This window comes from Alnus glutinosa, chromosome 3 (assembly GCF_958979055.1).
Source record: "Alnus glutinosa chromosome 3, dhAlnGlut1.1, whole genome shotgun sequence".
NCBI lineage: Eukaryota > Viridiplantae > Streptophyta > Magnoliopsida > Fagales > Betulaceae > Alnus > Alnus glutinosa.
The window spans coordinates 12,454,500-12,526,588 of record NC_084888.1 but is presented as its reverse complement, the minus strand read 5'-3'; the positions used below and the strand labels follow the sequence as shown (position 1 = coordinate 12,526,588).

The 72,089-nt window shown below is 35.6% G+C and overlaps 3 protein-coding genes and 1 long non-coding RNA gene across 6 annotated transcripts in view; 2 read left to right on the top strand and 2 right to left on the bottom strand.

The window, feature by feature from the left end:
- The window catches only part of LOC133863183 (uncharacterized mitochondrial protein AtMg00810-like), a 2,606-nt gene extending 682 nt beyond the window's left edge, over positions 1–1,924 (bottom strand). The window contains exon 1 of the mRNA XM_062299158.1: positions 1,799–1,924. Within this exon, the coding sequence (XP_062155142.1) occupies positions 1,799–1,924 (126 nt within the window). The remainder of the gene's footprint in view (positions 1–1,798) is intronic.
- An 18,608-nt stretch (positions 1,925–20,532) lies between these two features.
- LOC133863181 (protein FAR1-RELATED SEQUENCE 8-like) lies at positions 20,533–21,294 on the top strand. Its single transcript, XM_062299157.1, has 2 exons — positions 20,533–20,783; positions 20,865–21,294. Exons 1-2 carry the CDS (start codon positions 20,533–20,535, stop codon positions 21,292–21,294), a joined length of 681 nt encoding a protein of 226 aa, XP_062155141.1.
- Positions 21,295–30,710: 9,416 nt separating this feature from the next.
- LOC133862224 (protein HOTHEAD) lies at positions 30,711–36,007 on the bottom strand. Of its 3 annotated transcripts, none has more exons than XM_062297994.1 (7): positions 35,648–35,950; positions 34,729–35,107; positions 32,457–32,767; positions 31,983–32,368; positions 31,266–31,834; positions 31,090–31,191; positions 30,711–30,930 (listed from the first exon to the last, which is right to left on the bottom strand). In XM_062297994.1, exons 1-6 carry the CDS (start codon positions 35,865–35,867, stop codon positions 31,137–31,139), a joined length of 1,920 nt encoding a protein of 639 aa, XP_062153978.1. In that variant the 5' UTR covers positions 35,868–35,950; the 3' UTR covers positions 30,711–30,930; positions 31,090–31,136. The 3 variants fall into 3 exon arrangements, with proteins under 3 accessions (XP_062153978.1, XP_062153979.1, XP_062153977.1); XM_062297995.1 differs by lacking the exon at positions 30,711–30,930 and adding an exon at positions 35,988–36,007 and having other exon boundaries at positions 30,992–31,191; positions 35,648–35,841; XM_062297993.1 differs by lacking the exon at positions 30,711–30,930 and having other exon boundaries at positions 30,992–31,191; positions 35,648–35,949.
- Positions 36,008–68,278: 32,271 nt separating this feature from the next.
- LOC133862534 (uncharacterized) lies at positions 68,279–69,981 on the top strand. The gene is made up of 2 exons (XR_009899239.1): positions 68,279–68,386; positions 69,475–69,981. It is a non-coding gene; the product is annotated as an uncharacterized LOC133862534 (long non-coding RNA).
- Positions 69,982–72,089: the final 2,108 nt, after the last annotated feature.

The following is a 72,089-nucleotide window of genomic DNA, read 5'->3' as shown; positions in this document are numbered from 1 at the left end:
TTGAGGTTGCTCCATATAAACCTCCTCATCTTAGAACCCATGGAGAAAAGCATTGGAGATGTCGTGTTGACGAACACTCCAATTAAAATTAATAACAAGAGCCAAAACCACTCGGATGGTTGCTAGGTTAATCATTGTACTAAACTTTTCATGATAGTCCACTCCGCTTAGTTGGACAAAACCTTTGGCAACTAAACGTGTCTTATAACGATCGATGCTCTAATCAGGTTTCTGCCTAATTTTAAACACCCATTTGTTTCTAAGCACATTATGATTAGAAGTCCTAAGACAAAGAGACCAAGTCCCATTCGCTATTAGAGCGTCAAATTCTAACCCCTTTGGCTCACGCCATTTTGGCTTGGATGAAGCCTGTTTGTAAGTAGATGGTTTAGGTGGAAAAACGACAGTGTTTAGAGCTTGGAGAGGATAACGTGGAGTATATTAGAGCTTAAATCCCAAGAATTCTTTTTGGCTTCAGGCTACATGTTTGAGACCGTGTAATAATTCTGGGTGAGTTGGCAGGAAAGGGAACATGAGACGTTGATAAGGGAGTAGAATGAATGTCAAGTAATGTGGGAGAAGGAGAAGTAGAGAAGGTGAGGTACATTAGAGAGAGAGGTAGAGAAGGAGACGTAATTAAAGGGGACATGTGACTAGGAATTGAAAAAGAGCGCAAGTAGGAGATTGGGTTGTAGTGGGACTCAAATTTGAAGTAGACAAGAGACTCGAGGAATAGGAATTCTGGGAGTTGGAATTGGAGTGGGACGCAGACTTGGGCAATGGAGATCGGGAATGAATGGGTGATGAAATCGGTGATTGGTGTGGTAAAATGGGGATCTGATGAGCTAAAACTGAAAAAGAAAGAATAGACACGTTAACTGAGGGGATTGTAGGCGTGACAATATGAGGAGGTAGAATCATCATGGAACTCCTAGCAGAGGTAGAGACTTTGCAAGAACTGTGCGGAATGGTTAAGTTGTGTCCTTGGCAGGGAATTTATGCTCATAAAAAATAACACTTTGTGAGATGTAAACTAGCTTTCTATGTTTAAAGGCTCAAAACACCTGTAACCTTTTTGATTAGCTGAATAACCTAAGAAAATGCAGGCTTTACTCAGGAAAATGATAATTTATGTGTAGCATAGGGTCGAAGTAAGGGGTAACAAGGATATCGATCTAAAGACACGCATACTAAGATGGTCGGGTGATTTATAGAAGAGTTTAGAATATGGTGACTCAAATTGAAGGATATGTGTGGGAAGTCGATAAGAAATGAGTCAACCCAAAATTTGGAAGGCAAACCTGATTGAGCCAACAATGATAAGCCCATCTCAATAATATTCCTATGTTTTCTCTCAGCAACTCTATTTTGCTGAGAGGTATGAGGGCATTTGAGCCTACGAAAAATACCATGTTGGCTTAAAAAGGTTTTACCACCATTGTCAGTTTGAATTTGTTTAATAATAGCAGAAAATAATTTTTTCATAAGCAGCTTGAATTTCACAAAACAATGAAACACATATAATTTATTGTCTATGGAATACCACCATGAAAAGCGAATAAAATTATCTATAAAAATTACATAAAAACAGCAGCCACTAAGAGAAGGTAAAGGAGATGTCTAGACATCTGAATGTATCAATTTTGGTGGTAATGTAGATATCTTGGGTAATGAAGAAAAGGGCAACTGCTTGGATTTTCCTAGTTGACATGGTTCATACAAATTGGATGAATTTGTATGGAATAAAGAAGAATCAGTTTGTTTGATTGACAAACATGAACCACTACCCTACACCCACTGTATCATTCCCATCAAATGGTTGTGGAGTAGTGATGTTTTCGACCTCTGAGGTGATATGGGCATTGGTGCCACTTTCTGCGTACCATTCTTGGCTTTCAAATTCAGGATTGGTGTGGGCTACCATTGCAGCCAATTGAGTAGGAGGATGACGTCATTGATAGGCATAGTCCATATGGTGATAACAATCAAGAGCCTTATGATTGTTTTTCCCACAAATTTGGCAAGGTGATTGAAGACCTTGATTTCCATTGGGTGGTCGTTGAGTAGATCGGAGTGGTGTATTGAAAGGATTAGGTTTTGGGTTATGAAAGGTATTGGCAGCATGAGTAGGACATGGAAAATGGAAAGTGGGTCGTGAATTATTTTTTAAGGGTAATTACCTTTTGCCCCCATGAACTACCAAAAAATGCGCGATGCCCCCATGAACTACCAACTCGACCAAAATAGAGCATTCAACTACCAAAGACAACAATTTTCCCCCCTTCCGTCAGTCAACGGGTCACGTGACCGTCACGTGCCATTTTACATGGGGGCATGTTGGAAAATGGTGGTAGTTCATGGGGGCATGTTGGAAAATGGTGGTAGTTCATGGGAGGAAAATGAAAATAAAACAGCATTTTTTATTTTATTTTTTTATTATTATTATTTTTTTAATCAATTGAGTGCATTTTTGTCTTTTAATCAAAATTAACGTCCAAAATTAGCATATTCCGTCCATGTTAATGGGTTTGACTGACGGAAGGGGGCAAAATGTGTAAAGTTGGTAGTTGGATGCTCTATTTTGGTCGAGTTGGTAGTTCATGGGGGCATCCTGCATTTTTTGGTAGTTCATGGAGGAAAAAGGTAATTACCCCTATTTTTTAAGTTGGGTAGATAACGTGGCTTAGTCTCTGTTCTGGAAGGACCATTTCAATTGATGGGAAAATTTGGTTTGTTGTGTATAATGCAAAAGAGCCATCTTCTAGTAAAATGATTTGATAGTTTTGATTTTCCAAGAGAATTTCATGGCTAAAAAGTTAAGCTTGGAAATCAGAAAAAGACATATCATGATCTTTGACAACAAAAGAAAATGTAGTAACAAATGAATTAAATGAGGGATTCATACAACTTATCACAAATGAAATTAGGTCGTCATCTTCAACGGATTTTCCAACCACTACAAGTTGATCAGCCCATAACTTGGCTTGTTGCAGATAATCAGTACACAACTTACTCCCTTGTTGCAAACATTGTAATTGACGATTGAGATGTAAAATTCTCGAGTGAGATTGAGAAGCATATCCGTTGGAAAGAGTTGCCGAGGCTTGACTAGATCTATTCGGCCCATGCATAGATGAAACCAATGAGTAGATGATCAAACTAAAAAGATGCTAGTCCTTTTTTTTTGCCAAACTACACAGGTAGTATTCAGAGACTGAGTAGAAGAATTATCCTCAGTGGTAAATTTAGGAGGATGGTTTAGAACCATCCGCAATCCTCAATAAATCATGACTAAGATAAGAGCAAATCATGAACCCAAAAGAATAGATGTGATTCAAGATAAGCCGGAGAGCTTGGCTGTTACGATCTTGAGTGACTGAACGCGTAACGGGTTTGTGAACTGGAAAATTACTAGGATCGTTCTTCCTTAACTTCCGTATTTTAGAGGAAAGAAAGACAAAACAGTTATAGTTTGTAGGATTTTCGAAGAATCCTGGGCCTCATTTGTTAGAGCAATTAGAGAAACTCTGGACTCGTACAAACACAAGGTTTGAATAATTTTTTAGTTCATTTCATTCCATAGCCATATAGCTTATTTAAAGAAATACAATAGAGTTCTACTTCAAAACGGACACTAAGACTCCTGGTAGCATACCAGTGACTTACATAAAGATAACTACTAACAAGAAGATTAAAAAAGAGATAAAGATAACTAGTAACAAGCTAGAGATAACCTGATAGACTACTAACAACAAACCAAATAGAATTGAACTACTAATACTCTATATAGATAAAGATAAACTAGAGAAACTACTACTGCACTGCAATCCACCACTCAGCATTCCAGCCCCTTAGCCACGTACACGTAACACTCCCTGCCCCTTGAAATTGTCCTTGTCCTCAAGGACAAAAAATGGGAACCGATGCTACATGTCGTCTAAGTGCTCCCAAGTGGCATCAGCAGGAGGCATTCCATCCCAGTGAATTAAAACCTCAGTAACTCCCTTTGAGGTGCGAAAATCTCGTGCCGCCTTAAGTTTTGGTAGTAACCTTCCATCGGCATTGTCTACATAAGGCAATGTATCTTGTACCATAACAGCCGCACCCACTTGCTTATTTAATAAGCATACATGAAAAATTGGATGAATTTTGGATCCAAAGGGAAGATCGAGTTTGTAAGAAACTGCATCAATTCTGTCCAAAATTTGGTATGGGCCATAAAATCTGGGAGACAACTTCAAATTCTTTCTCACTGTTACTGACATTTGTCTAAATGGCTGGAGGCGCAAATAGACCCAATCACCAACATTAAACTCCCTCTCTTGGTGGTGTTGATCATATTTTTTTTTTTTCATTCTTGCTTGAGCTTCTTTCAAATGTTCTCGAGCTTTTTTAACAATGGCATCTCGGTTTATCAATAGCTGTTCCACTGTTGCCACCTTCGATGTACCAGGCACATATGATAGCAAAGTAGGTGGCTCTCTTCCATAGACAACCTGAAAAGGAGTGCACCTCAATGAAGAATGTAAACTTGTATTATAACAAAATTCCACCCAAGGCAGCCATTGAACCCAATCTCGAGGCTTAGAACTAGTAAAACACCGTAAATACACTTCAATGGTACGATTCACTACTTCCGTTTGGCCGTCGATTTGGGGATGATAAGCAGAACTGAAATTGAATTATACTCCATTCAAGCGAAAGAGTTCTTTCCAAAACAAGCTTGTAAAGGCCGGGTCACGATCATATACAATGGTCATTGGAATACCATGTAATTTGAAAATATGTTCAAAGAAAACTTGTGCCACAGCAGGGGCTGTATAAGGATGGCTAATGGGAGTAAAATGACCATACTTTGCTAATCTATCAACTACCACAAATATGGTTGTTTTTCCCTTCGAGGTTGGCAAGCCAAATATGAAATCCATAGAAATATCAGTCCATATCGCCTCCAGAATTGGTAAGGGCTGTAACAGACCATTTGGTTGAGTAGTATCCACTTTATGCCTTTGACACACATCACACCTTTGATTAATACTCCGGATGGTACCTCGCATACCCACCCAATAGAAAACCGATTGTATCCTGTGGAGTGTTTTGTGGAAGCCTTCATGTGTGCTAGAATGATATTCCTTGATAACAATAGGAATAAAAGGTGAATCAGCTGCAAGATAGATTCTGTTTTTGAATAGAATCAGCCCACCTTTGTATTCCCAAGCTCCTACAGCCTCGTTTACCTCAATTTTCTTTACTAATTCCTGCAACTGTGGGTTGGAAGTAACTTCTTGAATTGGTTCCAACCAATGAGGTATGGGATGAGACATGGCAGCCAAGTCTCTATATTCAACCCTTCTTGAAAGTGCTTTTGCTGCTGTATTTTCTTCAGCCAACTCTTCATATTTAGCCTTTCTTGAAAGTGCATCTGCTGCTGCATTTTCCACGCCCTTCTTATACTCAATGGAAAAATCATAACCAAGCAATTTAACCAACCATTTCTGCTGTGCTGTAGTTGTGATAGCTTGCTGCCATAAATAGTGCAAACTTTGGTGATCTATACGAAAAATGAAGTGGCTGCCCAGCAAGTATGTGATAAGTCTTGAATTATTCGATTCAAGACCCCTTAAATTGCATTTGTTAAACCTAGTTCGTGTTGTATATATAACGTTTTGTTATGTTTTAGTGTTTTCTCTTATTTTCAGGTCTTAGTCGAAATCTAATTCAAAACACTTGAATTAGACCTGAAAATACATCAAGGGTATTTTAGTCATTTCCTGAGTTCGAAACTGATCCTGAGAAAATGGAAAATTGTCCAAGGCATTTCGATCGATCGATTATTTGTACAGCAATAAATTCGATCGATCGACTTCTCGATCGATCGACATAATTTCGATCGAGCGAATTCGTGTCTTCCAGAAAGTTCAGATATTTTCAGATCTTTTCATTCTTTGTGCGATCCAAATTAAAAGTTGGATTTTGTGGACAGAAATGGACGCCGACCAACTCTGTTTGTGCGGCTAGGATTCACTCTTGATGATCTCTTGTAAATCCAATTCTCTATATATATATGAGATTAGGGTTGTAGGTTAAAACATGCATCTTTTGAGATTTCGGATTTGCTCAGATGTATCACTTCAATTCCTTGCGTTTTTAGTTTCCTTTAGTGCACGATTTCTGGGCTTAGTTCCAGAGAGCTTGTCCCCTTTCTTTAATTTCAAGTTCTAGTTTAGCTTGTTTTTTCATTTTCTTCCTTTCTTGTAATCCGATTTTCTTTAAGTTTAATATAGTTGTTTTTAATTCGTTTCTTTCTTGTTTCTTTACTGCTTTCCTTTAAATTTATGCTTAACTTAGATTCAATTCATGTCTAGCTAATTTAGTCCTTAGGGTTTGATCCAAATCCTATCCAAAATCATGTAGTGTTCTTGATGTTCTTAGGATTTTCTTTAGATGTTTGATGATTGTTGAGGGCTAGAGAATATCAAAACCCATGCTAAAAGGTTTTGGTATCAAAATTCCAATCAAATTTATTCATGAAAAAGAGTTTAACTTGTCTATGAGTTTTCCTTGAAGTCTTGAGTAAAACCAACGTTCTTGGAAACAAGAACGATGTCTTTTTCAATGGTGCTATTTGACATGATGTATGATTTCTCATTAGAGTTACCTTATAGGGTATGCTAGGGAACACCAATCATTTCATCCCTTTGGTAGTCTAATTGTCTTTCAATTGTAGTTTAATTTTATGTGGAATGATTTGGTGTGAAACTAGATATCTTATCATTGTGGCCTAATTAGGGTTTTCGTGTATTGTGTATACTTATTAGGATGTGTTATAGAGTAGTAATCTAGGGCACGTTAATCACTCCACACCTTTGGTAGAGTAAAATGTTTTCAATTATAGTTTAATCTTTACGTGGAGTTGATTAACGTAAATCTAGGTGCTTTATGATTACGTCTTAACGAAAGTATTTTCATGTCGAGGTCGTCGTAATGGTTGACGCCCATTACGCGCTCATATCAAGCATGTTAGGAAGATCCATATAGACTTTAAGCATTGCATAGGTTGAGGATTGGATATGATCAACACCCTAAGTTTTCTTTTAAGTTAATTTCATTTCCTGCTTTCATTTCATTCATTTATCGTTGTAGCTTCAATTCTACAACTTTTGTTTTTACTTTTGTTGGTAAATTAAGTTAGATACGCTCTTCTCATATCCTATTACGCAAAACAACCAATAATCTCTGTGGTTCGATCACCCTTACTATAGTACAATCGATTCGTACTATTGCGAGTGGTAAACTTATAAATTTAAAATCCACGTATCGTGTCGTTGAGACAACACGCTACCAATTTTTGGCGCCGTTGCCGGGGATTAACGGTTGTTTATGGGATATTTAGGATTGTATTTAGTTTGATTTAGTACATATTGTAAATTCTGTCCATAAGCTGTTTTTGGTTCTGTATAAAAACTGTTTTTAGTGTTTTTGGTGTTTTAATTCGGTTCTGGTTGTTTTCTGCAGAATTCTGTTTCTGCATTAAAATCGCTCGATCGACTTTCTGGACCTGTAATTTCGATCGATCGACTTTTCGATCGATCGACATAAAATTGGATCGATCGACTTCTGTTTTGAGCAGCACTGTTTTTCTGCTGACTCTGGACCGAATTTCTACTTAATTTATTATTGTTCTGTGCATATTTATACTTTAATTTTATTTTAGATTTTATTTTCTGTATTTTTCTTATATTTTTCTCTTCTGCAGAGAATCGATCGATCGACATAAAAAGTGATCGATCGAACTTTCGATCGATCGACAGAATATTAGATCGATCGACATTTTCTGGCAGTAGCACTTCAGCTGCCACTGCACTGCGGAATCGGTTAGTTTTTCTTTTCTTTTCTTTTTATTTCTTTTCTGTACATTGTATATATAAATAATATAGTTATTACATTGGTGTATGTTTGGTCGTCGATCATTGTCATTGCCTATTTTTCCATACGACCCAAACTTAGAGCGGATTTCTAGACGAAGTAGATCCAAACGGAACTCACGTCTAAGAGCCCACTCTAACTCACCAATGGCTGAACAACCAAGGCCTGTGTTGTTAAGGGACCACTATGTTCCCTCAACATACACACCAACTTCAAGCCTTCAGTTGCCGGACATTACGGCAGCTCATTTTGAAATTAAGTCCGGATTTATTCAAATGCTTCCTTCATTTTACGGACTTAGTACTGAGGATCCTTATAAGCATTTAGATGAATTCATAGAAATCTGCTCCACCATAAAGTTGCAGAATTTTACAGAGGATGCTTTAAGGATGCGTTTATTTCCGTTCTCCTTAAAAGAAAAAGCTAAGTATTGGTTGACTTCCTTAGAAACCAACTCCATCACTTCTTGGGCTCAGATGCAACACGAGTTCCTTAAGAAGTACTTTACCATAGGGAAGACCAATCAAATACGAAAAGCCATAATTGGTTTTTCGCAAATAGAGGGAGAACCATTTCATGAAACTTGGGAGAGGATGAAGGACCTTTTACGAAAGTGTCCACATCATGCTGTTCCCAAGTGGCAGATTGTACAGTGCTTCTATGATGGCTTGACTGAGCCACATAGACAGATGGTAGATGCCTCATGTGGGGGTACGTTTATGTTAAAGAGTGAGGATGCTGCATGGACACTTTTTGAAAATTTATCTGAAAATTCTTTACACCATTCATCATCCGGTCGTAGGACAACTATTAAGAGCCAAACTTTTTATGAGGTCTCCCAACCTTTGGACTTGAATACCAAAGTGGATGCCTTATCTAGAAAATTAGATCAATTACTTGCATCTGGTTTTGTTCCTGCAACTGTATCTCATATACACACACCACATGATGCATGTTCATTTTGTTTTGATCCATCACATCAGGCCGGAAATTGTCCTATTGTTGGACAGTCTTCTGAGCCTCCTTTTGAGCAGATGAACGCAGTTTACTCTAGACCGGTTAGTGATCATTTTAATTCTTATAACCCGGTCTTGAGAAACAATAGTAGTGTGTGGCGGCCTAACATTCCACAATATAATGGACTGCAAAACCAAGCTTATCAGCAGTCCGACAATCAATTTTACCAGCCACCTAATAGTCGTCCTCCCAACCCACAATAGCAATCAGCCCTTCCACCTCCTAGAAATTTTGCATTTGAGGAAAAGGTGTTGACTAGTCTCAGTAAATTTGAGTCTCAGACTCAAATTCTGAATTCCCATTCTCAGTCTATAGCAAAGCTAGAAATCCAACTCGGACAACTAGCTAAGTCCTTTAGTGAGAAAGAGAAAGGGAAGTGTTCTAGTCCACCAGTTTTTAAACCTAGGAGTGGAGGGGTAGTCATTGATCCAAAGGTGGGAGAGACGAAGACTGAACAAATAGGGCAATTAGAAAAGATCAAACTTGCCAAGGGTAAAGGAGTGTTTACCGAAACACCACACTCCAACACAAAATTCCTTGAGGCATACTTTAAACCTGAAGTGCCTTACCCTTTAAGTTTCAAGGATTCTAGTGGGCACGAAACGATAAATTTTGCCCAACCACTGCCAGACACAAATCCATTCATTAGCAGTGAGTTTTGACGGGTCTGGCTGAAGACGTTAAACTTAGCGCTCTTGGGAGGCACCCCAAGTAACTCTGTTCCATTGTTTATATTTCATTCTATTGTTATTTTTAATCTTTCTTTTTAGTTTTGTTTTTCAGGTTAAGTGTTCCTACCTCTAAGTTTGGGGGTATGCTTTGAGCCATACTTCCCCATTCAGGTTTTCCTTATCCCTTAACCATGCTTTCATTTTATACACATTGGGGACAATGTGTTATTTTAAGTTTGGGGGTATAGACATACATGTGTACACTTAGTCTAAATTTTGTATAAATTTTTCAAAAATTTTCAAATTTCTTTGTGAATATCTATGTTGTTTTGTAAAATTTAGTTGATTTATAACTGTGATTTGCTTTTCATTGACAATTTTGAAATTTTGAACACATGATCACACAATTAGAGATTCTAAGTCTGCTTAATTACTTTTGGCTATGAGATTCATATTTAGAAATTTGAAAATCATGACATACATTGGCATATTGTTTGTGAGGTATGTACTTAAGATAATACCTTGCATACGGTCTTTAGTGTTTTGGAAAACCAAGATTACTTGTTAGATGGATGACGTGGGCATTTTTAATTAAAAAAAAAAAAAAAACTTCATTGAGTAACCGGACCTCTTGCCTCATTAAGCATTGAGTGTTCGCGTCAAAAGATGTAAGTTAATAAAAAAAATGGTTAGTTTGACTTCGTAGTTCTTCTTGACTTGAGTTATTAAGCCCTTAGGGATGTTTTACATCTAGTGCCCTAAAACCATCTGGTTTGGGAGTCACTGGCCTAACACTTGGTACATAGGTCATTTAGAAGCTTAAAGGAGTTGAGCATTGCACAACCATAATAAATAATGTAAATAATAGTAAAGTATGCCTATGCCTTAGTTATCCCATCCAGCGAGAGATATAAGGAATTTTGAGACACTGGAGCATGTATGTAGGTAATGTTCTTTGAAAGCCTCATAATTGTATGTTAATATCAAACTGCATCAATTCTAACATGTGAAATCTTAGCCGGCCATTTGAAAGAAAGTAGACTATGATTTTCTGAACTGCGTGAAGATGGAGTTTATTAGTTTAAAGTTGTTCATGAATTATGAACCATTGTTGTGATGATACTTCTTTTTATTAGGTAACATTTATATTTTGTAAAGTTAATGTTTGTAGGTAGCATTTTCTGTTAAACCTTCACGAGACTTCACTCGTCCACTAGGGTAGCCTAGGGGTTTAAAAGGCTTGTTGCATGTGCTAAATGTAATCGCGTTTCCCACGAAAGAGGATGTAGATTAGTTGTTTATATTTTAATTTCTAGTTGTAATGCTAGGGACTAGCATTATGTAAGTTTGGGGGTGTGATAAGTCTTGAATTATTCGATTCAAGACCCCTTAAATTGCATTTGTTAAACCTAGTTCGTGTTGTATATATAACGTTTTGTTATGTTTTAGTGTTTTCTCTTATTTTCAGGTCTTAGTCGAAATCTAATTCAAAACACTTGAATTAGACCTGAAAATACATCAAGGGTATTTTAGTCATTTCCTGAGTTCGAAACTGATCCTGAGAAAATGGAAAATTGTCCAAGGCATTTCGATCGATCGATTATTTGTACAGCAATAAATTCGATCGATCGACTTCTCGATCGATCGACATAATTTCGATCGAGCGAATTCGTGTCTTCCAGAAAGTTCAGATATTTTCAGATCTTTTCATTCTTTGTGCGATCCAAATTAAAAGTTGGATTTTGTGGACAGAAATGGACGCCGACCAACTCTGTTTGTGCGGCTAGGATTCACTCTTGATGATCTCTTGTAAATCCAATTCTCTATATATATATGAGATTAGGGTTGTAGGTTAAAACATGCATCTTTTGAGATTTCGGATTTGCTCAGATGTATCACTTCAATTCCTTGCGTTTTTAGTTTCCTTTAGTGCACGATTTCTGGGCTTAGTTCCAGAGAGCTTGTCCCCTTTCTTTAATTTCAAGTTCTAGTTTAGCTTGTTTTTTCATTTTCTTCCTTTCTTGTAATCCGATTTTCTTTAAGTTTAATATAGTTGTTTTTAATTCGTTTCTTTCTTGTTTCTTTACTGCTTTCCTTTAAATTTATGCTTAACTTAGATTCAATTCATGTCTAGCTAATTTAGTCCTTAGGGTTTGATCCAAATCCTATCCAAAATCATGTAGTGTTCTTGATGTTCTTAGGATTTTCTTTAGATGTTTGATGATTGTTGAGGGCTAGAGAATATCAAAACCCATGCTAAAAGGTTTTGGTATCAAAATTCCAATCAAATTTATTCATGAAAAAGAGTTTAACTTGTCTATGAGTTTTCCTTGAAGTCTTGAGTAAAACCAACGTTCTTGGAAACAAGAACGATGTCTTTTTCAATGGTGCTATTTGACATGATGTATGATTTCTCATTAGAGTTACCTTATAGGGTATGCTAGGGAACACCAATCATTTCATCCCTTTGGTAGTCTAATTGTCTTTCAATTGTAGTTTAATTTTATGTGGAATGATTTGGTGTGAAACTAGATATCTTATCATTGTGGCCTAATTAGGGTTTTCGTGTATTGTGTATACTTATTAGGATGTGTTATAGAGTAGTAATCTAGGGCACGTTAATCACTCCACACCTTTGGTAGAGTAAAATGTTTTCAATTATAGTTTAATCTTTACGTGGAGTTGATTAACGTAAATCTAGGTGCTTTATGATTACGTCTTAACGAAAGTATTTTCATGTCGAGGTCGTCGTAATGGTTGACGCCCATTACGCGCTCATATCAAGCATGTTAGGAAGATCCATATAGACTTTAAGCATTGCATAGGTTGAGGATTGGATATGATCAACACCCTAAGTTTTCTTTTAAGTTAATTTCATTTCCTGCTTTCATTTCATTCACTTATCGTTGTAGCTTCAATTCTACAACTTTTGTTTTTACTTTTGTTGGTAAATTAAGTTAGATACGCTCTTCTCATATCCTATTACGCAAAACAACCAATAATCTCTGTGGTTCGATCACCCTTACTATAGTACAATCGATTCGTACTATTGCGAGTGGTAAACTTATAAATTTAAAATCCACGTATCGTGTCGTTGAGACAACACGCTACCAGTATGGTCTCCACTTTTGTACTGCAGTGACTAACGCCAACATTTCCTTCTCGTAGGTGGATAATTGGAGGTTCCGTCCTTGTAAAGCTTGGCTGAAATACGCAATGGGGCGCCTCTCCTGCATTAAAACAACCCCTATACCACTCCCACATGCATCACATTCAATTACAAACCCCTTAGAAAAATCTGGTAATGCCAAAACAGGGGCTCTAGTCATGGCCTTCTTCAACTCCTCAAAGGCATGCTCTGCTAATGGTGACCACCCAAAGGCATCCTTTTTAAGTAATTGGGTAAGGGGTCTCGTTAATTCTCCGTATTTTCTAATGAATTTTCTATAATACCTCGTTAATCCTAGAAACCCTCGTACAACCTTTATATTTTTAGGGCTAGGCCAACTCATCATTGCTTTTATTTTTTCTGGATCCAATGGTACCCCTTTTCGAGTAACAACATGGCCTAGATATTTTACTTCCTCCAAGCTAAATTGGCATTTTTCCCTCTTCACAAACAATTTGTTTTCTTTCAGAATTTCTAATACAACTCTTACATGACTCATGTGGTCCTTCCAGTTTGCACTATAGATTAATATGTCGTAAAAAAAAACAAGAACAAACTTACGTAAGAATTTGGAGAAGATGTTATTCATGAGTGCTTGAAATGTTGATGGGGCGTTGGTGAGGCCGAAAGGTATCACGAGAAATTCGTAGTGCCCTTGATGAGTCCGGAATGCTGTCTTGTCTACGTCCCCGGCATGCATTCTGATTTGATGGTAACCGGACCTCAAGTCCAATTTAGAGAAAAATTGTTGTCTATGCAGTTCATCCAACAGCTCGTCAATCACCGGTATGGGAAATTTGTCCTTAACTGTGATATGGTTTAGTGCTCGATAATCAACACACATTCGCCAAGAACCATCATGTTTCTTTACCAATAATACTGGTGATGAGTAAGGGTTGGTGCTAGGCCGAATCATCCCTGTTTTTAGTAATCCGGAAACTATCTTCTCAATCTCAATTTTTTGATAGTGAGGATATCGATACGGACGTACACTAACTGGACCCGTCCCTTGTTTAAGTGGAATGCGGTGATCATGATTCCTCCTAGGCAGCTATTGTTCCTTTCTTTCCTCTTCGATTCACTGAGCCTTTTAATGGGTGGGCTGTTGTTCCTTGATGAAGATGAAGCTTGATAGGAATTGTGTGGTTGAAATGGCTTCTGTTTGGAGTCAAAAGAAAATTGAGATTTCTTTTGTGCCATCACACGTGCCTCAAAGAGACGAGCCAGCCCCACAGCTGCAGTCAAAGTCGTTGGCTTTGCAGCTTGCACTTCAGTCCGAATAGCTTCCTTCAACCCACTAACAAAACATCCCACTTGATGCCCCTGAGAAAGTTTTCCCACTCTACTGAGCAATTTCTCAAATAAACATTGATAATCCTTAACACTTCCAACTTGCCGCAATTTTGACAAATCTCCAAAAAAATCTTCAAATTGTGTAGGCCCAAATCTTACATGCAATGTTCCCTTTAAAATTTCCCACGAAATATCTTCCATGTCTTCTTTGAATATCTGATACCACAATTGTGCCTCTTCCTCCAAATGATAGGTTGTCAATAATAACTTATTTTCTTCCCCCGTCTGTTGAAAATCAAAGTACAGTTCAACCTACAAATCCAACTGGCTGGATCCTCGGTTCCATCATAGTGCGGAAACTCCAGCTTGGCCAATTTTGTATTGGATGACCCCTATGACGAACCTAAACCTCCTTTATTTTTGCCATGTTTAGAGGACGATGTATCCTCATGGCTTTTCTTCTCTGACAGTGCCTCTTTCAAAGTGCTCATCCCTTTAATTAATTCTTGCATATCTTTTCTAAGAGACCCCACTTCAGACTCTAGTCATTCCAGACGTGGGTCTGGCAAACCTGGCTCTGATACCACTTTGTTACGATCTTGAGTGACTGAACATGTAACGAGTTTGTGAACTGAAAAATTACCAGGATCGTTCTTCCTTAATTTCCCTATTTTAGAGGAAAGAAAGATAAAACAATTCTAGTTTGTAGGATTTTCGAGGAATCTTGAGCCTCATTTGTTAAAGCAATTAGAGAAGCTCTGGACTCGTACAAACACAAGGTTTGAATAATTTCTTAGTTCCTTTCATTCCATAGCAATGCAGCTTATTTAAAGAAATACAATAGAGTTCTACTTAAAAACGGACACTAAGACTCCTTGTAGCATACTAGTGACTTACATAAAGATAACTACTAACAAGAAGATTAAAAAAGAGATAAAGATAACTGCTAACAAGCTAGAGATAACCTGATAGACTACTAACAACGAACCAAATAGAATTGAACTACTAATACCCCACATAGATAAAGATAAACTAGAGAAACTACTACTGCACTGCAATCCACCACTTAGCATTCCAGCCCGTTAGCTACGCACACGTAAGATTGGCCTAATCTTAATCAATAAGGCGATGGATTGCGAGATTGACGATCTTCTAAGGATGGGTAGGAATTGTTCTACCCAAGCAAGATAATTAGAGTCATCAAGTTTAATTAATTGAGCAAAATATGGCACAAGAGTACTGATAGAAATTGTGTCAGTGGAAGAGGCAGAAGAATGGGATGTTGAAGATGTGGGTGAATTCAGTTCAACCATATTGGATCAAAGGAAAAAAGTGTGAGCTTCTTAGAGGGACTCTGATACCATGAAAAATAACTTGAGAAATTGTTTTGGTTTTCTTAACCCAAAACAGAGTATTTGCATTCTTATTTATAATCATACTTGTTGAGAAATTTAAAATACTCACAAGCGCACGAATCGTTTGCAATATAGTGTATGTGCAAATGCGATGTCGAATTCACAGGGAATTGTGTCGCAAAAATTAATTTCTATTTAAACTAATTATATTTTAACCTAGTTTCGATTTTTGGGGTTTTAAAATAATAAACTAAATGAAACTGAATTAAAAAAATAAAAAATAAAAGCACATATTCTCATGTTTGTTCATAGATGCGAATTGCAATAATTATGCATGTTTTAATTTCCATAAAATTTCCTATTGAATGATTCAATGAATCCATCCTTTCTACAAATCACAATGAATATCCAATTTAATTCAAAAAGCATCCAATGTTTCCGTTTGATTAACAATTCACAATGGATATCCAAATTAAATAAAAAAAATTCAATGTATCCGTTGGATGAAACACATTGAATATCCAACATTTGTACATATATTAATCGAAACAATCAATTAAAAGAGTACATTTTAATCCTTTAATTGAATTGAAATAAACATACATTCGGATTATATGAACAAAACATGAAAATACAAAATCTAATCAATAGTGAGGCTTCATCTTCAACCTTAGTTGAAGTTTTAGCCTCTCATGACTAAAAATAACATGCTAAAACTTTATTAAAAACTAAGGGTCTTACAAAGAATAAAAGAAAACATAAAAAGAAGAAGACTCTTGGTTGGAGGTTGCAGGCTTGCGTCTCTCCACACGCACTCTCCCCATTTTACAAAGAAAAGCTCTCTTTTTATATGGTGTTGTTAGGGTTAGAAACAAAAGACCAAAAATGATGCGTTTACCCTCACTTCCCTTTTTTTTTTTTACCCACTTTTCTTTTCTTCTTTTCTTTTATTTGATCCCACGCACGTTGGCTTTTTTCAATTTTTTTTTCTTCTTCTTTTATTTCTTTTTGGTCTTCTACAAAATAGCTTATTCTTTTTTATTTTTCTTTTCTTTTGGAGCACTGGTTTTAGTCCTTTCTATATTGTCTATGAGACTAATCCTCAAGCCCTATTGGATTTAGCACATGTTCTTGATTTGAAGCAGATGGATGCTAAAGTTGAAGATCTTACTATTCATATTCTGGAAGTTCACAAGGTTATAGTTAAGAAGTTGCAAGATGTTGTGGCCAAGTACAAGACAAGTGTTGACAAAAAACGGCATTTTGTAGAATTTGAAGGAGACTACGGATTGGTTTATTGTGGAAGGGTATAATAAGCTTGCTATAAGAAAGATTGAACCATTGGAGATTGTGGAAAAGATAAATCCTAATGCAAGGCAATTGAAGCTTCCGAGCCATATCAAGACGTCCGATGTCTTCAACGTCAAACATATTAATTGTTCCATACACGAGAGATTCATTAGATTGTAATGCGAATTTGATGGTGAATTCTCTCCAACCTAGGGAGGATGATGTAGATAAGACCACATTCGACTTCATGAAGAAAACAAGAGAAGATGTGCGCGTTTGAATGAGAGCTCAAGCCCATTCGAATGAGGCCACGGGATGAGTTTGGGATGAACTTGCATAGAGTCTCGGTCGATGGTTGATTGATACCCATTCGACCAAGGTGACTTCCCGAGAGGCTCGGTCGATGGATGATCGATGCACGTTTGATCAAGTGATTCATCTTAAAGTTCATGTTTGATCAAGTGCGTACGTTTGCTTGCCGGTTGAAGCTCGTTTCATCGAGGACTTCATTGCAAAATTTTGTTAGAACAAGACTTTTATCTATTCTAAAGTGATTCAGAGTTTTGTTTTATTTCGTTTTCCTAGTAGGGTTTAGACTTGTTTTTCTAAATAAACTCACTTAGAACAACCTTATTGTAGTTTATGTTTATTTTTCATCATCTTTTAATAAGAAACACTCAAAGGTTGAGTTTTCTCCTATGTTGCCTCAAATCCTTAATTTTGTTCTTTGTTTTGGGAAGAGATGTGAGTTTTGTGTTTGTTAATTCTGCAACCCACCATACCACGATGCATCATATTGGATATGGAGGAGCTGATGGATGCTTGGTTAAATTAGGGGTTTGCGAGGAAGAATTGGGAAATGGGTAAATGAGAATTCATAAAGTGTCAGACATTTAGAAAGTGGAAATAGTATGAGGTGAATCAAATATTGTGGGGGTGTGAGTAGTGGGTTGATCCTAGGTAAAGGGAAGTATGTGGCATGAGATAAGGATAGTTGGAAGACCTGTGTTAAGATGTGGGGAGAAAGTGTTGTCTTTTACAGTAGAATTTGTAAAAAAATATTCAATTACAAGGAGTTTGTTGTACTTCAAACTGCACCTTGTGGGGGAGGTTTCTTTGAAGGGGAAATGCTATGCTTACACCTTGTTTTTACTCCCACTTAGTTACACCCTAAATTGGCATCAACATAGCATTACACATTTGATTTTCGCAAAAAAAAAAAAAAAAAAAAAAATTGCAAAAGAAATGGACGCTTTCTCGGCGCCAAGTTATGGAAGTGACATGATGAAGAGAAAAGACGAGGCTTGTCTTTTCTGAGTTGAAAAAAAAAAAAAAAAAATTACCTCTCACTTTCTCTCAGCCATCTTCTTTGTTCCAAATCTACCATGACTTTTTTTTTTTTTTTTTTTTTTTTTTTTTTTTTTTTGGGGGTTTTTGAAAAGCCCTGTTTTTAATGTTCAATCAAAGCACCAAAAAAAAAAAAAAAAAAAAAAAAGCAAAAGAAAAAAGATATGTAGAGAATTGCCTCAAGCTATGATGGAAGCCAAGCCACAAGCTGCTACTAATCGTGAGGATGTTGATATTCTAACGGAGTGGGCAACAGAGCAAAAACATGACACTCTAATCGTCGAGCTACTAGGTTTGTTTCTCTTTCCCTTTGATAATCATTATATTTATTATTAGTTGAATCATACTTTTAAAAGCTTAAAAAAAAAAGGAAAAAAAAAACATTTTTATCAACATCTGCTATGAATTTGAGTGTTCAGATTTAATATTTTATCTACATATGCATATATATATGTTTTTGGTCCATTATATTTGATTAGGTTCTAAATTTTTATCAATAAAGTTTGTAATAATGGGTATCTACTATTATGATTTTTTTACTCTATTTTGGTTGATGAGAATATGTATGAAAGTGAGAAAATAATATTCCATTTTTGGTTTTTGTTGTTTTGGTTTCCAAGAATTAGAAAATCCAAATGTTTTTTATGCTAGTGACTTTGTAGTTATTGATACCAAAGCATGAAACTAAGTTATTAGAAACCAAAAAATGAAAGACACCTGAAGCTCCAGAGCTCTCGGCAGCAGTTCCTTTCTTTGAACAAAAATTAGACCCCTTTAATTCAAAGGATTTTATTCAAGGTAAAATCTATAGTTTCTCAATCTATTATTTTAGAGAAGTTTTCTTTGACATTTAAAATTTGTTCTCAGTGACATTTAGAGATGTTTTGTAGTTACATTTAGTCATAAAGAAGCTCGAGGGTTATTGTTGCCTATCGCTTCATTTTCACAACTATTGTTCTTCTTCTTACTCTCGTTTTGTAGAGGTATATTGACTCTAAGGAAGCAATCGACTCTCCAAATGGTTAGAATTGTTACTCTTTAATTTTGTACATACTAAACTTGTTAGTGTCATATAATTTTTTTTTTTCTTTCTTTCTTTTTGATATAGTTGGAAAGCAAACTGAGTGTGACTTAGATGTGGAAGAGATTAAGGATAATAATGGAGTAGATAATACTATTCTCAAAAAGAAATTGTTGAAGAACCAAAGAAAAATATGATGTTTGATATGGAACAAGATGTATTGTTATATTATACAAAGTATGCCAAGCAAGTGGTCTTTGGTGTGACAAGAAGAACATCTAGAGCCGGCGATGATGGGAACTTGAGATATTTCACCCTTGCATGTCTTCGTGAGGGCACATCAAAGAGTGCATCATCTAATATTGTTATGCCAAAACCAATGGAGAAAATGGGTGCACGACGAGGATCAATGCCAAATTAACTCATGAAGGAAGGTTTACCTTGTCAAATGTTGTGCTTGAACACACTCATGCTTTAAGCCCAGGAAAGGCCAGGTACTTTAAATGCCATAAGCATTCGAGTGCTCATGTGAAAAGAATGCTTTAATTAAATGATAAAGCTAGAATCCGTCCTAGTAAGAACTATAAATCTCTTATGGTTGGAGCGGATGGGTATGCGAATCTTCAATTTGGGGAGAAAGATGTAAGAAATTACATTAACAAAGTAAGAAATGAGTTGCTTGGGGAAGGGAGTGTCGAAGCACTTCGTAACTATTTCATGAGGATGCAAGAACAAAATTTTCGCTTTTATTATGTGATAGATTTGGATGATGAATGTCAATTAAGAAATGTATTTTGGGCAAACGCTCGAAGTAGGTCGGCATATGAATCTTTTGGGGATATCATCACATTTGACACAACCTACTTGACCAATAAATATAAATGTCATTTGTGCTTTTCGTTGGTGTGAATCATCATGGTTAATCCGTACTTTTTAGCTGTGCATTAATATCAAATGAATACCGAAACTTTTGTATGGTTGTTTAAAGCATGCCCGTATTGCATGTTTGGCCTAACTCCTAATGCAATTATAACTGATTAAGATAGAGCTATGCAAGCTGCAATTTCAAGGGTTTTTTCGAGAGCCAAACATAGATTTTGTTTATGGCATATATTGAACAAACTTCCGCACAAATTTGGATCACACTCTGAATATGACAACGTTAAGGGCGCTCTATTGAGTTGTGTATATAATTCATTGACTTCTGATGAGTTTGATAAAAGATGGCAAGAAATACTCGATCGTTATAATCTTCAGAAGAATTCATGGTTATGTCAATTATATGGGGAGCAACATCACTAGGTACCAGCATACATGAAAGATACATTTTGGGATGGAATGTCCAGTACACATCGAAGTGAGAGCATGGATGCATTTTTTGATGGTTTTGTGCATCCGAGTACCATGTTGAGGGAATTTGTTGCGTAATATGATAATGCTTTGATGCGAACGGTTGAGAATGAGCGTATTGATGATTTTAATTTGTTCAGTAAAAAGATTCCATGTATAAGTGTTCATTCTATTGAGCAACAATTTCAAGATCTTTACACCAATGAAAAATTCAAAGAAGTTCAAGAGGAGTTTAAGAGACTTATGAATTGTTTGTCATGTCTACTTAAAAGTGAAGGAGCAATTTCTACGTATGAAGTTGTTGATCGTGTCAAAGTTAATGATGGCTTCAGAAAAGAAGTAAGGTATTGTGTTGACTACAATGATGAAGAATGTGAGGTGAAATGCACATGTTAATCATTTGAACTTAAATGAATATTGTGCAGGCATGCCTTTATTGTACTCACCATGATAAAGAAGGTTGACCAGTTGCCTTCCAAATATATTCTTGACCGATGGAGGAAGGATTTGAAACGAAAATATGTCATTGTTAAGAATTGTTATCATGATAAGAGTGACAACCCAGAAACACAAATATATGATGAGTTGTGTTGTGATTTTTATGAAGTAGTAGAAATTGCATCAAAAGATGAGGAAGCTCGCATGCTGGTGAAGAATAGTTTGAATCAGTTAAAGGTTCAATTGCTTCACAAGGGAACAAGGGGAAAAAGCTCTAAACACATTCCAGGTACATATGTCATATCTAACGAAGCGATTGTTGGAAAGTCTCAAGAATGTAGTAAGTTGCGAAGTCCTTTAGTTGCAAAAAGTAAAGGGAGGCTACAGTCAACACAAATACAGTCTACAGGAGAATAGTTGGTTAACCGTTTAAAAAAGAGGAAGATACAAGTTAAAAAAGGTAGTTCTTTGTATATTTGGTGTTCAATTATGTTGTTATAACTACATATTTTGAATATTGATTTTGTTGTAATACTTTGTACATATTTTAATGAAAGACTTACCAAGCACCTAAAGAAGTTGAGATGAGATTACTTGAAGTTGTCATGCCTTTTGTAACTGCTTCACGACAGGACTATGAAATTGGAATCAATACAAGTATAATTCCATAATCCCGCATCACAAACTTATCCATGATGTCTTGTTATTATTGCCTTTGCTTTCTTTTATTTTAGGAAGATACAAGATCTGCCTCTTGGCTTATGTCGAGATACTTAGTTTTGCTTGTTTGTTGTGGCTTTTCTTGTTCTTTTACTCTGTTTTAACAATTTTTGTTTCTGACAAAAAATTAGTTATATTGTTTGCTTATTCTTGATTTTCTTTTCCAGAAGATCTGAAGATACAGCTTGCCCAAAGACAGGTTTGGATGGCATCTTTCATGCATAGGGGTGAAGATAGCAACAACACCTATGGAACTCCCTTGAGTTGCTGTAATTTTTGTGATAGATTGATCTTTTTGGAATTTCCATTGCAAGCTTAATTTGTTGGTGAACTTTGTTAGAATTTCACTTTTATCCAATATTAGGTAACGTTAGAATCAATTTCTAACTTATATGCTAATTAGCTAAGCTAATAGAACTTTCCATCTCAAATGTTGGCACCTTGATAGTTTCTTCCTTCTCTCAAAGCATCCAAAGTCTTGTTACATGGAAACACAGTAGGTATCATATTGTGACCTTTTCCAAACCACATACCAAGCATGCATGGTATCGGATAAATATAACTTGGTGGCTCCAACTTGATAATTACTTCAGGTAATGAACTAATCAAGCAATTAAGCAAAAGCTTATACATAAATCGGGCAACCTTTCAACATTTCAAATAAAGTACCTTAAGCTAGAATTTCACATTAGGCTAATTACTGTTGAACCAATTTGAAAAAAAAAAAAAAAATGTACAGAGATGTAAAAATAGCACTTTTCTATTTCTATTCACACACTTAGCCGGCTCTTAGATTTAGTTTTTTTTTTAGAAAAAAAAAAGAAAAAAAGAAAAATATTGGCTCTTACTCTTAAGTTTAGTTTAAAATGTGCTGTTTCAAATAAAATAAAATAAAATATAGAGAACAAAACAAAAAGAAAAAAGTAAACAATCATAATATGTAGCCCTTAAGATTTTTTTCCCTTAGAAGTCTTTAGTGGGTGTAATTGTCCGTGCCCAGATCTCTTTATTAAGAAAAGATAGAACATCTAAAGTCAAGGATAAAAACAACGCGTTTTTTACAAAAATAAAAAAGTCATCTCCCTCTTCCTTCTTCATCCTTTTCTTTTGACCTAATCTTTAACTTTAAGAGTCTGAAACAAAAACAGGCCGACCAAAAAAAACAAAAATTTGGAAACATAAATTTTTGAGGAGGGGGGGGGGGGGGGGGGGGGGGGGTGGAGCATTTGACCATTCTCGACCCTCCCTACTTTCGCCCCTACCTTGAGAGATTTTGCGAATTTTTTTTTGATATGGGGGCTTCGAAAAACATGTGCAAAGGTTGGATTGGTTTTATCTTGAGAGATGGAGAAATATTGTCTCCGTTCTAAGAGCAGTAGTGTGAAATACAAAAGGATGAAAATTGGGTTACGAAAGGATGAAAATACCAGGCTTTTTTGGCAAATGCTTGTACAGAACAGAGTATTGGGTTGTTAATTTTGAAATTAGTAAAAAGTAATGATGTGATATAAAGTAAAAATAATTTGTATAGAAAAATGAAAAAGTTTTATATTGTAGTGAATTTTTTTATTTGAATAGTAATAAAAAATTATTAATGTGATATAAAAAGTGAAAAAAGTAAAAATGTTTAGATGTTGATTGTTATTGGAAAATGTGAAAAAGTGAGAAAACATGATTGCAGCCTATTATCATGGCAAGTTTGTTGCCAAACAAGCCCACTGTCTTCTTCAGAGCTATGAATTTTTCATTTGGAGAGATTTGAAAAGATATGCTGCAGAGATGGCTCACGTGATTTTGCAGAGGCATCACATCTGGCCAAAAAAGGACAATAGACATCCCATTTTTCGCTGAAAGAAAGCGTCTATTTCTTTTTCATTTAATTTTTTTTTTTTTTTTTTACAAAAAGGATGTGGTAATGCCACGTTGGTGCAAAGTCAGGGTGTAACTAAGTGGGAGTAAAAATAGGGTGTAAGCCTAGCATTTCCCTTTTTGAAAGGGTAGAGTATGTAATGGGTCTAGTGGTGGTGGGATATGGAGCCTAGCTAGAATAATGATCCATGTAATCAACTTAGTAGGATTAGTGGGTTTGGGTAGTTGGGTTGAATGGTTGTAAGCCATTTTGTTTGTAATTGTAAGCCTATGCGCATGTGCATGCATTGTAATGTTAGTTGATTAGTTAGGCTCATTTCACTGGTTTGTTATCACTACAAAAAAAATACAATTTGGCATCGTTTTTATGAGCGTCAGTTATGAGAAACGTCGCTAAGTTTAGTAATTTGCGTCACTTAAGACATAAACGACGTTATTTTAGGGCGCTTCTATAAAGTGCCGTAAAATAACGTCGTCTAGTTTTTAAACGAAGCTAATATAACTTTTTAGCGTCGGTTATTTTTTGAAACGACGAAAAATTGGTACTGAAAATTAATTCACGAGTAACCCCGGCCCACGCGAAAACTCGCGTGCGTATTGCAAAAATTGGTATTGAAAAATTGCTTGTTCTCCCCTTTCTTTTCACACACCCACTCCACCCAGCTTCTTCTCTCCTTTCTTTTTCCATTTTTCCCATTTTCCCTCTTCCGGCCACTCTTTGGTTTCGATCAGTTTGGCTAAACCAAGCAATTTTTTCAAGGAATCAGAGATCCTTTTTGCAAAGGTATGAACTTCAGTTTTTTTATTTTTTATTTTTTTTTTCCAGAAGAATATGATCCAACCCTTATTTTATAGAGTATGCTTCACATTGGGTATTTCTTCATATATATATATATATATATATATATATATATATATGTTGTTTGCATTTGAATCTCGATTTTTTTTTATAGATGTTTTGGGTTTTGATGTTTTGACTAATTTTTTTTTTCTTGGAAGTTTGGTATCTGTTTGTTTGGTGGGAAAATGGGGGGAATATATATATATATATATATATATATATATATATATATATATATATATATATATATTTTTTTTTTTTCCTATTATTAGCTTGGTTTTGATTATTGTCTGTGGTGAAAGTTTTTCAACATTCTTGAAGAAAATAAACTTGGTCTTGAAACTTCAACACTCAATTAGGTCTAAGCTGGACATCGTCTTAATCGAATCACCGATCAAGAAAAACAAAGTCAAAGGCCAAAACTCAATTGCTGAACTTGGTTTGAAGCCTCAGCCATCGCCAATATCCCATGAAGCCAGTTTCCGAGAATTAAGTATGATTCTATACTTGGATACTTTTTTGGCTTTCCCTCTAAGAATGTTGGACAATGGGCCAGAATTAAATGCCATTGTTACTTACGTTTGCTTCCTTTATCTGGTATGAGTTTATTTCATTTGGGTCATTTTATTTTCTTACAAGTTTCGATTATCTGAAATATTGTTCTCGGTTTCCTGCCGACTTTTGCCTAATCATATTCTGCATAATTATCAGCTTCTCTTTTCTGATGTAATAAATTCTCTTTTTCGTAACACTGATATTTTTGTTTTAATTGAGATCATATACAATTTATCACTTGAAGTTTGTGGATTCGTACTTTTGTTTAATTGTTACTGAAAAAGATTATGATTTGAACTCCTCTGTTTTGGTTGAATATTTACAATCAATGATTTGACCTCCTTGATTATAATGGTCTTTCATTATGTGAATCCCTCAATAATAACTCAAATAAAGTTTATTGTGATCAACTAAATAAGCTATATACCACCCCAAGGTTGATGGATAGCTTAGCAAAATTGTCATAACATCCCCTTTAGTTCATTCTCTTTTTAGAGAGACGGATGGTAATGGGTAAATTGTCCCAATAAATATTGTCTATTGAATGGTTACAATGATAGGTTCTGGTTGACTTTTGAATAGGGACTCTTAGGCGGTGCCCATTTGGAATATTGAACCTCTCTCTCTCTCTCTCTCTCTCTCTCTCTCTCTCTCTCTCTCTCTCTCTCTCTCTCTCTCTCTCTCTCTCTCTCTCTCTCTCAGAGTTAGTTGGTAATTAGAGATGATCATGTTATTGAGAAATGGGTGAAAGGATGACAAGAGGGTTTTTTGTTTTGTTTTTGTTTTTAAAGCTAGATCTCATCTATCTAAACCTCAAAGCAAACACTCAAAGTAAAGAAGTTTTAAACAGGCCAGCAATACACCTTATTTGATATTAGTATGTTAATAATATATGTTGATTAGTAGGCTTAGTTGTTAAACAACTAATTTTAACTTAATTTTATTTTACAATTGTGTATATATATATATTTGCATTGTAGTGAAGACATGGACAAGAGTTGGATGAGAAAATGGAGAAGATCAAAAGAGTATATGGATGGGGTTAAGGAATTTATGATATTTTCAGCAGCCAACTCCAAAACTAAAGGGTTCATTGTGTGCCTATGTAAGAAGTGTTGTTTGGGCATGACATTGTGGGAAGATGTTGTGTATGACCATTTGACATCGGGAGCAGGGATTTCGGAGGGTTACACTGAGTGGGTAATGCATGGGGAACAAATTAACCCTTCCGTCAATAGGGATCCAAGATTCGAAGAGCCCACTGGAAGTCCCAACGATAAGATGCCAACACATGACAAGCCCAGTGGAATGCAAGCCATGCTTAGAGATGTTTTTTCCATGCACAATGATCACATGACAAGTCAAGTGGGTGTCGAATCTGAAGCTGTACTAGAGGAAGATATTGCGGACTATGATGAAAACACAAGTTCTACGCTTTGCTTGAAGAGGACGATAAGCCACTCCATACGAATACAAAACATAGCAAATTGGGGGCTATTGTACGTTTGTACAATTTGAAGTGTATGGGTGGATGGAGTAACATGCATTTCTCATTGTTGCTTGAATTTATCAATGAGCTGCTTCCAATGGATGCACATTTGCCTAATGACACATTCCAGGCGAAAAAGTACCTGAAAGACTTGGGGTTTGGATATGAGAAGATCTCAGCCTGTTGCAATGATTGTATGCTATATTGGAAGGAGAACGAGAAGTTAGACAAATTTACAGTGTGCAATGTGTCGAGGTGTAAGGATAACATAACTGATGAAGATGGTTCATCCCCAATATCGAAAAGAAAGCCGTTTAAGGTGTTGTGGTGGTTTCCTTTGATACCAAGGTTGTTTATGTCATAGCATACTGTGACACACATGAAATGGCACGCTGTTAAGCACATAAAATATGGTGTACTATGGCATCCAGCTAATGGTGAAGCATGGAAATCTTTCGATGCACGTTACCCAGATCTCGCCAAAGATCCACGCAATGTTAGGCTAGGCTTATCGTCAGATGGATTTAATCCTTTTGGAAACATGAGCACTGCTCACAGTACATGGCCAGTATTGTTGGTACTGTACAACTTGCCTCCATGGATGTGCATGAAACAACCATACTTTATGTTATCCTTGATTATCCCAGGCCCAAGTTCACCTAGAATGAATATAGATGTTTACTTACAGTCCCTTGTAGTAGAACTTAACCAACTATGGGATGTTGGGGTACAGACTTTTGATGTATCCTTAAAAAAAAAGTTTATGTTGCGTGCGACATTGATGTGGACAATAAATGATTTACTGGCGTACTGAGATTTGTCGGGATGGAGTACGAAAGGAAAAAAGGCTTGTCCTTGTTGTATGGATTCAACACGCTTTATGTGGTTAACTTACGGTAGAAAACAATGCTATATGGGTCACCGATGATGGTTACTTGAAGATCATATATGGAGAAAGAACAAGAGAGCATTCAATGGTGCGGAAGAAATGGGACATCCACCTGCCGTGCCAAGTGGTGATGAGATAATGGGACAACTACAAGGTTTTGCAGAGAGACTAAGGCTAGAGGGCAAGGGTTGGAAGAAGAGAAGTATATTCTTCACATTGCCATATTGGAAAGATAATGAATTGTGTCTTAGCCTTGATGCGATGCACATTGAGAAGAATGTCGTCAATAATATAATTGGCATGCTGTTGGACATTAAAGGGAAAACGAAAGACAATCATGAAGCACGCCAGGATCTACGAAAAATGGGTTTGAGACCGAGATTTCATCATTTTACTGCGGATAACAACAAAACATATTTGCCCTTGGCGAACTTCACAATGACAAAAACAGAGAAGTATGGCTTCCTAAAGGTGATAAGTGATGTAAGAGTGCCTAATGTATATGCTTCAAATGTGTCACGTTGTGTCAAACTTAAAGAATGAAGTATTGGGGGGTATGAAAAGCCATGACAGCCACATACTCATGCAACAACTCATGCCAATTGCACTTCGCAAGTCCTTACCAAAGAAGGTTGTTGGTCCTTTAATAGAGTTGTGTGGCTTCTTCAAAGAGATTTATTCTAAAACACTACGCATTGAATATCTAAACCGCCTTGAATCTCGGATTCCTATAATATTGTGCAACTTGGAACAAATTTTCCCTCTTGGATTTTTTACGATTAGTGTGCATCTCGTCATGCATTTAGTTCGTGAATGCAAGCTAGGTGGACCGGTACACTACCGCTGGATGTATCCGATTGAGAGGTATTACTATAGTAAAATAATGAAGTTTTTCTTCTACACAAAGTTTATTTTTTTCAAATAGATTATGGTATTACAATTGGTTTTTTTTTTTGTATGGTAGGAGTCTTGGTCGATTTGAATTTACTGTTCACAACAAGGTTGCCCTAGAAGGGTCTATTGCTGAGGGTTACATTGCAAATGAATTATTGACGTTTTGTTCGTGGTATTTACTTATCACGCCAACAATCCACACAATGCCTCGAAGAAACCTAGATGATTTTGGAGGGGCGATGACTAACATTACTCTTGACAGAATCACAATGATACATGCACATCGATATATTCTATTCAACTCTGATGACTTCCTTCCATTGCGCACGTGAGTTGCATTACTACCTTTTACAAATAATGATTATACAATTGATTGTTAGGTTACTTATGGTGGATTACATATATAGGATGCAAATTGAGACACTAAGTCAAACAATCAATCGCAAAAGGAAATCGGTTAAGGAGTTGCATATGAAGCATAGAGACGAATTTTGTGATTGGTACCGAGATTACGTAAGAAAACTTTAATAATTACTAATATAATATCAATTAATACAAAAATGTACCTTGTTAGTACGTTATACTCATTATGTTGAACATTTTCCAAATATCAAGTTGACCGATTGGACGAGACACGCAAAAATGAATTGGGTGAAAAACTTGTATGGCATTCGAAAGGGTCGATGCAAGTGAATCAAGTGTTTGTACACAGGGGTCAATACATTGGGCTCCGGACGATGCATGTGCACAAGTCATGGGCGCGGAATACTTGGAGCGTGTACGCGGAACGGGGCTTGGGCCTACACCGGGCAGATCCATATCATATACATCTGGGGTGTCTACATCTTCATCCAATGAAACTGAACTTTTGAGCAAGGTTAATAAATTGCAAGCTCAAATGTTGCATATGTAAACAATGCATCAGAATCAGATAAGTGAAATGCGTAGAATGCTCCAAGCTTATGTGGATAGACGTGAGAACTCAATTGAAATGCAAGATCCTGCCACAGGATCCCCACCTGTGAGGCCCAGATTATCAGTCAGTAGTCAACAGGGTATGATTGTCACATTATATACTATCCACACCATACCTATTAAGAGAAAACACTAAATAACGTGAAAGATGATGTTTTATAGGTGCACAAACTGTGATGGAGGACGATGACGCTAATGTTGGGCAACTAGGCGCATAAATGGTAGGAGAATGATCTTTGGCAAGCAAAGGTCATGCATTAAACACTTACTATGCATTAATAAACTTTCTTTATTTTACACATGTGCTGCCACCACTATAATCTATTCCTCTTATGCTTGCACATTGAAATTCCATCTTGCATGTTTCTTTGTAAGTGTACCAGTTTTATCCGAGAATACATATTTGACTTGTTCTAAATCTTCATTTATATTCAAGCTCCATGGAAATGTATAGTGAAATGGGTATCATGATCTGGAAAACAATAACTGACATGAGGAATGTGAAATGTAATTTTGGATCTTCAAGCTCATTAATATTTTCCTTGTTTAAAGATATGGTTAATTTGGATCTTCAAGTAGATCATTTTGTCATATTTTACTTTTCATTTTTTGTATTAGCATTGATCCAACTTGAGTTATACATCATGTTAATTATGTTATCCTTAATGTAATTTATGTTGCTTCCTTGATGGCAATGTGACTTCTACTTACATATATTGGTTATGGATAATTGGATATGTTCCCTACCTTTTTGTTGGTGTTGTTCTGAATTCTTTTATTTTCTTATACAAGGAGATGCTGACATGCAGTGGATTGGACAAAATTTGATGGAAGAAAGAATCTAGCTAGTTGATATTTATTTTTGATGTTTTGTTCAAGCCGTCAAGGGTGGAGACTATATGTACTCTTAAGGATTTTGCATCATTTTGACCAGTTGTTCTTAATGTTGGATTATAATTATATAGCATTATTATGATCTTTCTTAAACCTTAATTATTGGGATGTGTAGTGTTTGGATTGATGCTGACTACTCTGTTAAGGCCTTGTCTAGACAGGGATGATGCTGCTGCTGCTAAAGCCCCAGTATGCATCTTCAATGTCCCCAAAGCCCTTCTTGCCAGTGATCCAGATTCTTATACTCCACAAGAAGTTGCTCTTCGTCCTTTCCACTATTTGTGTCTGGAGCTCTATGAGATGGAGAGGTACAAGCTAGCGACATGCTTTCAATGTTGATGGGGTTATGCAAAGAGCTTTCCCCTTTCAAGCTCATGGAAGAAATATTTTTATTGTTATTTGTACTAGAACAAAAATGTTTATTCTTTGAGGTTCAACAGTATTGGGTTTTAATTGGTTTTGTTGATTCCCCAAGTGGGTTATGAAGAAATGGAGATGATTGCTAGCTTGTTACTTCCTGAATATACTTATTGCAATTTTGTGAAGTTTGGAATTGTTTCTTTTCTTATATATAGTTAATGTAGCATTAATTTATGTATTTTCTATAGCTTTTATGTAATGGATTTACGATTGACAAGAGGTTTATATTCAAGTAGAAAAAGAAAAACAAACAAAAATAAAAAAGAATACTTAGAATCTGAGGATAGAGCACTTGTAGAAACCTGAGGTCAATTAATTTACACTAATTAGTTACTGAGAAATCTAGAAAAATAATCTTGACTCTTGAAACTTTAAAGCCAAAATCTAAAACCTTCGCTCAACTAAGCTTAAACTAGGCAGTTTAGTTGAGAAGAGGTTTCCTTCCCCCTGCTTTCCATTTTTTTTTCAAACCAAAATCACATATTGTATGCTTTTCCTCAGTTCTCTCTGCAACAAAATGGATGGTTATCAAAAATAGTGGAGAATACATATTAACATTACTAAAAGCTAGCGTGAAAATAAGGATTTTCCACTGGCAAACCATTTTGTACATATTACTGCTAAGAATTAAAAAGGACCAAGTTACATTTCCACTAAGTTACTAACCAAGGCTTCTCCTCCTCTTATCCTCCTATCTGACCTTCCATGCTTCCTCATATTCCAGCTGCTCTTCCTAATCTGTCCCTCAAAATCTTCACTCCCATGTACCTGAATTTCACCAAAAAATAAACATGTTGAGAAAATAGAATATATATATATGTCAACAGTACTATATAACTTGCCTGCCCATCATCAAGACAGTGCCTTGAGGGTTTGTGCCTGGCGATTCTCTAAACGTTGAGCCATCAACAACACGTAGCCTGTGAATACCAAGAACCTTGTAGTCCTTGTTAACCACCTTGCCCACATGGCACCCACCATGGTAGTGCCAAATTGTGATAACAGTGTCTTTGCAGAACTGCTCCATGGACTTTGTGTCATTGGTATTCTTAGGAATGAGGTTAACATTAGCGCTGACACTCATGTTAAGTATCTTCTCCACAGTTTGCTTCTCACACTTTGTGTAGTTTGTGAAGTGTTCCGACTGTGCAATCTTCGTGGCCATGCGAATCCCTTGGACGCAGCGTCGAAGATCATATGGATGCTTGAAGTAGTTGAAGGTGACAGAAGGGTTGTCATCAACATTGGTGTTCATCAGTCTGAGCTCGCCTCTAGAAATGGGGGTGGCAATTTTTTCTAGTATGAAGCCTCCCTTGAATGCTTCATGGGGTAAATCTCGCTTGCCTCTGATGTAAGCTTGAATGACCTCTGGCGTTCTCTGCTTTGGAGAAATCGTGGAGAGCTGCCCAATCTGGCCATACCACAAAATTCAGCTCATGATTTCTATTTCACAGTCAAAGAAACTTCAAGACAGAGTGTTAGTTTATGTTTCTAGACAATATTTTGCCCAACTAAAACACCTCCAGTATTATGGTTTCTAGCCCATGCATGTTGCTTACCTCGGCTGACATGATGCCATGGTGGCAGTGAATGCTATCATTGGACTGTCCAAAGCCACTGCTAGCTTCAATATACACACCCTTCTTTGTTATCCCTACAGTTTGTATGAGTGACTGCTTAACCGGCCAATTAGTGGGAACGAAAACAGAGTTCATGGGGTTATCCGCCATGCCTTTCCCAACAAACTTGTTATCATGCACTACCGAAACCTTCAAATTTTTGAGCTCATCTTTTGGTCCAACACCACTTAGCAGTAGCATTTGAGGGGTCCCAATTGCTCCACAAGACAATATGATTTCACTCCGTGGCTTATTTACAAGAAGTGCTTGATGTTTGTCACCCTTTTCGTCTACGAAAATGACCCCCACAGCCTTTGGTTGCTTTCCTATATTATACATTACCATCTCTTGCATTATGTGACTGAAGGACATGACATATAAACGTTACAATTAATGAAGATGTTACTAACACACCTGTTGTGTCGAAAACAATCTTTTGGACAGTCGCATGAACCAAGACGGTGAGCTTGCGAGGGTTCCCGGAGGCAAGTAGATCGGCAGCAGTGTGACGGCGGCCAAAATTGTCAAAAATGGTCCCTCCGATCTTGGTTCCATACACGTGATCATATGTGAAGCCATTAAAAGGTGACACCCCTACATCCAGAAGGCTGTCCCTTACGACTTTCTGCCATGGCGCAAGCTTAGGGCGGTGGACAATTTTCTTCTCAACCCAAGGGTAGGACTCATTTACTAGCTTGGCATCCCAACCCTCCTTCTTTATAAACCTGCACGCCACAATTGCTTAAGCATCGACATAAATTTCACCAAATTTGGGTTTCTATAGGTGCAATGCAATAGGTCAGGGTTGCTTTCAGGTTTTATGACAACATTTGCTCATGCAAAATCTGTGTTCTATTTTTTGTTCATATTTTATCTACAAGTTTTCTATCTTCAAATAAGTTTGTTGGTTGCAGTTTGCAATTGTAGTGGTGGTGTACATATCCTCGACATCCTATGGACCACAATTTCAAAAGGATCATGCATTTGTGACTGCCTAAAATGTACCGTTTCCTTTAAATTAGATCTACCAGCCAGACTTTACCTAATCACTTTCCTGCTGTGACAATTCAGTGGAGAGGTATTATGACTAGCATTTAATGGATCAATTCTTTTACTGAGAGGATGATGAAATCATAAATGTTCTGCTTGATAGTGTGAAGGCAGTGTCACCAATGAAAAATGATTCATTTCTTATTTCTTGCTTCTATCCTTCTTTTATCACATGGACCACACAGATCAATCCAATGGTGGTTTCTAAAAGTGAGAGGATGGAAGAAGAAGAATGTATAGTACATCTTGGCCCCGTTTGGCAACCACTTCCTCCCATATTTGAGGTGATTTTTTTTTTTTTTTTTTTTTGAGTGGTAGTAAGAGGTGATTGATGTTATATAAAGTAGAAAGAATTTATATGAAAAAGTGAAAAAAAAAAAAAAAATGTATTGTTGTAGGTTTTTTTTTTTTTTTTTTTTTCATTTTATTTAAATAGTAATAAAAAATTGTTATTGTGATATAAATAGTGAAAAAAGTTAGAGGGCCTGTTTGGTAAGTAATTGTGTTGTAGAATATTGGTGTGTTGTATAGTAAGAAGTGATTAATATGATATAAAATTTGAAAATGTTTTATAGAAAAGTGAAAAAGTTTAGTTTTGTAGTGGGTTTTTTTATTTGAATAGTAATGAAATATGATTGATGTGATATAAAAAATGTAAAAAAGATATAATGTTTTTTATTCGATTTTTTTGGAGAAGTAAAAAGAAAAAGATGCAAAGTTGATGTTTTTTTTTTTTTTGAAAGAAGTAAAATAAGAGAGGTGGAGTAAGCTTAATAAAGAGTATTTGTTGTGGAGTACGCTTGAAGTTATCTTTGAAAAGTCTCATCCACTCTTTCTTTTTCTTTTCTTTTTCTATGAAAACGAAAGAAAAAAAAAAAGACCTATTCAATTGTTCCAACCTGAACAACGGTGGTCATTGAGTAAGGTGACTTTGTTGGGCATGGTTTCCTAACCTTCCATATTAGGGTGGTCCACAAGTTCTGATGCAGTTGTTTCACATTACAAAGTTGCACAGCTGACTCTAACATCTACATCTTGTTGTTAGAAAGTGGCTTTTAACTTTCTTTAACATCTAGAAGACTTGAGAGCAGGTCTCTGATTAAAATGGAGATTGTAACGACCTAAGAAAAAACGCTAGCTACATCTGTGTTATCACCCCAAAAAGACAAGTCAATTTGAAGTTTTTCTTAGAATCCCTTATAAAGCCCAGTTTCACCTAGTAACCAGGCAATATGAAACTTAGCACACATGATTATTTTTATAAACTACTCACTTTAATTTATGTAAATTATTTATCTCTTTTCAATATAGAACCGAAGTGTTATAGAGATGGCTCCATCAACGGGGCACTCAACAAAATGCAGTACTTCAACAAATTAAATAGAAAGAAAAACTGAACACAGTACTTTAACAAACAAAAGTAAATCTGGGAATGGCCAAAAATAGAATTTTACACACTAGAGTATCAAAGAAACTAGAATTTTAGTTCATATCAAATTAGTACATTATTTATTTGATGGCAGTGTTTTTCATATTTTCTGGCCCTGATATTAAGATGTTTATGCTCAATTCATTAAACGATGAAACTCTTCTAACATTGTGTGGCATGTCAATGTGTGTACTAAAACATATATACCTTGTGCTTGCTCTAGTGTAGAAGCCAGCATTGATGCAAGTGCCACCACCCAAAACTCTAGCTCTAGTATTAATAACTCCATCTGTGGAAACGAAGAATTGGGAAGCAGAAGTTGGAGAAATGTCTGCCAGGGCAATGTGGAAGTTCTTTAAAAATGAGATGTTTGCATTGGAGAAAGGAACACCCCCTCTTTCAAGCAACAGGACACTGAAGTTTTGAGAGAGGGTGGCAGCCAGGGGACACCCAGCTGTGCCACCTCCCACAATTATGTAGTCATAAGCATTGCTGCCACCGCTGGATGATGAGAATGATGATGATCCTGAGAATGAGCTTGCACTTCTGATAAATGGGTACCTGTAATGGGAGAAATTCTCCTTCCCTGCATCGCAATTTTTCATGACCATCTTAAATCAAAGTAGTATATAATTACTATGGAATGGAATCATGATTTCTCCAATTAGTTTATTACAAAAGAGAAAACAAATCCAAAATTGGAGACTGAAAAATGGATAATTTTTTTGGCTCTTTTCCCCAAATACTCTTGAAGTATAAGAGGCAATATTCACCGACAGTAGTCTTGAAAGACTACTACATTTACAAAAATTCTTGAAAGACTAATAGATATATATCCCATTTCTTCCTATCAAGTATATATCCGTAGTGGTGGATCAAGTATATATAAAAAAAATTTCAAAGGGAAACTTAGAAAAGTGAGCCAATCAAATGGAAAGAAGGTCGAGGAGATCACTAAGAACATAGAAATTCATCTGGTTTCCATTTTTGGTCTACTGATCCTGAAGTGGGAAATTATGTACACGAAAAAGAAAAAGTAGAGACAGATCGGAAAATAGTATGAATATAAGGAAGCATATAGCTAGGTAGCTAGAAAAGCTGAAAGAAACGGGAGGAAGCAGAGAACCTTGAGAAGTAGAAAGCATGTTGGAGAGCCATAGAACCAAACAGAAAAACAGCTTCACTGCCCCAACTGAAGCCATTGAAGGGGAGACAAAGGCCTCAGAACACCTGCAGAAAAAGAGCTTCTCTTTGACCTCTATGTGGCTGCCTCTGGTTGGCCTTGTTTTATGTGTGTCCACACTGTATATATACACACACCTAAAAATTACACAATTTGTACGCATGGAGTTAATTGAAGGCTTAAAGCAAAATAATATAAATCATTATTGTCAGAGAATTTCTAAAAGAAAAAAGAAAGAAAGAAAGAAAGATGGTAAACCAACAAGAATAATGCAACACTCAACTGCATTTAAGACGACTAAAACTACTACTGGAAAAGTTATTTAATGGTGAAATGAATGTCACAGTTGGAGTTAGGAATGCATGGCCGTTGGATTAATTCCTCTGTGATCTGATCAAGCCCGTCTATGACAGCTCATTGCATTTACCAGCCTAACTACACCATGAGAAAGGTGTCTTCTCAACTGGGATACTGCTGCTTTGGGTAATTAGAAAAAAAATAGCTTAGACACTGCAATTGTCTATGATTTCCACGTGTATACGTTTCTTAATTAATTTCAAGTGGCCCCAAAATACGTAAAATCTAAAGTGGGTCTCACGATATAGTTTTTTGGAGTAAACTCACGATATAGTTTTGTGTGGGTAATGCATGACGTTGGATCGTGATTACTGACAACTCGAAAATGAGCAATCAAAATATTGATGGGTGGAGGGCGGGATGAGGACCAATCTAAGATCATAATAAATATTGTCCAACAACTCAGCTACAAAGATGTCTGAAAGACGACTAAGCTTAAGTGCTCATCAATATGAGCCACTGGCCGGATCTATGTAACTATCAAGATTAATCAACCACTTCACTTTAAGGTGGGTTTTGACTTTTGTTGGGCAGCAGAAAAAACCTAGTATATATCATATATCTCTTCTGCAATCTTGATGTTTACTTTTAAAACCTAGTATCATCAGCAATTTATATTTGCAAGTCGTGTTGATGCATGCGTATTAGACTAGTAAATTATAACTCGACACATTTAACTTAACAAACCGTACTCTTCAACTTTAACATGTATATTTCGTTTTGGATTCGAGTTTGCGAGTCGTGCTAAAAAATATCATCCCTAATTTAAAGTACCGCTTTGAGGCATTTGAATGTTTTATTAAAAACCCAAATATTGTCTCGGAAATAGCATGGTCCTAATCATAATACTATTTGTCAGATGACATGCATGCCAGTTTTTTTTTTTTTTTTTTTGTCTTTCACGTAGCTATGAATTATGATCATATGTATAAATGATAGCAGACAGGTTTTTAACCAACCTTTTAATGTATATATATATATATATATATCAGGTTTTTAACCAACCTTTAATGTATATATATATATCTATATATATATATATAAGTTCGGCGCCCAGATAGGTGGCATTTTTTAAACATTTATCGTGTCATTGCAGCGGTGTGGTGTGTATTATCAATTGGTTGATGATGTGTTATTTGATCATGACAAAAGGACTGGTGGGAAAGTCATGACATCAATTCAATTCGATGCATGAGTAAATCTTGCAGGAGTAAATGCGACTGGTCAATTACGTACCTTTGAATCACTGAGGGGGTGTACGTTGTCATACAAAACTGAGGTGTTTGATCACTTTCTTTTCTTTTCTTTTTCTTTTTCTTTTTTTTTTTTTTTTTTTTTTTTTTTTTTTTTTTTTTTTTGGTGTTTTGGTTGAAAATGTGCTTTCTGTTAAACATTATTTGTTATATATATATTTACTTTCTTGTCGGTTTTTTGTATCTATGAGTTCTTGTACAGTCACAATGTTTAATTAAAGAGTAGCTTTGATAGTATACCAACCACACGCAAGACCAGCGCGTCAATAAACTTTAATGCATGAAAAACTCGATCTCTTGCAGAAGTAAATGCGAATGGTCAATTACTGACCTTTGAATCAATGTGGGTGCCGTGGCTTGAGTAATGAAGTAGCTAGCTAGCTAGGTCTTGTTATATAAAACTGAGTAAATGGCTAAAAGGTGATACAATTAGCTTAATTAAATATTGAGAAGATTTTTTATAATAAAAGTTGTTTAGAAACATAAAAGAAAAAGAAGGTGGCCTTATCAGGATTCTAATTTCAACATTTTGAATCACATATTTTATGTGTGTGTGTGATCTTATACAGTCAAGATGGCAAGACTAAGAAGCTATATATAGCCTATAATTAAGTATATTTTTACTTGCTTGTTCAAAAAAAAAAAAAAAAAGTATATTTTTACTTGCAAAGTTATGAAATAACCAACACTTTGGCATTACTTCTCTTCAATCTTCATTGAATTCCCTATCATGCAATATTGCTAGCTATACTTATCGTATCTGTTCCTCCAAGAAGTTTCTATTTTGGTAATGATCAAACTCTCTAATTAATGGTCTTTCCCACTATCACAAAGCTATGCTCTTGCTTTCTATATTTCCAATTACATAGAATATATATAGGGGTCAGTACCTGTTAATCCCCTACTTCCCAACCGAAAATTGAAAACGATATTTAATTAGCAAGGACAATAAAAACTTTTGGTGGATCTTGGGGCTTTTCATTCTAATACGTTACGCCTTTGTTTTTGCCCTCATAAGATTTTGTCTCCAAAAATAAAATGTCACTGCAAAATAGGAGGGAGTAAAACTTGCCAGAAACTTACGGACACAATATTATTGAAAATCAGAAACCTAAAATGTGTTTTGGGTAGGTAGTTGGAAGATTTATAGAGAGACTAATGAAAAAGACACAAGCTTTCCTAAGAAATTAAGCTCATGCCTTTGAGTTATGTAAGTAGGGAGTTTATAGGAAGTGAAAAACTTGTAAGGAAGCTACGTCAAACATGGTCTTGAATAGAAATGAAAAACGAAAAATAAAATGCAATTTTTTTAAGCTTTGATCATAAAAATCATAACTTTGGGCATTGATAGAGTATAAAAAGATGAAATGGAACATCCTTGATGCTCTGTTATATGTAATTAAGGAGGTGAAACGGGAGTTGAATTGGAGGAAAAATCCAGAGAAAAGAAATTGTGTTGTCGTTTGAACGTGGAAAAAACATGTTATAAAAGGGTGCGTGTGAACCCCCGTTGTAATGAGTACATCATTCAAATGAGACGCAGGTCCTTTGAACGAGTTAGGTCAGAATACATAGTTAGGGTTTTATAGTAATAGATTTGGATTTACGATTTTAGAAACTAAATAACGATAAGGAAACAATTTGCAGACGAAGGAGCTAAGGAATCAAGGAGACTTTAACGGGAAAATTTGAGCTCAAAGTAAGTAATCGGCCATGAAAACACTTACGATACTTAAAAATGTGCATTTATAAATCTCTCTAGCTAATTATATGTTATGAACTGTGTGTTTTACCAAGAACCTTGTTGATTTAAATTGCATAGTTTATCAACAAGTTTTCTTCATGAATGAACCTTCTGAAATAAGGAGGAGCAAAAGAATGAGAAAAGAAAAATCTTTTGGACCAGAATTCATTGTATATTTGGTTGAAGGATCTAGAGATTCATCTTGTAAACAAAAGATGATCTCACCTAATATAGAATCGGATCCTTTGACATATGAAGAGGCTATGAAGTCTCAAGATTCTGCATTTTGGAAGGAAGCCATTAATGATGAAATGGATTCTATAATAGGTAATAACACGTGGATTTTAGTAGACTTACCCCCCGGTTCCACTCCTATTGGTTGTAAATGGATTTTTAGAAGGAAATTGAAGGTAGATGGAACCATAGAAAAATTCAAAGTAAGGCTAGTTGCTAAAGGATTTAAACAAAAAGAAGGTTTGGATTATTTTGATACTTATGCTCCTGTTGCTAGGATTGCTACTATTAGAACGTTAATTGCTTTAGCATCTATTTATAAATTTGATATTCATCAAATGGATGTTAAAACTGCTTTTTTAAATGGTGAGCTTGACGAAGAAATTTATATGCATCAACCAGAGGGATTTGTTTTGCCTAATCAAGAACGTAAAGTTTGTAAATTAATTAAATCTCTCTATGGTCTTAAACAAGCTCCTAAACAATGGCATGAAAAATTTGATCAAGCTGTAGTTGCAAATGGTTTTAAAATTCATGATTCAGATAAATGCGTTTATAGTAAGTTTTATAAAAATCAAGGAGTCATTATATGTTTATATGTTGATGACATGTTGATTTTTGGTACTGATTATGATAGCATTGTTAATACTAAGAATTTTTTGTCTTCTAATTTTGACATGAAAGATTTGGGTGCTGCTGATGTGATTCTTGGTATTATAATTATTAGAAATAATGGAGGTTTAATTCTTACTCAATCACATTATATTGAAAAGTTCTCAAAAGGTTTAATCAGTTTGATTGTAAACCTGTGACTACACCTTTTGATACTAGCATGAAATTATATCCTAATACTGGTAGAGCTGTAGACCAATTAGAGTTTGCTAGAGTTATTGGTTGCTTGATGTATGCAATGACATGTACTAGACCTGATATTGCATATGCAGTTGGTAAAATGAGTAGATACACTAGTAACCCTAGTCATATTCATTGGATTGTTGTACAAAGGATTCTTAAATATTTAAAGAAAACCATTAATTATGGAATTTTGTACCGAGGGTATCCTACAGTATTGGAAGGATATACGGATGCTAGTTGGATCACGGATAACGATGATCACAAATCAACTAGTGGGTGGATATTCACCCTTGGTGGAGGAGTTATCTCCTGGGGTTCTAAAAAACAGACCCTTATTACAGACTCTACAATGGCGGCAGAGTTTGTGGCATTAGCTTCTTGTAGCAAAGAAGCGGAATGGTTAAGGAATTTATTAATGGAAATTCCTTTGTGGCCTAAACCTATGCCTCCTGTTTCTTTACATTGTGATAGTCAAGCAACATTGTCACGGGCTTATAGTCATATTTATAATGGCAAATCGAGGCATATTGGTTTAAGGCATAGTTATGTAAGGCAATTACTCACTGATGGAGTAATTACAATTGATTTTGTGTGATCTGTTCAAAATTTGGCAGATCCATTGACTAAAGGACTTGCAAGGGATTTGGTGTGGAAAACATCAAAGGAGATGGGATTAAAGCCTTTAGATCACCAATAGTGGAAACTCAACTCAACACTTAAATTATTAAGATCTTGAGTTCAATGAGCTAAAGTACACTATATGATGTGATCGCAAGCACCCATATTCTATTAGTTTTTAAACTAATAAACCATCTCAAGGTTATTGTGCTTGGAACCTGTAATGTTAAAATAGAGGCTGTGCTTTTTGCACTTAATAGGCTTATAACAGATTTATGTTGAAGTGTATTAGTTACAGGGCACTTCTGATAAGCTTACCTATATGAGTGTCGGAGGTGGTGCCGCCTTCTATGAGACTAAGGTTTGTCTCTAGAGCTCTCATGAAACCAGGATATTGACACAAGGCCAATCCACGTGTTGGCTTCTAGAACTACTCAAAGAGAAGAAAAAGCATGTGTGAGATGTGCCCAGCTATTCAAATAGGATAACTGGTTCAAAGCTTATCTACCATGGTATTCAGATTAGCTCTGGCATATTATCACTAAGTAAAGGTTCAAGTTCTCAAGACACCTTCATTTATGCATGCTTTTTCCTATTATAGTCAAGTTGAGTTTTGATTTTGAAAATGGTGGGGGATTGTTAAAGTATTTTTCAAAATTAATACGTATATATATTTATTTTGTGTCTTGGGAATGATTTAAAAGGAAGGTGTTAAAGAGCATTAAATGAAACTAGTCCCACATGGGAAAAAAGAAACTGAAGTTGACATTTATAAGGACCAACACACTTTAAGCATTTAAAGTAATGCTTGGGTGTATACTCTAGTACGGTGCGAAGCACCGGACGCACACGCACACACGCAAGCCCGCGCGTGTGGCAGCGCCTTAGGAGCATTTCTTTTTTCTGCTTTCGTTTATATTTTCTAACACCAAGACCCGTGGAATGCAAAAAATAAGAACAAAGTAGAAAGACAATCAGGCAATCACAAAAGAACACAAGATTTACGTGTTTCATCACTAAGGGCTACATCCACAGAGTTGTAGCAGATTTCACTATGATGAAGAAAATAATACAAGAGACTTTTACAATACAAAGACATTGATTACACTATTCAACTCTCAAACTCAGAAAAGCTCTAAAGAACCTCTATAGAAAACCTATAAAAGACCTCTCTCTTTTTCTACAATTTTCTCATGCTTCCAAAGTCTCAAAACAAGTCTTAAAATAGAAAATCGAAGCTTTTAGGAGCGGCGCTCAGACACCCCTAGGGTTTCGTAATCCTAATTCTCTGCCTGTCTGGACATACCATCGCATCGTCTGAACACGTTGAAAATTAGTCACTCCCTTGAGCTCCCATTCGGATGGGGTATACTGTTCGTTTGGGCACCCCTTGAAAAAGGCATCCCCTAGAGCTCCTATCCGGACAGGATATTCTACCGGTTCGGACAATCTCCACAAACACTAACAGCTGATACAGTAAATTCTTGGATGATTGGACTGGCAACAGGCCACCTGCAAAACAAGGGAAGACCATTGGGATAATGCCGGCCGAAGGGAGATTGGCGGGGAGCCTCCGATGCCTAAGTGAGTAGTGTGTTTTCTAGAGAAAATTGAATGGAGAGAATTAATGTGCGTAGCTGGCTTTGGGGGCAGTAATTCCTTTTCATGGGAGAGGCTAATTGTCTAATATGGCAACATTGATACCAATAAGGTGTGATTTTAGTTGGTGGTTGGATTAATGGCTGTTTGGGTAATGATGATAGTGTATAATTTTCATGTTGGAGAAGATTCTAAGAACTATTTGATGAAAATGATTGTGTGATATGATGGCCTACTAATTTTTAATGTAGAAGCTGCTAAAATGGTTATCTATATTCACTCCACCTAACAAAAAGTTTGCTTAACTAACAACGACTCAACAAAAATGGGAAAATGATTTGTGGAGGACAACAAACCGTCCCATCACCCTTTTTATGATTTTTTAATAAAAGAAAATGAAAAATTTGTCTTTTAATATATCAAAGGACAAAATGCAATTATGTCTTCAGCTATTAACAACAACCAACTTTGAAATGTCTCCTCTTCTTGTAGTGGAGCCTACTAAAAAAAAAATTAACATAAAACAAAATGTATTTTGCTTATTCCTTTTTTCTTCTATGGAAATGTAAAGCATTCTCTAAGCAATTAATGTAAAGAGGCACATCTTAAATCCGAAGCCGGTCTAAGCACTGAAAAGCTCTACCTGGGCTATCTCTCAGGCTTCAATTAATTGTTTTTAGAGTCAAACGGCAGGTCAGATCAAGGATAGGCTGATAGCAGCATCCATTTTTCTCCCAAAATTATCTTCCTTTGTGCCTCAATATTGCTTGACAGTGACATTAATTAAATGATGAATATGGGTAATAAATCATTTCTTTTCTATCTATTTTTTTGCATTTCCATGTGAAAAGAGAAAAGTTTGCATTTATTTCATGCACGATATATGAACCCAATTAACAAATAACAGCCAAAGGTGATCTGTCTCATTGACACCCACGCCTGACACGACAAAGAAACTTATGCATCCAGCTGTACGTAATTACAGCATTCAACATTGTGGCAGTCTGAAAATGAAAACCCACCAACTGCTTCTCACACCAATTCTCGCTATCTATCTGTACAACTATCCTATTTTAGAATTTATTTGGAATTACGCCGAAAAATAAATTTTTTATTTTAAAAAAAAAAAAAAATCATCATTTTCAAGTTTTTCAAAAAGATAAAACAAATTATTTTTTTAAATATTTTATAGATTCATTTTTTTATTAAGGATTTTTAAGCTCATTAATGTAAGCGTAAACAGACGGTTATAGACTGGTCAGTAATTAAGTTAAAATAGTTTTTCTTTTGATGATATACATACCGTTCATTATGAACTGCTACAATCAACTTCGCTAATTGTTTTATCCGCTTCAAAAATCACCACCAAAGCTATGGCTAGATTGTAGTTAATAATTTTTTTTATTTTTTATTTAATTTTTTTTTTTTGTCTTTTATATTTTGAATTCTATAATTTTTTATATTGGAAAAATTACAGTATAGCCTTCCAATCTGCCATCCAATTTATAAGTAACCCCACAAACTACCAACACTTAGATTCTGATCCCAAAAACTACTAAAACGTTTTAAAAATATCAATTTTATCGAAATATGCCTAAAATACTCATGCTACAAGTCATTTTTTAATTAAAAAATAAAAAAAATTAAAATACTAAAAAAAATTAAAAAACTACAAAAACTAAAATTTTATTATTAATTTTTTTTTAAAAAAAGGCAGCCGACACCCTTGGGGAGGGTGTGGCTCGCAAGCCACCAGTAGCCACCCTCAAACACCTATTTTTAAAAAGTAAAAAATAAAAAATTAGTTTTTTTTACTTTTAAATTTTTCTTAAATTTTAGTTTATTTAAAAAAAATAATAATTTTTATTATTTTTAATTGAAAAATGACACGTGACAAGAGTATTATAGGTATATTTTAACAAAATAAACTTTTTTGAAATGTTTTGATAATTTAAAGCGCAGAGTCTAAACATTGACCGTTTATAAAACTTCTTACAAAATTAATGGTCGATAATTTAAGAAGGTTAAATTATAATTTTTTCTTTTATATTTATATTTGTGCTGTTTACTTATATTTATTCTTACTCAATTTGAAGGTACAAACTATAGAGTATAGATTCACACTTATTACTCTTCACGAGTTTCTGAGAAACTGAAAACGACAATGGCCTATGTGTGAGAAAATTAATGTTCATCGTACGCAACGCTCGAAGACGAACATAGATTCCCGTGAGCATTTACTGGGAATTTGTGAAAGTTACTGAAAATTTCAACAACTATAGTCTATTATATATATTCGGATGTCCTGTCTCGTGTTCAAACATAAATTGTCACCGAAAATACAAGTTGTATCCATTCTGAAAATTACAGATAGACGCCATTGCAAACCACGAATTCCATTATCTACCTCAGGCTATAAATTATATATACGGTGAAAATATATTCCATTATTTATGCTGAAAACTCAAGGGTCTGGCTTCAGAATTGTCTGTGGACCACATTTAATCACAAGTAACAAGCATTATAAATCCACAACGTCCCTATCTAACTAGCCTTTCCAATTAATCACACCGAATACTTATTATTAATTAAGCCTGTGAAGCCTGCGAAGGAAGAGATATTAGGTAAGCTGGGAAACTTGCATGTCAAGTGTCTCGGCAGGAGATGAATCCAATGCACAAGTCGATAAGAAAATATTTCTAGAGAAAAGAGTGAGAAGCAATGGATTGGAATAGCCTATCTAGGGTAAAGCCTTTGTGTACGTGTACCTTATGATGGTCGATTTCTTTGACGTGTATGGGCTCTCTCCTCTACATGGTGGTGGTGGTGGCCAAGTGTATGTCAGAATAATGAGTTGTTAGTTTTTGGAGTTAATAAAAAGTGATAGATGTGATGTAAAGTAAAAAGTTTTGTATAAAAAAATAAAAAAGTTTTATATTTTAATGAATTTTTTATTTGAATAATAATAAAAAAATTATTGATGTAAAATAAAAAATAAAAAAAGCAAAAATATAACGATTGTTATTGAAAAATAATAAATAAGAAAAGTGAGAAAAAGTAAATAAATAGTAGAAAAGCAATATTGTAGCATGGAAACCCCCTTGCCAAACACTGCCGAAATGGACATTCGGACGCTATTTGTCAGGCCCATCGTTGTCCCGCTAATTCCCTTTTGTCCAGACACATGGATGAGTCAAGACCGCATGTCAGTTGAAACCCAATGGTTGGGTCCCGGCCGGGTTTCTCACATGATCACTTCTCTTCTTCATCCTTTTGCTTGCTTTTCAGGAAAGATTCAGCACACCCACCACATTGCAACTAATATAATTTTGAGGGCCCCTAGGCCCAACGAATAGACGTCTACGTACCCCAACAAGCAGGGATAAAACTCCTTTGTATGATGACATATTGAAGGTCGGGCTTCGACTCCCATTCTTGAGTCAAGCTCGGGAGGTTTTAGATCGTTTCAACCTCGCCCCCTCTCAACTATTGCCTAACACTTGAGGTTTTTGCTTGGCTACGCAATCCTTTGGTTGTCCATCATTAGGGGCAAAAACCACCTTACAACGTTGTACTTAACTCGGTGCCCCTCCTACAAACTTACAAGATATCTAACTCATTAGCTAACTCTTTATAAATAAAACAGCGAAAATATTTGTAACTTAATAAAAGATAGCATATCTAATCAAGTTCATTAATCATTAAATATCCAGAACAAATACTTAATCTCTCAAGTGAAATAACTTAATTAAAAAAACCAAAGCGTTACAATTCCTAAAACATCCTTACATCCTTAATAAGTAAAGAAACTCAAAACATAAAAAAGATTCCAAATAAACATCAAATATCATGGCCGAGTCTTAATAAGATAAATCAAATAAATCAAATCTTAATCATCTTGCTACACGTATTACACTCTGAGTCCAGCTCCTCAACGATAATCCTAACTATGTCCTCCACAAGTGCACATTGATGCACAGAATCTGCCATCTCGCTGCTGACTATCTGCAAAACAAAAATGTGTTCCACAGGTGGAAAGGAAAATCAAGTGTAATTCCACAACTTAGTGAGGTAAAATCACATGCAATACAATTATCCAATTTGTAAACTCATAGTTTTATAAAAATATTTTTTTCACATTAAAATGTACTAGCATGTAAGACAGTTGGTATCAATCAAAAATATGCGATGTAATATATATAGATATAAGTACATGATAAATTATGATCATACCGTTATAGCTCAACTCTATATGATTTATTCGGACCCTAACCTCTTCCTGATATGCATTGCAAAACTCCTAATTTGCCTTCAAAAATTCCTCCAAATCAATTTCTAACACCTCAAAACCCTTCCTTTATTCCATACAACATTCACCAACTGAACATTACATATTAAAGACACCAACTTTTACATAAATCATTTTATTTAATCTATGAAATTGATTGTGAGCTCATTAAGATGAATGAATGGTGATTGGTGAATGAAATTATGCACGTCCAGTAATATTTATTATTTAGCATTAATATATATATTCTAATTATTTAGCATTGAATATTGAATGGTTAAATATTGGACATTGGATTAAAAAAAATTAATAATGTATAATAACCGGATAACCAACGGTACGTTGATAATAACTACAACCAAACTGCAAACCAATAGAACGGTTATAATTGTGATTATTTAAATAGAATAATTAATTACTCCAGTTGTGGTTGTGATTGATTATGAGGAAAGAATCGTTACTGTTGGGGAACATTAAATGCAATTGACAGTCGGCTGCTATTTGCCAGGCGCATTGCTGCCCCGTTGATTCACTTGTTCGGACACATGGATGAGTCACGATCGCATGTCTGTTGAATCTCAATATATGGTTGGGTGTCGGGTTTCTCAAGAGCGTGCAAAAAAGAGAGTTCTTTTCACATCACGTCTCTTTTTCATCCTTTTGCTTGCTTCGCATGAATGATTCCGACTATGTCACTTAACTTTACCTTCTCCCCCAAAAACTTTGTCCTTGTCTTTTGAGTTTTTCATTCTACTTACTGGTGCTAATTAGATGGCTTGCGGAGATTTCCAAGTTCATGAAGAGGTCTGGGACGTTAAGGAAGCTTGGGATAACTCAGAGCCCTCAAGCTCCACCTCAACTATGGAGCAAGCTGGGCCTGACTAGGCTAGCCTAGCGGTATGTTTTTGGGCCGAACAATGGAGGTTTGAAGTAGTGGAAGATGACCTAGACAAGATCTGGTGTACCCACCGCATTACAATTGATATAATTTTAAGGGCCCCTAGGCCCAATGGACAAATGTCTACCACAATGGGCAGGGAATAGGGATGAAATTCCTCTGTACGAGGACATATTAAAGGTTGGGATCGAGTCCCATTCCTAAGTCAAGCCTGGAAGGTTCTTGATCATTTGAACCTCGCACCCTCTCAACTGTTGCCTAACACTAAAGGTTTTTGCTTGGCTAATCCTTTGGTAATCCATCCTTAGGCGCAAGAACCACCTTTTGACGCGGGAGTTCCTATATTGCTACCACCCCAAGAAGTCCATCCCTGGATGTGGAGCTTTCACAGTCTCCACCTCGAGTAGAATCTATTCTCAGTTGTTCCCTTCAATAACCGGGGGTGGCACAACCGATTTTTATACATTTCTAGATGTGAATAGGAGTATCGCCGTTGGGACGCTGACGTGCACATGCCAATCAGAGTTAGGATAGAGTAAGGGATCCCTCCCGAGGAAGCTACAATAGAGCATGCCCTAGGTGAGGGGAAGGCAGACGGGTGGCATGGATTATAGAGAAATGTCAAAGGAGAAGAACTCAAAGCCGATGACAGCATGGAAGAGTTCTTGTTTTATTTGAAGCCCAGCGGCTAGGCAAGCTCGACTGGGAAGGAGATGGCTTTGAAGTGTGGCCGGTCACAACCAGAGAGGGGCCAGTGACCCTAAGAGATCAAGCAGCCCTCCAAGCAAGAGGGCTAAAGTTTTCATTCTTGCTGCTGTCGCGAAGGGCAACCAGAGTAGAGGGGTTCCTTCTTCGATTAAGCCTTCTATGCAAAATTTGATCACCGGCCACTTCCCCCAATCTGGCCATTGTTGTGTCGCATGGACCCGAGAGCCCATGTCAGAGTGGTCAATATGGCCTAAAGTCCCTGCTTAGTCTAAGTAGGCCATATCTGAGGAGCCCCGGTTCAACGCATGGCATAAACAAATGTCGCCAGGATGAAGTCCAGCCTCCATCGTGGCAGGACCGAGCTTTTATCCAGGGCATTTGTATTGGGGACGACGAAGCTGATCCTCCAAGGGCATCGTACCATAAGGCGTTGGCGCCCGATGACACGGGAAAGGGCAAATTCACAAATGGGAAGAAGAAGAAGAAGGCTGCCAACACAAAGCGGGCTCCCCGTTTGTAAAATGCCTCCAAAATTAGGTCAATTAATTTTTTATTCATTTAGAGTGTTCCTAGTAATTCTTCCTTACCGGTCAACTGGTAACTGACCGGTGGTATTACCCTAAGCATTAACTTATTAGAGTATGAACAAGCGAAAGCATCTCACACAACTATTCAAATGACCTTAATTAACATCATGTATCATCAATATAAGCTTAGAGCTTCCAAATAGATATTACTATATCCTTAATAAATAACTACTAACTAATCAAACCTGACAATGCAAGCCATTCACCCAACATCTTTATCCCAACGAATTTCTCACTCTACCACCTGACAACCTACTAAACTGCAAAACACCGAAGTGTTCCATAGGTGGAAGAACGTAACTCCGTAAGTCCTTGACTTAGTAAGTAAATTATTATGAAATTAATTTATGTAATGAGCTTTTAAGTAGCAGTTCGTAACCTTCAATTATTAAACATAGGGTTTTCACAAAATGGTACGTCTTCTTTCCATTATTATGCCATCTAAAAAGTGTGGTTTATTTTGAAAAGAAATGACATAATTCCAGTAACAAGTACCTTATGTTTTAATGCAAGGAATCATAATACACATATATAAGTATTAATAGTCATAACTTCCCTCCATATGGTCTATTTGGGCCGTTAACCCATTCCCGCTCGGGTTGGCGCTGTCTCATGTGACATGTAGTACAATACTGGTGCCTTGGATAGTGCCAATGTACCATCATATTCTAACAACCTGACCGAGTCCAACATCGAGTGGCCCACGCTACTATCAAAGCCGTAATGGTGACCCATCCTTACATGATGCGTTTGTTATCAATAACCATTGAATCTGATGCCAAACATAAAAGTAACTTTCTTTGACCATAGAGATAAGCTCATATAATGGTAAGGGCATATCCGTTATATACACATACCGGTGTACCATGTCTTATGATGCAATTATTATTCATTTATTGTAACTCATATATAAGCAAATATTCATTTGGAACAGTTACAAACATGTTATAAAAACAATACATGTTCTTTTGGAAAGTTCCAGTGGGATGTCTAACTTTCGGAATCGGAGAATGGTGAAAATATGAGGCGTGCTGAGCCTGATTCTCATGAGATTGGAAGTTGTTATTGGGGAAATTTGATTTATAACAATTATTGAAATTATTTTATTGTTAATTAAAACATGGGTGTTGGTTTATAAAGAGTGATTGTCGAATAAATAAATGTATTTTTTTTTTTTGGTGGTATTACACCTTTGGTGCCCTCCGGCAGGGGTATCTTGTATCTTGCATGGAGTTCATCCGAAGAGGAGAAAGGCGACAAGGACTTTGATCGGACCATGTCGCATTTGTGCAACAACCTTGCTCAAGTATAAGCTCCTACCTTTCAATGATTTCCCCTTTGTTTGGATTCGATTGGACTTTTTCAATAATTACTTTCTTGTTGCTAGGCGTCCCTCTATGCCATTGATTTGGCCCAGGAGCGGAATTGACCAACTCAATTGTAGAGTCCTTGACAGCCTAGAACAAGACCCTTGAGAGGCAACTAAGTCTTTTGATATCGAGCAAGTTAGGGCTGACTTGGAGGCTTCTAGGTCGGAGTTTGAGCCAACCCATGCAAAACTATAGGAGGAACGGGCTAGGTTAGCAGCCATGGATGGTGTCCAGGATGAGCTGCAGCAGCAAAGGTGACCAAGCTGGAGTCTACATGAATGGTCGTGGGAGAGAAGTGAAAGAAAATATAAACATATGGGAAAATAAAGATAATAGCGAAAATAATAAAATAGAGACGAGAATTTTACTTGGTTCGGTTTATGACCTACGTCCACAGGATAAAGCCAAAAGGGCTACATTTTACTCTTATTGCTTGACATTTTCTCAATACATTAGACTCCTTTTATATGAGAGTTTGGGTAGAAAAATATGGAAATCAATCAATATGATTTGATTGATTTGATTACCATCAAATCTAATTACACACAAATCAATCAATGATAATCAATCAATGTGATTTGATTGATTTGATTACCATCAAGTAATTACAATAAGTCTCTGAAATCAAATCCCCTAATATATGGATCGGAGAATATATTCGCTAACATTTCCCCGCAAACTCAGGATGGAAGAATCTGAAATCTTGAGTTTGAATATTCTTTGTTTCTCTGAAGATGGCGAGCAGCAATGAAGACTGAACTCTTGCTGGAAATGGCAGCAGTGATGACTAGAGTTAGGCCTTTAACAACAATAGGCCAAAAATCTTCAAAATATGGCTAATGATGGGCAAAAAAAAAGAGTCAACTGTGGGTTAAATGGGCCTGGGTAGCGAATTTTTAGGTAATACCTCAAAGGCCAAACACATAATGGGTCATCTATGGGCTAAGAACAGAAGAGCCAACTGTGGGCTAAATGGACCTGGGTAGTGAGGTTTAAGGTAATACCTCAAAGACCAAACACATAATAGACAATCTATGGGCCAAAAAAAAAAAAAAACCAACTGTGGGCTAAAATAAGCATGTGTTTTAGGTACTACCTCAAATGCCAAAAGGCTAGCAACTTGGCCTCTTTTAATTTTATTTTATTTTGCTGGGTCGGGTATAACCCACAATGAATAAAATCTCCTCATCCACCTCTTCTCTTCGTCTTCTTCTTCTTCTTGGCTTTTTTTTCTTTTTTTTTTTTTTTTTGCTGGGTCGGGTATAACCCACAACGAATAAAATATCCTCCTCCTCCTCTTCGCTTCTCTTCTTCTTCTTCTTCTTCTTCTTCTCCCGCTCCCGTTCCTGCTCTTCCTCCTCCTCATCCTCTTCTTCTTCTTCTTCTTTTTCTGAATCGGGTATAACTCAAATCTTACTTCTTCTTCTTTTTCTTCTGGGTCGAGTATAACCCAAATCTAGGATCGGGTATAACCCAAATTTTATTCCTTTATTTTCTTTTCTTTTCTTTTTTCTTGTGCAATGACGAAATCGACAAAAAATAAAAATAAAAAAAAATGTAGGATTCTTTTTTCTTCTTCTTTTTTTTTTTTCTTCTTCTTCTTGTGCAATGACGAAATCGACAAAACAAAAAGGAATTGTAGGATCAAAGAAGGGAAGTGGGAAGTGGCTGGGAAGCATTGATAACAGATCCGATGGTGCTGAACCTGGTTGGCGCTGGGCTGGGCCGTGGAAGGCGGCGTGGAGGCATTGGGCGGTGATGTCCTCTTGTGATTTTATTTTATTTTTTAACTCTTCTTTTCTTTTCTTCTCCTTGACCTTCTTCTTCTTCTTCTTCTTTTTTTATGCACCTCTGACAAATGATCTACAATTGCAAATCGTAACTGGGTACAACAAAATCTATCAAAAGAAGATGCTTTCCCACAATAATAGACTCTTACAATATTGTCAAAGAAAATAATGGACTCTTTCATATTGCCTTGTCGTATGATATAATGAGCAAAATCATAGACAAAATCATGAAAGAAAAGATAAAGAAATAGAATGAGAGAGTACGCTCAAGACATTGAAACAGTAATGATATAATGTTAGAGAATAAAGCATATTGCCTTGCCGTATGATACAATGGGAAAAATCATTGACAAAACCGTGAGAGAAAAAGAAAAGCACAAGAAAATAAAGAAAACAGTGATGGTGACAAAAAAAACAAAGGGTCAATATTACATCTATCTATTTAAGTTTTTCTATATACATAACATAAATGACTTTATACAATAACAAGTGGCACAGGCGTCACAGGCCATAAACAAAACCTATCAAACAAAGGACGCCCATGGTCCCACAATTATGATCGTCGCGGTGAGCTTCGGTCATAATATCCCAAGTACACTTTTATTACATCATTAACTACGACCGGAGTACCTACAGCCAAATAAACATCATCTATACGGTTGTGGGGGTTTGTCACATCCATATAGGTGAAATTATGAGCCCACCGTCTTAGTATAAATAATTACACTAAGACCTCAGAGGTATACTATTCACTGAGTTTTGGCAAAGAACCAACTTTTCCTTTTTAGTCATGCGTACACTATAACAGCCACCAATTTTATAAACTTTTGTTCGAAAACCCCCATAGCTGATATAGTGGACACCGACTTATAAAAAACATTTAAAGTATACTACGCAGCTGAGCTTATACGTAGAAGTTTCATTGTTGGAAACAACTACATACATCCTCACCTACTATATTACTTTTGATTCAGTGAGACTTTGAAAACAATGGCATTTAAATCATGTAACCATCCGATAGAAATATACATAAGTTCTTTCCCATTAAGACTCTTATGCATACTAATGCGTCTAGCAAAACTACTCATAATATAAAAACATACACTCATAAAAACAATGATATACATGCTCATGTAAGTTTTTGTTTGTATTCCTTTGGGGCGTAGGTCCCCCAATATTAATTCATATGTATGTTCAAATGGGGCATAGGTCCCCTTGGGGCGTAGGTCCCCCAATAGTTCATTTATGCGTTCATGTTTCATGCTCAATGCTCATGCTTGAATACTATACATTTAATTTCATGGTCATGCTTTTAACACATGCTTTCTTTATAAAACATAAACAATCCAACATATCATTTCTTAGACAATTTGCATAACTTAAATCTCCAACTTATACTCACTCTAAAATCACATATCATATTCATACTTCAAAACATCATCATAATTTCAATATACTCAAAAGTATTCAAATCATCCAAAACAGATCATAATCAACATATAGTTGGTTTCGGTTTGTAAAACAATATATATTTTGTAATTCATCATATATGGAAATAATACTTCTCAGTGAATAGAATACTCACCTTGACCGCACAGGACTTATGACTCGAATACTCTCCCGCGGATTCTAGTTACTCGAATTCTATATTGGAGAACCAAATGAACTATTCTCCAATTCGGACACATTCTTGCAAACATTTATGACATTAGAGTATGCTATTGAACTCTATACTCTATGACACATAAGCTACCCACTTGCTCACACGTCGCGTTACCCGATCTCTAGAACTAATTAAGTTCTTTTAACTACTATTAGGTCAATCCTCGCTTATAGGTTCATATTTTATCACGCTTATTATCTTTAAGATACTTCTATTATTTTATTTACTTATTTATTATTATTATATTACATTATCATTATTTATCTCTTTTTGTAACACGTTACTTATTTATTAGGTTAATAATGTGTATTTGACTCATATACATATACATATACATACATATATGCATACAACGCTTAACAAGCTTAAACCTAATCCGATGATACATTAAAATACTTAGTATACATGGATTGGTGAATTAGTTACTAAGTTACCTTGTTATCATTATTCATTATTAAGCTTTATATATCAAATGCTTATTAAGCTTAAGCCTAATTCAATAATACACTTAAGTACTTTTTATACTTATGAATAAGTGCATTAGTTATTTGATTACTACTCTAAATGGATTTAAAGCCTATTTATATATTTTCTTAATATTACTAATTTATATTTGTTGTCTTAGGGTTATTTTAGGTTATTTAAAACTCTATAACATTCTTATCTTAAACCTTATATTTAATACTTAATCCTTATTTGGTATATTGATTTAATAACTCATATTGGATTAGATTATAATTCCATTTGTAACATATCCGTTTACTAAAGCTTGAAGCATATACATAGACTTCTAAACTAGGTATTATACATTTTGTTATTAGTTCATATCTCTTAGGAATTCTACTTAATATTAGTTATGTTAATATTTTAATATCTAACTCGTTATCTATGTTTATTTAACTAACTCGATTATCAATTCTTGTATTTATTTTACATTAAGTTATTTACTTATTTTATCCCCTTATTCCCTTATTACACTTTACTTTTATTTATTCTTTTCTTTAACTATTTTATTTTTATTTTCATTCTATTAGACACCTCGATCAATAACCTATTCTCTATTTCAAACCAACACATTAACTTCAAACTCTTTGACTCTTTTCTAACAAACCAATCTAGCCAAGCAAAACACCCTTAAAAACACCCATCATTCATCCTTGATGTTCATTCCTTGTATTTCTTCTATACTTGTTTTCTATTCAAGATTATCCTACCTAACCCTCTCTTATTCACGAACAATTACCAATAGCCACAATCATGCCTAAGGATCATCCCACACCAAAATCTTCATCCACATAAAGTCATTTAGCCCATACGAGTCTCAACTTATCAAAACAACTCTTCCTTTTCTACAAAAATCACATAGCAATACACTTTAAATTCCATGCCAATATATAACTAACCCTACACTAAATCAAAACTCTCAAAACTCTATATATTAATAAATCTAATAAAACACTTCAAAGATCAACTATAATTTAATCTCTTGATTTGTAAACAAACAACAATTAGTTTAAATCGAGCCAAAACAACTAAACTATCAAGACTTCAACACTCAAAGGAACACCTAAAAATCAACTCTAATCCATCAACAAAATCTAGAATTTCATCAACATACCTAACAATTTTCATCACGAAAATGATACCCATTTCGCTACCATAAAACCACTCCAACCCAAAAATCACCTAAACCGATAATCCATAAAAATTAAGCTTCAAAAATCCATTGATTTGGCCAACCACATCCTAGAATCACACAACCCATAAATTTCTACATAAAATCAATCTACTAAAATCCACAAAACCAACACTCATACGGCTACAATGGAAGACAAAAGAAATTAACAAAACACTACAAAACCTAGAAGTTCCATAATACTCAATCGATTCTAACAAAAAAGAAATCAAAACGCCAAACGAATTTCCGATACCCATATGATTTCTCTATTGAAAATAATTCCAAAACAAGCTAAAAATGGAAATCAAGGCCTTACCTACTAAAAAACGAGCTTCTCCTTATTTGGGCACCGAGAAAAACATCGAAAACGCTCCTTGGCTCCACCGACGTCGACGTCGACATCTCCAAGCCACTCCAAAAATTGGACCTCTCGTTCTCTCACTCGGTGAATCTCTCCCTCAAACTCGATCATCTCTGACTCACACTCGATCTCTCTCATGGTTCTGTTCGATCAAGTGGAAGAGGAGAGGAAGAAGGGAGAAGAAGAGAAGAAGAAAGCGTGAAAAGAAGAGAGAAAGAAGAAAGAGATATAATTGAGGGCCACTCCCACATACCACTTCTTACCACCTCCCTTACGTGGCATGTGCTTTTTATTATTTAAAAAAAAAAATAGAAGAAACCTTAAACTCTAATTTCCCCCCACCCCACCCCAATTCCCACCCCCCCTATGCTAAAACCCCTCTCCTCTCTCTCTCAACTCTCTCTCTCTCTCTTGCTAGCTCGCTCGCCGGCCAACCGTCCCTCTCCAGCTGCTCGCTCGCTCGCTCTCCGGCTGGCCGTCCATTTCCTCTCCTTTTTTCAGTGGTTTCTCTATCTCTGGCAGCCTCTTTGGCGGCATTCTTTGTCTCTTGCAGTGGAATCCATCTCCGGCAAGGTTTGTTTGTACTCTCTTTCTCCCTCTGCTCTTGTTTGCAAGTTCATCTTAATATTTAGCTTAACTCTTGTGCACATAGCAAACTTGGCCATTCTCTCTGTGCCTTTCACTTTTTCCTAGTCTTGTGGTTTTTTTGTTGTTTCTTAGAGATTTTTTTTTCTCTTTGTTGAGTGTTGGTTGCAATTTTGTAGCTGTTGATTTGCGTTTTGGTGTTTAGAGCTTTTTGCTCTTGTCTTGTTGCTGGTTGGAAGAGTTGTTTGTTTCTTTACTATTTTAATAATAGTTTCATTTATTCATTAAAAAAAAAAAGTTCATCTTAATTGTGTGTGTTAGAATAAATTTGTTAGTGTTACTTGATTGTGTCATTTTGATTGTTAGGAAGTGATTAGACAACTCTTGAGTTCATGAAATTAGTTTAACATAATTTGATTTTTTTTTTTTTTTTTTGTTAGTTTAGCATAAGCTGATTTATAGCATCCTTGTTATATCCAACTAAACTATACTAAATACAATGTAAGCATTTTTTTTCCAAAATTAATACTTTTAGCTCTAGGTTATGCCTTCTTGGTGATACAAATCTGCAAGTGAACTAAGTCGGTCCAATTACAAACATGTTTTAAGTAGTGGTTGTAGCCTGAAATTCTTTGATAGCCATTCTAACTATTCTGACAGCAATATTATAGTGTTTCGCATTTAGATCCTGTTTGGGACTGTGTTCATATTGATTATGTATTTTCTGTATATATATAGTATGTCTAGCTTTATATAGTATAGCACCTTTTTTTTTTTTTTTTTTAATGCTTGTTTATGTTGGAAAATATAACTATATAGCACTTTCTTAAATGGACTCTACAAGCTCAAGCTTCGATAGCAAGGGTGAAGTTGAACCCCCTGTATACACATATTCCAAATGACGATGCTTTAACCCACCAAGATGGCCTTGAAAGTGGTTAGGCTCTTCACTTTTTTTGGGTTGTAATTGTGCTTCCAAGATGGGTTTTTTTTTTTTTATTATTATTATTATTTTATTATTATTATTATTATTTCTAACTTGTATCCTTTTTTGGATAGATGTGAGTGAAACAATTGCTGAATTACCAGAACCATTGACGCTTAGTTTGGACGAAGAGTTGAATAACAAGGAAGATAGTGTTGTATTATTGAAGATGATTAATGGGGATGAAAAAGTTGAAGAACCTAAACCATTTATGACATTTACTTCAGAAGAAGAAGTGAGAACATATTATAGGAAGTTTGCTAAGCAGGTTGGTTTTGGTGAGCTAACAAGAAACACGAAAAAAATGAAGGGTGAACGAAGATACCTAATCCTTATATGTACTCGTGGACGCCTAGAACCAACAAGCTCAAGAAATAGTTCGAAGCCAACTCCAACAACTAATAGAATGGGGTGTCGTGCTAGGATTTGTGCGTCAAAATGTGATGATGGAACTTGGTTTTTGAGTAAAGTTGTGCTTGAGCATAATCATCAACTAAGCCTGGGTAAAGCAAGATTTTTTAGATACAATAAGACTATAAATGATGTTGCCAAAAGAAGACTTGAGCTAAATGATAGAGCAGGAATACTTCTGAGTAAGAATTTTAATTCATTGGTTGTCGAGAATGGGGGGTTTGAAAGCCTTTCCTTTGAAGAGAGAGATTGTAGAAATTTTATTAACAAGGCAAGAGAGCTTCTGCTTGGTAAAGGAGGTGCCCAAGCACTTTGTGATTACTTTAGTAGAATGCAAAAGAAGAACGATGGCTTCTATTATGTGATGGAGATGAATGATGAGTGTAGATTGCAAAATGTTTTTTGGGCTGATGCGCGAAGTAGGGTAGCATAGAAATTCTTCGATGATGTTGTTATGTTTGACACGACGTACTTGACTAATAGATATAACATGCCATTTGCTCCTTTTGTAGGAGTGAATCATCATGGTCAGTCTATACAGACACATTTGTGTGATTGTTTAAATCTTGGTTGGAGTGCATGAACAGCCAAGCTCCAAAAGCAATTATAACTGATCGGGATAGGGCTAAAAAAATGCAATTGCAATAGTTTTCCCTGAAACTCGACATAGATATTGTCTATAGCACATTATGAGAAAATTTCCTGAAAAGTTTGGAGCACATGCTAATTTCGATGGCATTAAGAGCGCCCTGGATACTTGTTTGTATGATTCTCAAACATGTGATGAATACGAGACAAATTGAAAAAATGTACTGGAGAGATCTTCACGATAATGCATGGATATGTGGGTTATATAGTGAGAAGATATTTTGGGTGCCGGCATACATGAAAGATACATTTTGGGCAGGAATGAGTATGACTCAACGAAGTGAAAGTATGAATTCATTTTTTGATCGTTACGTGCACTCACATACCACTTTGAAAGAATTTGTTGATCAATTTGATAGTGGTTTAAGAAGAATGGTCGAGAAGGAGAAAAATGCTGATTTTGATTCTTTTAATCGCACAATCCCATGTTCAAGCCTCTTATCTTTGGAGAAGCAGTTTCAAGATGTTTACACAAATGCAAAGTTCAAAGAAGTTCATGACCAGTTTGGGAAAGTTATGTATTGTAAGAATAAGGTGCTTAGAAGTGAAGGTGCGATGTCTACCTATGAAGTTATTGAATATGTTGTTGACTTCAATGAAGATGAATTGGAAGTGAAGTGCACTTGTGCTTTGTTTGAATTAAGAGGCATCTTGTGTAGGCATTCTATTTCTGTGTTAATGGCAAAGAATGTGAAAATGTTGCCATCAAGATATATTCTTGACAGATGGAGGAAGGATATAAAGCGAGAATACTCTATGATTAAGAGTAGTTATGATGATTTTGGTGATAACCCTAATGCCCAAATATATGACAAGCTCAAAAAGAATTTTGAAGGAGTATTGTTGCTCACATCAGGAAACGTAGAACGTTGTATGGATTTGATGAATGATGTTGATAAGTTGAGGGAGAAGTATAGTGCCTTAAAGCTGGCGCCAAGTCACTCTTCCCATCACATTTCAGTTATCACATCTTCTAGCTGTAATGAAGTCGGTCAAAGTAATAATAAGGTGCTTAGTCCAATTAAGGTTAAGCGTAAAGGAAAGCCACTGTCAAAGAGAAAGGTGCCGGTTATAGAAAAAGTGGCCAAGAAAGTGCCTACCGTAGAACAAGCGGCTAAGAAGTCCCAAGCATCAAGGAAGCCACCAAGTGACAACAATGCGAAACAGAAGAGACGAAAAAATCAAGTTGGTACATTTTTTTCCCTTATACTTAAAAACATGTATACTTCCTCAAATATAGATTTCAATTGCGTTTCGTTCAAAACACATTCAAACAACCATTTTTTTTTTTTTTTTTAATTATAGACCTCCAAAGCAACAAAAGATCAAGACACTGCATGTCAAACTTCATTGTCGTATCCTAGTCACGATCAAAGCGGTCATATAATTCATACTCAGGTGATTATTTATATTTCATGTACTTAATTGTATCTGTTCAATAGAAGTGGTTAGATTTTGATAGAAGTAGTTGAATTGAAATGTGTTTATGAGTTTTATAATTATTTGCTATTTCATGTACTTATGTAGGATTCCATCGCTTTAGCATCAACAATGGCTCAACCCTTAAGTAGTCACCATGAAATTGTTTTTTTTTAGGTATAGTTTACATGTATTTTTTTAATTCATTGTGTAGGCATTCCATTTATGTGGTTTCTCATATGTGCATTAGGCTCCTTTGTCGATTGATCTAATAAATGAGTTATCCATATTGATAAGCCAACAAAAATATGAAGAGGCTTTCACTGCAACCATACGAAGAGGTGATATGTCACTTCTAAGTTGGCTATGCTATAAGGTAAAGTTTTATATATTGTATTGTGTACGTTAGTTATTGAAATTTATTTATTTTAGACGCATGTTTATTGGAGTTGATATTTTCAGGTTAATCTGCAGTGGGTCTTGACTATGGATCCTCTCCCTTTGAGCCAAGTAGTGTTGCTTCACTTGTTGCGGCAATTAACCTATTGTATAAATATCAATTTTGCCCAAAAATTTGCTTGGATGACAGATGTTGCTAATGCCATAATCCCAACTGACCCATCAATTACAATGTATGTGCGACCCATCTATAATGAAGTACATGCCATACTCAACAATCCACGTAACTTGCCCACAATTACTGGTGCAGAGCTCGAAAGTTTCCGTATTTTGATGCAGGTCATTACTTCCATGTTGGGAAATCACGTATGATTTTTATGGAACAATGTAATAGTTGATTTTGTGGACATTTAGGTTACATTGTTATGAATCTCTCTTTTTGAATCTCTTTGTTATGGAGCAATGTAATAGTTAATTTTGTAGACATTTAGGTTCCATTGTTATGGATCTTTTTTTGGATCTCTTTGTTATGGAACAATGTAATAGTTGATTTTGTGGACATTTAGGTTCCATTGTTATGGATCTTTTTTTTTTTTTTTTCTTTTTTTTTTCTTTTTTTTTTTTCTCTCTTTGTTATGGAACAATGTAATAGTTGATTTTGTGAACATTTAGGTTCCATTGTTATTGATCTCTCTTTTTGGATCTCTTTGTTATGTAACAATGTAATAGTTAATTTTGTGGACATTTAGGTTCCATTGTTATGGATATCTCTTTTTGGATTTCGTTGTCATGGAACAATGTAATAGTTTATTTTGTGGATATTTAGGTTCCATTGTTATGCTCTTAAAAAAAGAGTTACGTTATTATGAATCTCTTTGTTATGAAGCAATGTAATAGTTGATTTTGTGAACATTTAAGTTCCATTGCTATGCTCTTCAAAAAAAAAAAAGTTCCATTGTGTTTATTGAGGTGGTCAAAGCAATCTAGAATCGATTTGACTAGAATAACAATGTTCTGAAAAGAACATTCAAAAGTGATTCGTTATGGGTCACTTAAAATACTTAAAAATTGAAAAAGAAATGAATCTATATATATTGTATCTACAAGTATTGCACATCACAAAAATTGCTCAAGGAATGCAAAATTAATTCCAAGTTATTTTTCTATAAAATCTACATGTAAAAAATAAAATAAAACAAGATGATCAAGCTAACCATAGTTAGCTCCTTGAAACATATAACAAATCAGGAGCATGCTCCCTCTCGCAAGAACTTTACATTCCCTTTTGCTAAAGCTAAAAAATATGACATGATGATATTGACGCTGTATGATCATTTTTACCATCTTGAAGATGTCACTTTCTTTTCTTCACCAACACGTTCCCTTTTCAATTTACAATTTTTCAACAACCAAAGAGAAATCCAAGGCTAGAAATTTTCCACACACATAAAATACATTCACCCATTCAGAATTTCCTTTCTTTTTAGAAATAAAGAAAGCTAAAACCTTCACCCAGTTCATTATCACATTTCACATTATAGGAAACATCATGAGGATGTCTCAACCCAATTCATTATGTTAAAAGTTACATTATAAGTCCTGAAAATAAAATAAACCCCACCAAACACATTAGTACAACACTCCAGTAAAGACTGGAATCAAGAGTTCCAAAAAGAACTACAAACAAGCTACAACACCAAGCAGCACAACCAGAAACTCAAAAACAATGAAAAAACAACATCAAAACCAGAAAACACTAGCTACACTTAGAATGGAACTTAGCTATCAATCTAGTCTTGACTTTCCATCTAATTCTAGCTACGAGCTGCTCCTCAGTCTTGGGTGTGCGATCAGGTAACAGGGCATTCCTCTGCAACCACAAATGATACACAGCAGCAAGATACAGTTTCCTGATACTCTTCTGCAGACTTTTACCTTGAAGCTCCTTAACAGACCATTGCATCACAAGCCTCTTTATTCCCAAAAAATACCTAGAAATCAAAATTGTAGCTACGAAATTGAATATGAAATGGAAATCGTGCGGCTTGTGATAAACTGGGGGAGAGGGAGGGGCTCGACCGGCGAGTGAGAGGGAGAGAGAGAGAGGGGGGGTGACGGTTTGGGGGAGGAAAAAAAATATGGGGGAGAGGAAAGGGCTCGATCGGCGAGCGAGAGGGAGAGAAAGAGGGGGGCGGTGGTTTGGGGGAGGAAAAAAAATTTGGGGGAGCGGAAAGGGCTTGACCGGTAAGCGAGAGGGGGGCAGCGGTTTGGGGGGGGGGGGGTGGATTTGAGCACAGAGAGAGAGGGAGAGAGAGAGAGGGGGGGGGGACGGCGGTTTGGGGGGGGGATTTGAGCAGAGAGAGAGAGGGAGAAATAGTACAAACAAACCTCGCCGGAGATGGATTCCGCTGTCAGAGGCAGAGAACGCCGCCAAAGAGGCTGCCGAAGATAGAGAAACTGGCGGAAAAATGAGAGGAAATGGCTCCTGGAGCTTCTAGAAGGTTCAAGGATACCTGTTTTGCGAATGGGTCTATTACAGGGGGAGATCAACGTGGCAGACGTTGGTAGCTTTTTGGACTATGCGAATTTTCTTTGCATGTGTGAGAATTTCTAGAACTTCTACAGATCACAGCTCGGACGGAAGCGATGATCGGGTTCCCTTTGCCCCGAATAGCTGAGTTGCTCGAGCTTTGCTTGACTGGACAGCCAAGGCCAAGAACACTTCAATCTAGCCAGACGCGTTGGCCATGGCCGAAGGCATCCGCCTCCTTTTGTTCCGGACAGCGACGACCGGTGCCGGTGGTATCCGAACGTGGAGTCTCATGACTACCCACATGGTGACCGGAAGCTTTGAATATCTGAAACATGGGTGGCATTTATAGGGTCATCATAGGCCGAAGAGCGAGTGATCAGCGAGCGGTCGGAGAGGGACGGTTGGCCGGCGAGCGAGCGAGCTAGAGAGAGAGAGTTGAGAGAGAGGGGAGAGGGGAGAGGGGTTTTAGCATGAGGCGGGGGAGGGGGGGGTTGGGGGGAAATTAGAGTTTCAGGTTTTTTTTTTTTTAAAAAAATATATATATATATATACACCTGCCTCGTAAGTGAGGTGGTGAGGAGTGGTATGTGGGGGTGGCGCCCAATCATTTCTCAAGAAGAAATGGGGGAAATGTGCGTGAGGGAGAAAGAGAGAGAGAGAAAAAGAAAAGAAAAGAAAAGAGATAGGGTGAGTGACACGTGGCGCAATCTGAGTGGTTGGGAGAAGATGGGGTAATCTTCTCTTAGCCAGTTAGGTGATGACACGTGGCAAGATAGGATTCTCTTTTAATTAAAGCCTCCAACTATTACAAATTATAGTAGGACCCCATCTTATTTTATTTCCATCATTTATTAATTAACATCTAACCCTACATTTATTTATTTACACTCAATCTATTCAATTAATTATTTATTCTATTAGAACCCATTATTATTATTACTCTAGTTTCTCTTATTTTAACCTAGACTTATTTTATTTTCTTAACATAAATATTATTACCTAAAATATAATTATTTACCCCATCTATTTAATAAATGTAATTTATTAATTGCTAAACTCCCAATTTATTTTCTTGGTCTTTATAGGTCGAGAGTAAGGGTGGTCGAACAGCTTCATAAGCGGGTTCGAAGCTTTCAAAGAGGGCGTACTTGTAGGTCATCCCGAGGTTGACGATTACAAATTTCCACTTCGAAGACTTCATTCATGACACCCGAGGAATACGAATACCCTACCCCCAGCGAGGCACATGTAGTACGAGATTATCCATCCCTCTTAATGATGCCTTCATTATGTTGTATGTGTTTGTTTTCTTTTACGTACCTTTTATAGCTTAGTCCCTTTAAGACACTGTTTTTAACGTTGTTTTGGAGTTGGCTTATTTTGGCATTGGCTTGTTTGACGAAGTTGCTTATTTCCCAGAATCATGGTTGTGTGCCCCATGGCATCAACACAGTAGTTAGGCATGTGTGCCACCTATGGTGTCAGCACAGTCATGATTGGATGAAGGAAGTGTCTTCACAATTTGGTATAGAATGTTCTATAGCCACACGCGCAAACCCTGAGTGCATGTGGGGTTGACTGTGCAATATTAGGCCAAGGGTAAAAGTTAGAATAGTTAGCCAGCAAAAATTAGAAAATACAGTACTTTATGTTAGAACATTATATTTTTTAGTATTTACAGGCGGTTTCCTTAGGCAAAATCATGTTTGGTAAGAGGATATTCCTACTCATATTTTTCCTATTGTACTTAGGGAGCAAGTTCTCCCTAGCTAGACCCTAATTTGAGTCAGTTTTTATCAATGAAGATGGTATCCTGATTTGTTCAAAAAAAAAAAAAAAAAAGTTATTAGTATTTATTATGCAAGCAATTTAGAAACGACAGTTTTTATGTTATTTTATTTAGAAAGTTTTCTCATGGCATATTTTGCGGTAAACTCATAATGCTAATACTCTTTTGTTCAACAAAAGAGAGATTTTGTCAGAGTAAAATATGGCTCACATCACTCATTGTTTCGATTGAATTTTACTTGTTAAGTCATGGACTCACCCTTCCGCCTATAATGATAATTACAAAGAATAAAAGAGTAAAACCAACGAAAGAGTTATTGGGGTGGCAAAGGAATAGTAATTCAAGTTATTTCAGTAGTCAAGTGAGGCATTTAAATAGCTATATATAGTTAAGTACTGCAAATTTGTAAATAGACATAATGATATGTAATGTTACATAATTTATGAGAAATGTTGACCTATATTTTATGGATTGGATAAGCCTATGTAATATTTATTGTTCTCTGGGAATTTAGAAACTCTGGTCTATTGATGCAATGAGAAAAGTTTTAAATTTTTCGCTACTCAGACTTTTGTATAACGGGAATTATGATATTTTTCACTGCGTAATTAAGGTCACATGTAGTTAGTAGCGCCTTTAGTTAGGTAAGATTTTTGGAGCGTTACAACAGACCATATAGGTGTAGTCAAAACAAAATGTGAATTAATTCTTAGCAGAGGAACACCTTGGACTGCTTCAAGAATTAATGCCTTCTTTGTCTGCAATATTGTACTAAACGATGATCTCAAAAGCTTAATAAAACAGTATAGTGAATCAAAACATACTCTCTAAGAGAGCGATCGAAGAAGGGGATGAGAGCGAGAGAGATCCGAAGTTGTTACGCCATAATTAGGGTTTGTAAATACTAGTAAAAGCTGAAAATGCGAAGGAGGCGACAACCAAAAAAACTTAACTTGAACAAAAGAAGTCTAGTTTTTTTTTTTTTGTACCAAATCCTCATATTGAAGAAAATCATCCTCGAGAACTAGATTTTGGCCTAAAAATCAGGCTATTGTACCTAATCCAAAGCCATCCTATCCTCTGCACTAGATTTTGACCTACAAAATCGTGTGAAAATCATGGCTCAGATATGAAGTCTAATACCCTGTTCCAAATCAGGATTAAGAACGCCTTAATAAAGGCTTAAGAGATAATAATTAAGGTGAAATTGGGTATGAAGTTTCAAAATGGGAGCAAATGAGATTTTAAACACTTCGAAAAAAAAATTGCTCGGAGATTGTTCGAATCATATCATATCATATATATATATAATAGAGGAACCAGTAGGAGGAATGCATAATATTGTGACAAGTGGCATTTTATTATTCAGACAAGTGTCAATCATGTGTTTAGTTATCAATTCAACTGCTTCTCATTGAAAAAAAAAAAAAAAAAAAACCGCTTCCCAAAACTGCAACAAAGGAATGCGTATTAGTTAAGTTTAACTTTTAAACATTTAGTTTGCCTATAAAAAAAAAAAACGGTTGTTTCAAATAACTGAAGCGGTTATTTCTTACAATATTTAAAGGCAAAAAGGCTCATAGCAGTTACATAACCACTCTATACAACAACATAGCAGTTACAAAACACTCTATACAACGAAAAACTGTTGGCTTCCTATTGCTATCTTACTATCTTAGCATCCGATCTATCAAAAGGTACTCTCTCTGTTTCTTCATCGTGAGTTTTCTTTGTTTGTAGATTATGAGTATCATATGTAAATGATTATATGATTATTTATTTTTATTAACTTAATTTGTAATTTGTTGTGTTCTTGCATATGATTTTTTGTAAAAACTATTCGATCATCTTCTTCCTACTGTCTTCTTTGAAAACACATTGTAGAACGACAGAAAAATGTTGTAGAGGTTTAATTGCAGTTCTTATTTCAGAACAAAATATCAAAATTACCTAATAAAAAAATAAGCATCTACAAAATCACACTGTACAACGAAAAATCGTTTGCTTCCCATTGCTTCCCATTCTCTCTGTTTGTAGATTGTTAGTTTTCTCTGTTCGTAGATTGTGAGGATCATACGTATTTTAAGATTATAAGATTATTTGTTTTTTAAAAAAAAAAATTATTTTTTTATTTTTTGTGTTCTTGCATATGATTTTCGGTTGTTATCTTTGTTACCAAACCAAGAAATTTAGCGAATTCATAACCATTCGTTCATCTTCTTCCTACTGCCTTTTTTTAAAAAATAATCCCCTTCATTGGGTTAGGACTTCAAAATTCTTGAAAACACATTGCAGAACGATAGAAAATGTTGTTGAGATTTAGTTGCAGTTCTTATTTTGGAACAAAAGATCAAAATTACTCGACCAAAAAACAAGCATCTATAACCGCGAAAAAAAAAAAAAAAAAGGAAAAAGAAGAAGAAAAGACTAAGATAAATGATCCTCACTTGCTGTCGTTTCAGTCCATTTTCTCAAAGAAGGTCGCCGGGTCAGCCGTTGTTTTTACAGATCGGAGAGAATCTTCGCCTTCCCGTCGAACTGAAATTCAAAACCAACCGTAACAGAAAGAGCTCTTTCTCTCCTTCCTGCCAATACCATGTGCACCGTTGGTCTTTCTATTTTTATTTGCTTCTCATCATTTTATTTCTGGCCTTGAGACGTGCGCATGTCAGTGACGTAGACAGCAGATAATCAGCCCAACGTCTCTATGCACCATAAAAAAAATTGAGTAAAATTCATATTTTCCATTTTGCCCTTCTCTCATGTAAGAGAGGTTGGAATTCGTTTGTTGGATGAAATTTTGGAGAGAAAGGGCATTTTTAGGATGAAATTTTGGCTTACGATTCTCGACTTTTGAAAACACTCAAAGCTTAGCACGATGAGGTCTTATCACTGCCTCTCGCCCAGTTATTCATTTTTATATGAATAAAAAAATTCTTGCTTTTCGAGGAAACTACTGGAGTATCCTTTAAATCAATTGATACAAAGGGAAGGTTCTTTTACTTTGTTCGACTCCATGGCAAACTCAAGAAGAATCTAGACGTACCTTTTATTATTTTTTAATTATTTTTTTGGATTACAAGAAATGGCATCTTAAATTTGTTTTTGTTTTGGTTTTAAGATATTTTTGTCAAAAGCTTTTATTATACGTAGTTGCTGCATCTGCAAGACCAACTCCAACGCCTAACAACTTCTGCTATAATTCCTTTTGTATATATATATATATATATATATAATAATCCTAACTATAATCATTCATGTTCTACCTAATATTAATACATGCTTAAAGCACTACAAATAACAAAAAAGCTTTCAATCACAAAATCAAACACATTTTATATCCCACAAATTGCACAATGTTCTCTGTTTGTTTCATCACGATAGAGAGACCGAGAAATTATGTTTAGATTTTTTAAAGTTAATTCCTGAAATTATGCTTAGAATACTCGGAATTTATGTTTAGGAAGTTTGTAATTAGGTTTTAAACTTTGGTAATTTCATCATATTTAGAAGTACAATTTTCTTTAAACAAAAGAAAAATTACGTAAATTTGTTAATTCATTGGAAAAGTTCAATGGCTTAAGGCTCTTCAAAATTGTCCACTGAGTCACTCACTGCATAGTTTGGACAATGGTGTAGGCAATGTGTTCTCATATAATAGAAATTATGGTATTAGGGGAAAAAAAAAAATTAATTTATTTGTAGCATTTATTTTAAAATTTTCACTTAGCTGTTATTTTTTATTTTTCCTTTATCCTGTGATTCATTTTTTAGACAAACCACCATATTATGTATAATGACTTTTGAATTAATGTTTAAAATTATTAAATATAGGTGATCTCTCCGATTCTCTCTAAAAATAGTTTGCAAGAAACGTGAAGCTGGCCACATTCTCTTTCTTCAAATTAAAGTAAGTTCCTCTTCAAACTATTTTATTTGACTTCACAAAGGAAGAGTCTAAATACTCTATTTCTTTCTCTTCTACTTGAACATGCTATTGGTATAAATGTCGTCACATTTTTAAATTTTTCCTAAACTGCTATTTCTTCCTTCTCCTGTACTTAATTTTTAGTCAAGTCACCATATTATTTATAATGTCTTTTGAATTAATGTTTAAAAATACTTAATATAGGTGATCTCTCCAATTCTCTCTCAAAATAGGCATTTAAACTTTTTATTTTTGAATTCATTATTGTAATCAGAATTACACTATTTAGTTTTTAAACCAATTGAATGTTTAAACATCGCATTTGTCTGTCTATTCCTTTCTGTTACTACTACGGGAATAAATATTTTAACATATTTAAATTTATATGAATTTAGTTTTGTTGGATAGATAGAAAATGACTATCACATTTGGCACATTAAATTTGTAAATTTAAAAGAATGCATATACAACCAATATTATGAAAGTCTACATATATATAAGAAGGATTGGGTGTGCTTGATGATGGCTATTATTAAAATATAAAATACAATAAAAATTAGTTTATAAAATGGATAATTATTTGTTTGTTAGTCTTTATCCAGTTCTTTTTGTTTTACACTATTTTGTGCATTACAATATTATGTAATTGTTCTCTTGAATTAAATTTAGTAAATGTAAATATTCAATACATGTGATTTCTTTTGCTTAATTTGAAAATAATTTGCAATAATCGTGCATATTCTTAAATAATTTAAAGTCGTGTGTCTATACTTTTTTTAGTTTACGTCATTCAATTTTCATATCACAAATTAAGCAGAATATGTACGTTGATAATTATATAATTTAGTAATATATATAATGTTTTGTGAGTTACAGTTACCTTGATATTGCCCTTCATTTTGAAGGTACAATTTATATGATAATAAGAAAACAATATTCATAATATTTCGCTTCATGTTTGGTAGTTTATAAATTGTTAATATTCATTATTTGATTACGGTTAGTGTGCGATTTTCTTTAGTTGAAATGATTTTCTATTGGGTTCCTTTAATCTATATTTTGGAATGCAGCATGACAGACAAACATCATAAGAAAGATGAACGAGATCCCAACGGACGCTTACTCAGTCTGGTACGCTGGGCGTGTCGCGAGAAATATGAAGTCCTCCGTTTGCGTCCTTTCATGGTGAGGACTCCCAGCGTCAGTCGTGGGAGGGGACGATGTGTTCAGGTACATCGAGAAGGGATATCAGACAGGGGACTCGCTCATGCGTGCGCGTCTGATCCTAAGAGGGCAACATCACTAAGTCGCTACCAACACTTGCATCAAACTCCTGAAGTTATTAATTTTTACCACATGATTGATTTGGAGTGTCTGGAAGAGATAAATGCACCACCGCCTGAGTCCTCCGACAATGAGGACGATCATGCTTGACATATTTCAATTTGTCTATTATAAATTCTCAAATTTCATGTTTATAGACTTGATAAATTTTATGTAGCATTTTAATACAGGTTATCCAATTTGTAAATATTGAATACAAGTTATTCTAATTATGTGAGTGTACTATTTTGTTCTTTGTTTTTGTGAATTCCTACACATGTGTAAAATATTTCTTGAATTAACATCTATATATGTTTACGTATTTTCATTCTTATTCTTAAATTTTTATTTAGTTTTTAAAATTAAATGTAGCATTCTAATTTTTTTTTTTTAAAGCTACTTTGAATATTATTTATTACTTTCTAATTTTATTCTTATACAATTTTAAGTAGTAAAAACCCACGCATGACGCGGGTTACATGCTAGTGGTATATAATGGTAAAATAGGAAAGTCATTAGATAACCATTTGAACGCTCCACGTCGGATTTGTAATTTAAATACCGCCCGAATGGTTCAGGGACCGTCCGAATTGCAACAATCTACATGCGAATCAAAAGAAGCCAAATCTGCACCAGCACAGGGAAGGGCCTATAAATGCCCTAAAACAAACCCTAAATGCCCATTTTTTACTCACCTAAGCCTCCAAAGAGAGAAAGAGCAAGAGAGAGAGAGAGAGAGAGAGAGAGAGGAGATTTCTCAAAGTCTTAGGGTTCTTGGACTTCAAATCTTCAAGCGAGGTAACCCCTCACCTCATCCTTTGCTGCATGTCGTTATGCTGTGTTTGAATTAAGTTTAAGTTATGTTGCTTGTTATTTTTGTGAGAGTGTGTAAGTGTTGGATTTTTAAGTGAAAAGCAAGGATTTTTTGTAAGATAAACTTTAGCTTTAGGGTTAAAAATTTGAGTTTTAAGGGTTATATGTTCTAGAATGAATTTCACACCGCAAATGATAGATCTTTAGCTCTTAGATGTGTTGATGTGTTGATGTGTAGATCAATAGGCCTTTAGAAGGGTTGGTTAAAGGAGAACATGGTTGTAGATGTAAAGTTGTAATCTTTTTTAAATAGTATTCTTTTTTTAAATAGTATTCTTTTAAGCCTAAAGCAATGTTAGAAGGTGAAAATGAGGTGTTTTTAAGGCAAAAATGAAAAAGGAGCTAGAACTAGGAGTTTGGAAGAATGGAGCTTCGGAGAAGATGGATGAATACCCACCATTCTAATGCTAGTCGAATCATTCGAATGGTATTGTTCGAATAACCATCCTAATGATACCTTGTATCATTCTAATGGTTTCTGGCAGAATGCAGAAATCTAGGGTTTTTAGGTGCTAGGTTAGTAGTTATCGGCACAAATAATAATAGAGTACTTTGCAGACAAGGGAGCCGAGCTTTAAGAGGGAGACTTTATCAAGGATTACTATGTGCAAGGTGAGAAAATTCACATGAATTAAACCTTAAAACAATGATTTTGCAAGCATGTATATTTTTCATATGAAATGTGCATTTTTATACTATCGTAAAATGTTTTATGATTCATGTTGTGAGCTTTTAATTTCTAGTAAAGTTAAATGATTTACGATGAATGATTGCATGACTTTTACATTGTTGTTTTACATGCATATGGAAAATAGAATTAATAATGTACTTGTATGACATGACCAATTTTGTTAAATGATGTTGAATTTTACTGTGAAAATGAAAATTGTGGCATGTGTATATAAGACTAAACAAACTTGATCACCTTATGGCCAACTTTTTAACTTTTAATTATACACTAGGTCCATATGTTTTTGTGGCACGACCACACACGGCTGGGGTCACCCCCTGCACTAGTTGGGTGGATCATCCGGGGTAGGACTCAATCAATCAACTAGGGAATGGCTTGCTTGTACCTCGCCCAAGGCATTGAGGTTGTATCAGACATCCTCCAGGACGCATAAACCCTATTGTGAAGGGGTTAAAGTCACGGATAGACCATATTTGAGGAGAGTTATGACTTGTAAAATAATTTTATAATATTGAGAAATGCTATTGCATGAATGATTTTACTCCTATGTTTCAAAATGATTGAGTTTACTATATAACTGTGTTTCACGCATGATCTACTCACTAAGTCGGATGCAGCTACCTAGAATCGGACACAGCTACCTAAGAAGACATTGGAGGCTCTATTACCACTCAAGGACTCACCAAGGGTTTCAGAGGAATATTCTTGGTACCCAGTACCCCTTTGGTGAAGTAAATATATGGTTTATTTAATATGTGGTAACTACGTATCCTCAGGTATAGCTTAGACTCTGCTATG

Bases quoted from the DNA above. Each gene is read 5' to 3' on its own strand.
- LOC133863181 (XM_062299157.1), top strand. From the start codon at position 20,533: ATGCGAACGGTTGAGAATGAGCGTATTGATGATTTTAATTTGTTCAGT. The intron at 20,784-20,864 runs GTATTGTGTTGA...AATATTGTGCAG, and splicing joins GGCTTCAGAAAAGAAGTAAG to GCATGCCTTTATTGTACTCA.
- LOC133862224 (XM_062297994.1), bottom strand. From the start codon at position 35,867: ATGCGTACAAATTGTGTAATTTTTAGGTGTGTGTATATATACAGTGTG. The intron at 35,108-35,647 runs GTTCTCTGCTTC...ATTGCGATGCAG, and splicing joins CATGCTTTCTACTTCTCAAG to GGAAGGAGAATTTCTCCCAT. The intron at 31,192-31,265 runs GCAAGTTATATA...GGTGAAATTCAG, and splicing joins ACTGTCTTGATGATGGGCAG to GTACATGGGAGTGAAGATTT.